Source organism: Benincasa hispida, chromosome 3, assembly GCF_027475165.1.
Source record: "Benincasa hispida cultivar pf3 chromosome 3, pf3_genome.v1.1, whole genome shotgun sequence".
Taxonomy (NCBI): domain Eukaryota; kingdom Viridiplantae; phylum Streptophyta; class Magnoliopsida; order Cucurbitales; family Cucurbitaceae; genus Benincasa; species Benincasa hispida.
In genome coordinates, this window is record NC_143480.1 from 44,632,152 (window position 1) to 44,704,240 (window position 72,089).

Here is a 72,089-nt window from a genome sequence, read left to right on the forward strand (position 1 = left end):
ACCATTTTGCCCCTGTAGTTACATCTAACTCCTTAAGTACCACTGATCCCTCTAATGAACAATAAATCATAGTCCAACTATGATCGAATCCCTCTCGGGCCAGGAGAGGTTGTGGTGCCACATTGTTCAAACCCCAAAATCAGCCCTAAAGGAAGCAATTTATCTACTTGCCTCGACATTGGGGAAGGAGTGAATTCCCTCTTGTGTAGTTATGTTCCCAACTCCCCAATCAGACGAATCCCTAAAATGGTAAGCTTATTGAGTTGGCGATCTGGCCACTCTCACCCATATAAATCAAAGAACTGCCTTCATAGGTAGGAGTTCATAACTCACTCAGGATTCAAGTCATGTTACCTATGGTCACCAATGTAAGTCTCTATTATGAACGGTGTTATATAATGAGACTAAAAATTTCATGGTCCGGTTTTATACAAACTTCTTTGTATGGAATATCCCCGCTCACATGTCTCCACATGAATGATCAGGACCATATCATTTGTAGCACTTTACAATATTGTAACATCTACAAAACGGGCCATACTTGTAGTGTTACCAGGATAAAGTATCCAGCTTTATCCATTTACTACAGACCATTTAGGTTATCACTTAAACATGATCCACTCATATGTTTCTACATACATGTTTAAGCTACAAGATAACCTTGGATGTTAGTTTGTTGGTTTGTGGTTAATGCAACTAATTTTGAAATAAAACATTTTATTACATAAATAAAATGTTTTTTCAATACAATTACAAACTATAGGACTCTTATGAGATTCAAGGCATCAACTTCAACACTAAGGGTTGGAAATATTTAGATAGGAAGGAAAATAAAGCCAAAGAAATATGCTAGTCTGATGAATCTAGAATTAGAAGGAACTTTAAGAGGTCTAGATAATATGTTAGAGTGAGTTGAGATATATATTGGGACTTTAAATATATGCTTGAGGGCAAACATTGTCTTAAATTTAGGGGTGTGATAACTTGTAAAAATACAAGTTGTTTGACCTCTTTTATCTAAAACAATTAGGAAAAGTCATGGGAGAATGTGTTGACTTGATGAGAAAATCATGAAATTAATCATATCCTGTGATTGTAAGCATACAAAACTAACAATCCTTGAAAATTATAAAAATGTGCTTTTGAACGCAGGATTCTATCAAAGAAAATGAGAAAAAACCGGCAAAAGAAGCAAGTCACAGCAGCATGATCGTATAGAGAAAAATCTTGACGCCAGCTTGTCATCGCATAAGTTCCACACGATAAGAGGGAATGTGATTCTGAAGGCAAAAAACGTATGGGCGGTGGAAGTCAAATAAAAAAGATCAAGTTGGTAGCTGATGTGAAAGGTTTGCGACAGAGCAAATGAACTTTTGACACGAGGCAGGCGACACGGCAGGGCATGGAATTTAATGCATGGTGTCAATATAATTATTAGAAAGAGATGTAGAAACTTCTTCTCGACGCCTATAAATAGCCCACGAGATCGAAGATAAATATAGAGAAGACATAATCAAGAAATTGGCCAGACTTTGCTAAACTTTTCATTATTCATTCGCCATAACTACCCTCTCCAAAACTTTTCCTTGAGGAATTTTAAGCGAAAGCTCAAGGTTTCTCTCTGAAGAGGATGAAGAAGGATGTTATCACCATCACAATCGCAATGAAGCAGCTTCTAGAGGAGCCAACAAATGAAAGAAACTACAACCCACGACTTGACTTTCTATCTTTGTCTTTCATTTCAATTTTATTTCACTAGTATTTGTATTGTTGAGTAAGATCGAAAAACCTTCATTATCAATATGAATATGTTTACATTTTCTCAGCTATCCATATTTTTACCATCGAGCATGAGCAACTAAATTCATAATGGATTGGGAAGATAAAACTAACATGTACTAAGTAATACATGAGTAAGCGTTCATCTTGTTTAATGCGTGCTTCATGAACTATTTGGATCAATTGAGAGATTTCTCTAGATGGAGCTAATCACTGCTTGAAAAGGTAAAGGATTTTAGATCTCATTAAACAAGGGAAGAAACACCTTTAGAAATAAAGATAGAATTTTCTACCTGAAATACTCATCGCATGCATCCTATAAATAGGGTATTGTGGCTTTAACGCACCGAGAGATGAGTTTATCTTTATAAGTAAATTGAATGAACGTGTGGCTTATGTATTGCTTAGGAAACGTTAGTGAATATTTTTCTCAACCCTACTTTGTCTATTGAGATTTTATACTTTTATGATCGCAAGCTGCTTCACTTCAAGTTGTGATTGTCATCGCACATTCATCAACATCCATCGCACCTCACACACACCCACCACTTGAACACTAGTGTAGGTAGTAAGATTGATTAAAAAAAAACTGAGTTCATTGCATATTTGAAACAATTCATGTTAAAATCAAAGCAATCATTCTATCGCATCATTAGGCGTGATCCTTGTGTTCGACCCTGGATTCCCTAGGACTATGATTGAATTTGGGTTCAATTAGATAAAACCATATGTTCATGAGTTTAAAGGCACAGTTCAGTTTTAACCATATCACATCAATAGAAACACATCAGTCTACTAAAAAGGGGTGGCTGATTTGAAAAAAAAAAAATTGTTTAAAAACATTTTGTTCGTGAATTAAGGAAACTTTTGAGTTTTCTTTTTTAAAATACATATAATTGATTATAAGTTGGGGATAAAAAGGCAATTGAACCTAATATTTGTGTAATTAAGAAGTCCGCTTAGACATTCTTATAAATGTTAGAAAAGTTTGACATAAATATACTATAGAGTCTTTATTAGGACCTTATGTGTTGTTATTCTCAAATTTTTTATATATTCCACTAAAAAAAGAGTGATTTAATAATTGAAAAAAAATTAACGTGTCAAAAAAGAAAAAAAAAATGACTGAAAAAACATATTTAAATAGAAAATATGGTAATTTATGTGATGAAATGGGATGGGAGTGTCAAAATTTTCAATAGGAAAAGCATGAATAAAAGAAGATTCCATGACTATTACTTAATTCATTATTATTATTATTATTATTTGGAGATTTTTTTTTCAAATATTCATTATAATTTACTTATACATATGAAGTTTGCTTCTTTCAAGAAAAATTAAAAAGAAAAGCCTGTATCGCGTTCTTCAGCAACCCCCTTCCTCCCATTTTCAGCCACTGCACACCGCCGCCGCTCCTGCCCGACACCGTCTCGGCGGCCGCCGCCGCACGCTGCACTTCAGTTGTGGAAGTTTCAGTCTTCCGACGAGCTCGACGCCGCTCCCTCCTCTCACGCTCTCTCGTCTCCGAGCAATCAGAGTTACTCATCTCTGTATTTCTCTATCAGAAACACAGTGGTTCAGCCCCTCCACGCCGTTGGTGAGATCGCGCCGCCTCCGCTAATTGTTCAGATCCCCAAGGTTTTGATTTTTCGTTTTATTTGTTACTTTGTTTGTTGGTTTATTATTTTCACTCACATAGAAGAAAATCAAGATTAAAAAAAGAAAAAAATTCTCCCACCACTCTAAATGAGAACATAAAACTAAGAATGTATACGTCACAGATTAAAAGGGAAAAAATTGAGTCAAAGAACAAAAGAAACATATTTTTCTTATCTAAATCAATAAATAAAAAGAAAAAAATTTGAGAAAAAAAAAACATTGTTTGAACTGAAAATTTGCTCTCTGTGGGTGAAGAAATTTGTATTTTGAAAATATTGGAACTGTTAAAATCAGTTTAAAGGCAAAAGAGAAAAAAAAAACAAATTATTTGTTGCTAATTGTTATGAATTGAGGGTACTGATAAATATTTAATTGTGATGTGGAGCAGTGGAAAACTAGGACATTGAGAAATGGCAAGCCAAGCAGCTAGTTCTTTGAATGGCAACTTGAAGGCAAACCTCCTTTACTTTTACACTAATGCATATTAACTGTCGGAATTGTTGTGTAATGCATATTGTAGGTCATTATGGATTAGAAATTGGCTTCTTGTTTACTGCACGCTAAGTGTATGCAGGATTTATTTGTGGACTATCTTTTCGTTTTTTCTGTAGTATATTGATGGGATAGTGAAGTTTAACTGTTCCCTTTTTATGTGAAGTGCCATTGCGGGTATCAAGGTATGTTTGCGATGACGTTCTGTTCCAAGTGCTTAAAAATATTTTTGCCCTTAAAAATACCTTTTTAAGCAGTTAGAAAGTCATTCCAATTTGGCCCTAAGTTGTGCTTTTGATTATGCATGTTCTTGTCCAGTTGGTTTTGAAAATGATAGTGTCTAGTCTATCAGCTCTTGTTACACAATCTCGTGCCAGAGTTGGGGGAAATGTTTACGTCACAGTTTGGGGAAATGTTTGCTTGGAAACTCAGGTGCACCTGTCTATCAACTTTATTTGATAAGAAGCATTGAGTTAATAAAGAAACAAAATTTGTATGATAGGTTTTGATTAGGGTTTACATTCTGGACATTTAGAAAGCGTCCATGCAATTTATTATAATTTGGACAGAATTCTTTTAAATTTGAAGTAAACTACCCTCTAAAAGAGAAAAAGAAAAATCAACTGCCTCTGATTTTATCATGTCTAAACCATATGGTAGGATGGCAGTGTAACATTTTGTATCGTGTTTGATGTTACATTTTATTCAGGAAAGTAGCATGTCTTTACAGGGTAAGGTAGTAAGATTTCCTTATTTTAGAACATTCTTAGTGTTATGGATTTTGAATATGCCTTCCCATGGTGTTTTATGTCAGCGATTAAATGATATTTTCCCCATTTACTGTTTGAAAATTAAATTATCTTTGAATTTCGGTTTTCTACATATTAAATTTTTCTTCTTTTTTATTGATAACACCTGCAAATTTGTTAAACTTGGATGAGGGAGATTTTGGCATAGGAAATTTTAGAAAAAGGAGTGGAACCCTTCTCCAAATGGGTTTTGGAGATTCTATAGTGGACTACTTGGCATTCCATTATTACAGAAAAATACGGGTGTTGAATTTGGATGATTCATGAAGGAAATTAGCCCTTGTTTTCAATGACTTAAGTTACTTGTCTGATTTACTCTGATACATCTTCAAGTGGTAGAAGAATATAAAAGGCCCTTGGTGGGGCTTGGTACCTTTCTGATCTAAGGATCCAAGGCTTGTGTGCTTTCATCAATGGTAAGCAGCAACACACTAGTAATTACTAGAATTTTATCTTTTGAAGGAATTTGTGATGGAGAGAAAATTAAAACTGGTCTCATATGAGTGGAGCTGTAAAGATTCAGATGCTGTAAGACCTATTGTTAGTAACGAAAGAGATAGTAACACAAATTGCCCTCCTTTCACTCTTTTGACAAGAACCTTAGCATAATTTTTAGACTATAAGTTTTTCCATTTTTATGGGTGAGCAGAGCAATTTACATGCAAACATTATACTATTAACGTGTAAGCTTATTTGGAAAAAAAACTACTTAACAAAGTTCCTTTTGTAAACGTCATTTTTGATGGTATAAACTCTGCAGAAAACATTCAAAGGGGTTTCCCTTGTTAATTTGATTTGTTGTTATATGCGTACATTGTGTAGAAGTAGAAGTAAAGACTTAAAACGTGTATATTGCGTTGATGCACTTTTAAAGGACTTTGCAATTATCGAAGGATTATGTTTGCATGGAAAGTGAAGGAGTTTTTTCGGGATATGGGTGGTTTATTTTAGCATCTTGGCTTTTATGCTGTCATGTGGACTATTTGATTGGATTGAGAGGAAAAAATTTATTTGGTCAGAAGTTATCAGCAGGAACTTTGGTAAGAATGAAATAGGAAAGCTTTCGTTTATAGTGGTTGAAATTTTACTCAATGAGTTCAATCTGCCCTTGTGTCTTCCAGATCATCAGATCATATTGATAGGCGGTCGAATTTCTCTTATTATTATTATTTTATTTAGCCTCTGCGTGGTGTTCTTGGATAAATACTTTTGTTATATGAACACAAACCATTAACATGGTTATGCATCAATAATGTTCCAGAAAGCACTTGCTGGCTTGAGACGCATCAATTTGGAAGGCCTGAGGTGGAGAGTGTTTGATGCCAAAGGCCAGGTTAGAATGCAATATTAACTCTTCACTTGATATTTGGTTTCTCAGATTATGAGATAGAATGTTCAACAGTATTGATATTTGCTAGAAACAAATACAGCTGCTCTAACTTTTTCTACCAGGTTCTTGGGAGATTAGCATCTCAAATATCTTCCGTGATTCAAGGCAAGGATAAGCCAACATATACACCCAATCGAGATGATGGGGATATGTGCATTGTGCTTAATGCCAAGGATATCGCTGTCACAGGAAGAAAACTCACTGATAAAGTTTATTACTGGCATACTGGGTAAGTGCTATATGTTTCTGTAGTTTAACTCGAACTATTGGTCATTGGCTTGTACCCCGAAGTTAGTTTTTTTCATCCATTAAGATTAGAAAGACATTTGTTTTGTTGAAATTTTAGACCCCGTTTAGAAACTATTCGGTTTTTGAAAATTAGATCTATTTTCTCTCAATTTTTTTCATACGTTTGCAACTTTATTAAGTGAAAGAGTTGAATTCGTAGCTAAATTTCAAAAACAAAAACTACTTTCTTTTTAACATAGGTAAAAATTTAGAGGTGGAAGAAAGTTCTTTTTTTAATATATATACACACATACATAAAGAGGCTATTGCTCAAAATACAATGAAACAAAATAGTAAGGAACATACGAGAACATAAAAAGAGAGAGAACTTAAATTTCAAAAACTAAAAACTAGGTTACTAAGCGGGGCTTAGCGAATCTGAATGACATAACGTCTGTTTGGATTAATTTTCTAAGGGCTCAGAAAGGTTTTTTTTTACTTGAAAACTTTTGTAAGTACTAGGCTGCAGAAAAGTAGAGGGAGTAGTTCATTTTAGTGCTGCTTTGGTAATAGTAACATTTTGTTCCGCACTGTGTTTCAGCATTTGTTTTCAACTATGCGTCGTTTTGTAGGTATGTTGGCAACCTCAAGGAAAGAAATTTGAAGGATCAGATGGCCAAAGACCCTACAGAAGTCATACGTAAAGCTGTATTGCGCATGCTTCCAAAAAATAAACTGCGTGATGTTAGTTCTTAAATTTATTTGGTGTTTGGGATTTTCAGTTACCTAATGGAGGATTAGCTTCAGTTTTTGATAAAATCTCCATCCTTTTTCGTTTTCCTCAGGTATTTTATATTAGAACTTCTATTTGATGCAGGATAGAGATCGAAAACTGAGAATTTTTGCTGGTGATGAACACCCTTTTGGCGACCGCCCACTTGAGCCCTATATCATGCCACCTCGTAAAGTAAGAGAGATGCGTCCTCAGGTAAGACGAGCCATGATTCGAGCACAAAAGAAGGCCGAGCAACAACAAAACAGCGCGAATGTTGTAAAGAAAAGTAGAAAGAAAGAAGAGAAGGTAGAAGTGATTGCATAAACAAGGCCTGGTTCCTTTTGTTTTAATGGGATTTGTGTGGATGAATCATCCATGGCAGATCTAAATTAGTTTGGAATTTCATTGAATTTTTAATGGCACCGTATAGCTTGGATTTGATATCATTTGTAAAGATATGATGCCATGCTTGGATTTCCATAGGAAACATGTTTAGTTTCTCGGGAAATTGCCAAAAATGAGACATTTTTAGTGGCTTAACGGCTTTTGAGATCAGAAGAATTTTGGGACAAATGGACATGTGAAATGTTCTAATTGCACCTTAGTTACTTAAGAAAAACCCCAAAAATTGAAAACTTGCAATTTCTCCCTCTTGCACGCGACTCCTACTGCACGGTGGTGGATATCTCCCACCATTCAGGTAGCATTTTTCATCAATGGTGCTTCCCACACCTTCCCCGAGTTCCTCTCTTTTCCCATTTCCATTTCTTAAAAAAATTGCTTTAGAATTGTGTAAGAACAAAGATGTTTTGAAATTGTAGGTTTTTTCAATACGGTGGAAAGATGAAGGGGTATGATTTTGTGTTTCTTATGGGATTTGCATTGCAGAGCCATTTTTCTAAAAAAAATATATTTAAAAAGCATCCTAATTGGTAGCATACTATGGCAAAAATTAAAACCCATCAACATTTGATTTAATTATATTCGAATGTTACCAAAACAGAAGAACAAACCTAATCCATGTTGAAAATAACAAAGGCAAGTCTATAGTGCCAAATTTGGAAGTTAGAAGATAGTTGTGAGATAAAAATAGTACCTAAAAACATTTATAAAATCATATTAAATCACCTTTAGATCACCTAGGCATTTCAAGTTTGAAAATTGTGAGATGTTTGCGAGAGAAAAAAAATAGTACCTAAAAACATGTGTAAAACTACCTTAAATCACCTCTAAATCATCCAAAACAAGTATAAACCTGATTTTGGTTAAGACATTTCAAGTTTCAATGTTGAGAGATAGTTGCAAGATGCTTGCGAGATAAAAAAATAGTACCTAAAAACATGATAAAATATGTGTTAAAAGCACCATAATCACTATAAACAAGTATAAAATTGATTTGGGGTTAGACATTTCATGTTTGGAAGTTACGAGATGTTGGCGAGATAAAAAAACAATACCTAATATTCAAGCTAAAACATGTGCATACTCACCACAAATCACCTAAAACTAGTCTGAAAGTGAGTCCGAGCTAATTGTTTCAAGTTTGCAAGTGGAAAGGTAAATATGAGGTGTTGCGAGATAGTTCCGAGATTAAAAAAAAAAAAAAAAACTTCAATGATAATGTGTATATCCTTCTTCTAAGTGGTATTTTATCTTACTTTTGGAATTAAAATGTTTCATACACATCCAACAACAAATAATAATATGAGTATTACGAGTGGGTGTGTTTCATACATCTCTAAAAACAAATAAAAGGACGGATATTTCAAGTGGGTGTATTTCATACATCTCTAACAAAAATAATAGGACGGATATTTCAAGTGGGTGTGTTTCGTACATCTCTAACAATAATGAAAATAGCTAAAGAGTGTTCATGCCTGCATATTTTCTTCATCTCTCATCTCATACACCAACCATAACGAACTAAAATTTGAACATAGGCCATCATTAAATTATCCAATAGTCTTTAGTTCTACAAAAGTTGATTTGAAGTTAGACATTTTAAGTTGGATAAAAAATTGTACCTAAAATGCTCCCTAAAACATGTTCTTACCCATCTTAAATTATCTAAAAGTCACTTAAAATAAGTATAAAAATAATTTAGAGTTAGGCATTTCAAGTTTTGAAATTGGAAGATAGTTGGAGTTAAAAAACAATAGCTAATAAACTATTTAAAACATGTTTAGATCCATCCTAAATCACCTAAATACACAGAAAAATAATTTAGAGTTGGGTGTTTCAAGTTTGGAAGTTAGAGAGTTGTTGCGAGAATTTTTTTTTTTTTTTTTTTTTTTTTTTTTTAAAAAAAAAAAACAGTATCTAAAACATGTCTACACATTCCCTAAATCACCTAAGACACAAAAATTATTTGGAGTTGGGTGCTTCAAGGTTGAAAGTTGAAAAGTCATTGCGAGATATTGCAAAATACTGTGAGATGTTGCAAGGTAAAATACAATGTCTAATAAACTATCTAAACCCACCCTAAATCATATCAATAAATGTATAAAAATGATTTAGAGTTGGGTATTTCAAGTTTGGAAGTTGGGAAATTGTTGCGAATTATTGCGAGATAAAAAATACTACTTAAAAAACTATATTAATACCATGTCTAAACCCACTCTGAATCATCTAAAATACATATACAAACGATTTGCAGTTAGGTGTTTCAGTTTGAAAGTTAGAAAGTTATTGTAAGATGTTGCGAGATAAAAACAATTTCTAATAAATTATCTAAAACATGTCTAAACTCACCCTAAATAACCTAAAACACATAAAACGATTTGAAGTTAAGTGTTTCAAATTTGGAAGTTGGAAAGTTTTTGTGAGATGTTGCAAAATTTAAAAAAAAAAAAAAACCTAAAATATTATCTAAAACATGTCCAAACTCCACTCTAAATCATCTAAAACACATATAAAAATGATTTGGAATTGGGTGCTTCAAGTTTCAAAGTTGAAAAGTTATTATGAGATACGAGATGTTGTGAGATAAAAGATGAACCTAATAAAACATGTCTAAACCCTCACCCTAAATCACCTAAAACACATATAAAAATGATTTAGAGTTGGATGCTCCAAGTTTGAAAGTAGAAAAGTTATTGCGAGATATTACGAGATGTTGCAAGGTAAAAGACAATACCTAATAAACTATCTAAAACATGTTTAAACTCACCCTAAATTATCCAAAACACATATAAAAATGATTTTTGGTTGGACATTTCTAGTTTGCAATTTGAAAAGTTGTTGCAATATATTGCGAGATGTTTGCAAGTAAAAAAAGAGTAGTTAAAAATTTGCTAAAACATGTGTAAAACCACCTTAAATCACTTAAAACAAGTATAAAATTTATTTGAGATTTCAAGTTTGAAAGTTGCACAAAGAGGAGAAAAAAATTTAACCTAACTCAACCCAACATCAATATAAAATAAAAGTAGAAGAACAAAATACCTATAACAGTTAAAAGAAATCATAAAACCGTACCACAAATAGATTGAAATTGAGAGAATGTTGAAGTTGCTAAACGCCTTTAGAGCATGACAGGAGAGCTTAAGGGAAAGAAGTTAGAGAAAAATTAGAGAGAAGTTGGAGAAAAATGAAATAAAAGATGAAGGAGGAGAAAGAGAATAAAAAGTTGCGAAATTGCCAAAAATAGGACAACAGTGTTAAAAAATTTTGGGATGGTTTTTCAAAATAAAGAGTTTTGGGACAAATGAGAATATGGAAGGTCCATTATGCCTTTTAAGTGTAAAAATAACCTTTTTATTCTATGTGTTAATTTCAAGAATAATGTATTTTTTTATAAAATGAAGTAGTAGCAAAAATTTGTCCGAAAACAATGTTGTTTGAAAAACAAATTTCTCATTTAAGGTTCAACTAGAAAGTATTGATAAAAGTAAGGTAGTTTTGGATTGAAGAAAATCGTGTATCCAGTGCACGATGTCTATCTACCAACTCACTTGCCATAAATTGTAAAAACACTAACTTGTGGATCAGGTCCACGAGTTCTTAAGAAATTCAAACGACCAAATTACCACCTAAGGAAACCATCTATAGTCCACTTGTTGGGTTTGGCAAAATGTGGAATCCCACATCGATAAAATTTTGAAGGAAGCAGTTGGTACTTTAATTATAAAAGGAGATTGGCTCCTTTGTTTTAAATTATCTCAATTAACAAAATACTTTAAGGTTTTGTATGATAATTAAATTCTCTTTTGCATTTTCTACTTCGAGAGTGGGAAAAAGAAAAAGGTTGTAAGTAGACAAAAGTTTTGAAGAAAGTGATTTTTGTAATTAGGGTTGGGGAGAGATTTCTGTGTGATTGTAGTAATTTGTCACATAGTAAATTTTTCTATTCCGTGATTTTTCTCCAATTCTGGAGTTTTCCATATAAATTCTCGTGTTCTTATTTATTGCTTTCTTTTAATTTCTCTATTACTTTCTATTTATTTCCTGCGATGAAAGTGGGAGTTTTTTTTTGTCAACAAGTAGTATCAGAGAGTTAGGTTTGTAGTATTATTTGATCTTCCATACCAGAAAAGAATTCTTGAAACAAGCAGCGGTATTGTGAATAATGTTGGTTGTTCATTATATGTCTTGCTAAGAAGGGAAGCAGATATGTCAAGCTTTATGAGTTCAGTAAAGTTTGATGTGGAGAAATTTGACGGAAGGATCAACTTTGGCGTGTGGCAAGTGCAAGTCAAGGATGTGCTGATACAAGCTGGATTACACAAGGCGTTGAAGGGAAGACCAAACAGTGATGCTTATAAAGAGTTAAACGGTGATGGTGATCCAGGAGAGTCTAGTGGTGGTTACAGTTAAAGTTCTAAGACGTCCAACATGAGCGATGAAGATTGGGAGGAGATGGAATTGAGAGCTGCAAGTGCATTCAGGCTAAATTTGGCTAAAAATGTTCTTGCAAATATGCATCGAATTTTGCCAGCCAAAGAGCTTTAGGACAAGCTTGAAGCAATGTATCAGGCAAAAAGCATCTCAAATCGGTTGTACCTGAAAGAGCAGTTTCACACGCTGCGAATGGTGGAAGGTACAAAAATCTTAGATCATCTAAGTATTCTCAATGGCATCGTTTCTAAGCTTGGAGGTGATAGGAGCGAAGAAAGAAGATGAAGATAAGGCACTCTACCTCATTTGGTCACTTCCTCCTTATGAATACATGAAACCAATCCTGATATACAGGAAAGAAACTTTAGATTTTGCTGAGGTTACTAGTAAACTTTTGTCAGATGAAAAAAGGCTGAAGAGTGAAGGGCATACTTCACAAGAAAATTTAGCATTGGTAGCTAGCAAATGTAAAAGGAAAGAGTTTATGCAGAAAAGGGTTTGCTGGGAATGTGGACAGCCTGGAAACATGAAAAAGGATTGTCTTAATAGAGCAGGTTCGTCAAAAGGCTCTGAGTCAGATGCTAACATTACCTTTCTCGCTAGGGGAGATAGTGACCCCCTTTGAAGAAGAAGAAAATCATCCTCATGGTATGTCCGCTTTACCATGATAGAGGATGTGATGTTAGTGGCTCCACAAGTTTGCACACGAGGCATTGACTTGGTGGCTATGCAAGGTGTATGGTGGAAGTTATGTCGATGGCTGAAGGACTTCCAGATAAGCCAAGTAGGAGGAAGTTGCACCATAAATTTCAGCAAGGTTTATCGGCATGTGATGAAAAAGGAAATTCGGAAGATGGTACTCCAAGTGGTCTACCCATTATGGTGGAGTGATCTATAATTCTCTAAGTTGGGAATTATGATTGTTGGTGAAGATGATGAATGTTTTAGAAGATGTGGATTCTTCAAATATTTTGCAAAGGTGGAATTTGTTGGGTTTGGCAAGATGTGGAATCCCACATTGGTAAAATTTTGAAGGAAGAGATTGGTACTTTAGTTATAAAAGGAAATGGGCTCCTTTGTTTTAAATCATCTCAATTAGCAAAACACTTTAAGTTTTTGTATGCTCACTAAATTCTCTTTTGCATTTTCTACTTCGAGAGTGGGAAAAAGAAAAAAGGTATGAGTGGACAAAAGCTTTGAAGAGAGTGATTTTTGTAATTGGGGTCGAGGAGAGATGAATTCTATTTGATTATAGGAATTTCACATGGTAAATTTTTCTGGTCCGTGGTTTTTCTCCAATTGGGAGTTTTCCACATAAATTCTTTTGTTTTTATTTATTACTTTCCTTTAATTTCTCTATTATTTTCTGTTTATTTCCTGTGGTAGAAATGGGAGTTTTTTTTTCAACACCACCACTTCCTAATACCTACCCTTCCTCTTTCCTCTTTAGTTCTCGTAAATATATAAACCCAACCAACTTCTTCTTTCCCAAATCAGTCTCTTTCAATCCAAAACATACCATAGAATCTAAAGTAGTAGAATTTCTTCAAACCAAATCCATTTTATTTTATTTTATTTGAGTGCCAATTTTCTAAAATAGAGTATTTTTCATTATCCCTCACAATAGGCTGAATTTAAGTCAACAAAATCATTTGCAGCCTTCTCTCTCTCCTTTTGGTCTTCTCCATTGATAGAAAATTTTTAAGGATGACCCATTTTTTGGGCCTAAAATATCAAATGACCCATTTTTAAAAAATAATGTCGACTGTCGCTCTGTTGACATCATTGCTATAACAAATTACATAAATTGCCCTTACAAGTGCCTCGCATTACAAGTCTCGCTCTCGATTTAAATTCCTTAGTTTGATGTGATTGCTCGTCAGTGTACGACTGATTTGACAATTTTCATGACTGAAGCCTCAAATCAATAATACATAAACACAATACAATGGTGATTTCTTTAAACTCTAAACTTCATTTCAACAGTGATTACTTCCCTGGTTTTCGATGGTGTTTTGTTGAACGAAGTTTTTTTTGTATGTGGATTTCCAAGATGAGGCTTTTTCAGAACGGAACAGGTTTTTCAAAACGTTGTTCCATTATTTTGAGTTTGTTTCATTATTTTTGTTGTGTTATTTCTGGAAAGGTAGGAATTGAGCATTACGAAATTTTATGTTGGGAGAGAGAGCGAGAGATAGAACGAGAGTGAGAGAGAGCAAGAGTAAGAGAGAGAGCGAGATTAAAAGGAAGAGCGAGATTAAGAGGGAGAGCGAGATTAAGAGAGAACGAGAGTATACTTTAATTACTTGTACAACTTAATGAAAAATGTTCTCTTGCTTTGTAGTGTCTACTTATTCGATATGGAGGTGATTGGGATGAGAATGAAAGTTCATATATTAGGGGTGAGTTGATAGGAATCATTGTGCCTGTTACATTGAAGTATGAAGAACTTAAATCTCACATTTACAGGGTTACAAATGTCAATTCTTCAGAGTTTGATCTTATAATGAGAGTTAAATATAAGCTTGAATATGATGCCCCTCTACAATACATAAGAAATGATGATGATGTTCATTTCCTTCTTTTTTTAAAAGAGCTTAGTAGACTTCAGTTATCTATAACGCTAAAATTAAATGACGAAAATATTAGAATGAGGTTCAGAAATGTGAGTTATGATGATACGACTGTGGACAGACAATACGAGGAATCATATGAGTTTCATTGAGAAGAGGATGATATTCTATTGTCTACCAACACTGTACCATCAACATTATCATTAGACAACAACCGCACTAATCCAGCAGGATTGAATTCAATGAATTATAGTGATACAGAACTGGGCGGTACTTCAGTTTTTGGTAATGAAAGATCATCTAGACTGGATTATATGGATTGTGGTCATCCAGAGCAATGTTGTGGTCCTTCAGTGGATGGTAATGAGAAACCAACAGGATTGAATGAAATGGATCGTGATCATAGAGATGTCTGTTATTCTACAGCAGCTTCAGTGGTTCTACCATCTGTGTCTTCAAGTCAAAGGGGAGAGTTAATTATGCCTAGTACCTCTTCATCTGGGATAGACATTGAAGTTGGTCAACTAATTTTTAGAAAAAAAGACTTGAAAATGCAATTATGTATTTTGTCCATCAACAAAAATTTTGAACTTAGGGTCAGGAAGTCAACTAAATCTTTGTTCACCGTCAAATGTATTGGGGAGACTTGTAAGTGGAGCCATTGTGCAGTGAAAATGAAAGGGTCTGGTATATTCAAGATTACAAAGTACTCACGTTCGCACACATGTTCCATCGAAATTCTGAATCACAACCATAGACAAGCAACTGCTACGGTTGTTGATCAGTTGATTAAAGATAAGTTTACAGGTATATGAAGTATTTATAAACCTTGTCATATCGCTGAGGATATAAGGAGAGATTATGGCGTGAACATAACTTACGATAAAGCATGGCATGCAAGGGAAGTTGCATATGATCTCACTAGAGGTACTCCAAAATATTCATATGCCATACTACATGCTTATGGGGAAGCATTAAAAATGGAGAATTCGGGTACAGTGTTTGAGATCGAACTTGAAGATGATGTGCATTTCAAGTATATATTTATGGCATTATGGCCTTGTATCAGAGGTTTTGCAAGCTGTCGGCCTGTGATAATTGTTGATGGGTCACACTTGAAAGGAAAGTACAAAGGGACCATGTTGATTGCAATTTCTATGGACAGGAACAATCAATTATACCCACTAGCATATGCAATAGTGGACAATGAAACCGATCACTCATGGAAATGGTTTATGTCGAATTTAAAATGAAATATCGGAGAACCTAATAATCTGGTGTTTGTTTCTGATCGGATGGTATCTATCAGCAATGTTGTTCATGTATTTTTTTCCACGACATTTCATGGATTGTGCACGTGGTATATAGAACAGAAACTTATTACAAACTTTAAGGAAAGTGTGGTCGGTGGGATATTTAAAGATGCAGCAAGGGCATTTCGCATGATAGAGTTCCAGACAAAATGGGATGAACTCCGTAGTTTTCGAGATGGTGCTATCACGAAATATCTAGAAGACATCGGTCTTCAAAGATGGGCACGAATTTACCAAATAGAACGAATATATGTCAACATGACGTCCAACAGTGCAGAGTGTTTCAATTCGTTAACTAAAGAGTATCGGCTATTGCCCATAGTATGTTCAGCTCCTGTGGTTCTACGAACGGAGGAATTACTGGGCATCTCGAACAACATTGCACTCTGACTACTTTGAAACCCGATTGGCAAGTGAGGCCGATAAGGGCAGACGATATCAGGTAGAGCCTATTGATTATTATCGGGTCCACGTGCGAGATAACCGATTGGACGGTATTGTCAATCTTCACACAAAGGAATGCACATGTAAGGAATTCGATTTACTTGGTATCCCATGTTAGCATGCAATTGTGGCCGCTAAGGAACGAAACATACCCATTCAGAGTCTTTGTAATCGATTTTATACAGTGGACTCTCTAATGACTGCATATGCAGAGCCTATAAATCCACTCGGGCACATATCTGAATGGAAGAGAGCTCCTTAATATGTAAAAAAAACTATCCTTCCTCCAAAGTTTATGGCACAAGTTGGGTGACAGAGAGTGAGAAGAATACCATCCAGAGGAGAATTTCGTAAACAAATTAAAATGTAGTAGGTGTGGAAATTATGGGCATAACCGACAAAACTATAGAGAACTGCTCACAATTGTGCGATGAATTGAAAATGGCAGAACTAACTCAAATGTTGGTCGAGGTTGATTGTCTAAATATAGACCCAATTGGCACTTTAATTATCTCAATGTACTCACTCTCTATGTCTTGATCTCTCAGAATGTCACTCATGCTCTTGTTATGTATACTTTTACAATGTCATTCATTCGTACAAATTTATGTATAGACTCTTAGAATGTCACTCATGTTTATGTATAGACTATTAGGAATACCATCAGAATGTAAGTCTCACTCTCTCTCAAAATCTCGCTCTCTTAATGTATTGCTCTCTCCATAAGTGTTGTTCTCCCTAAAAGTCTCTCTCTTTAAATCTCGTTCTCTCTCAAAATCTCGCTCTCTTAATGTATCGCTCTCTCCATAAGTGTTTTGCTCCCTAAAAATCTCGCTCTTTCCCTAAGTGTTGCTCTCCCTGAAAGTCTCGCTCTCTCTCACTCTCTCAAAATTTCTCTTTCTCAATGTTTGAACTTTGAACTTTGAACTTTGGACTTTGATATAATGTTTTATATACATTGATATAATGAAAAGAGTAATATATCAATTGCAATGAGATAAAAATACAAAGAGACAAAATTGTTTTATACATGTTTTACATATATAAATAAAATAAAAAATACATGTTTTATACACATAAAAAATACAGAGTGTTCGCTCACAACTGACACGCTAACTACATCCTATATTCACCCATTCTCTTCTGAGTGATTACGGAAGGATTAGCACCAGTCACCAAATGTTCTAGTAATTTTATTGCAAAGATGCCACAATCAAGCGACTCGTGTTGTATGTTGGCATTCATAGGTCGGGTGTTTTTCCATCGGGATGTGGATAGGTTCGTTTTGAACAATCCACGTCACAGTAGTGCAGTAGAAATGGTACTGTAACAGTTAATGGCTCCAAACAAGTCCCCAGCTTCATTATTGGTGTGTATGACGAAAGTGGATCGAACACGAATATATGGTCTCTATTAATGTCCATTGTAAGGATCATCTAGTACTCACTGATGTTCATTGTCGTATACACAAAATCTACATCAGCCCATTTGACATTGAATTTACTAGTGATGTAATCCTTGTACGTGTCTTCATCCTCCCACACTAGGGCAGCCTCCAATCTCGGATTATTCTTTGTTCATTTAAATACCCCTCTATGAGCATTAAGGTCACTTTGCAAAATAAAATGAGAAGTTAATTAACGAAATATATCATATTACAATGACTCTGCACATCAAAATATATCAAAGTTTACCGCTACTCCAATTGGCAAGATGGTGAACTTATGCATGCATATGTCAGGTCGGTTAAAAAACTTTTCTTTCATAAAATGAAATAAAGTATTTATAGTCTGCATAAAAAATTAATATGTCAGTCAAAGTACAAGATATCCAATTATAAAGAAGTCAAGACTAGGAAACTTACATCGGACTCAACCCACGAACTTGGCTCAATCAATTCCTTGAAAAATTTCTTCGATGGTAGCTTAAAAGAATTCTCTCGAACCTCGTTTTAGTATTCTCATATGTGACCTAGCCCATCATTTCTGTAAAGATATTAAGTGAAACGTCATGTGCTACATTATACCCCACAATCACTCTAAATAGTGACGTAGGCACACCTGGGAGAGGATACTTAATCTTTTCAAATGGAAGGTGTACCCTAGAATCCACACTTTTCTTCTTTAGTTGAGTTGGAGGTGTATAATTATCAACACCTTTCCTTTTATGACTGGTTCTTCGAGATTCCTACATAAATAGATAACAAAAAATTACTCATCAAGAAATATAAAAAAAAATATAATTTCAAATCACAAAATATAAACAAAGATTACTGATCAATAAATTACTCACCAATGTAACTCCTTGCGTGGTCGTAACAATAACAGAAGTGTCGGCCTCTGGGATGTCAGACATGTTGGGCTATATATGTGGCATGGTGAGTAGACGTGTCGGCCTCCGGATGTGGGATATCAGTGGGTGAAGTAGACACGTCAGACTGTGTATGTGGGACATCGACCTCTATAGGTTGGATGTCAGTGAGTAATGTTGTGGTATCGGGCTCTAGAAAGGGGATAGAAGTAGGTGTAGTGGTGGTATTTTGAGGATCTACAGGGGGAATGAGAGTATGAGAGGCAGTTGCATCAGTGGTATCAGGATCCCGAGGTGGGATGAGCTACATCATGGCATCGTCACCTATATATGGGATGGGTGACCTTGTCGTCTCCTCAATCACTGTGGAATCCTTCAATTAGCAAACATAAAATGATGAGTTCACAAACATGTAAAAACTAAATATAAAGCAACGATAGTAAATGCAAACCTTGCATATAGACTGCAACAATGACTGGATGGCCGACAATTGTGCTTTCATGTCTGTCGTGTTTTCCTCGATCTTTGATACACGACTATCTAAACTCAATATATGGCTATCCAACCTCGATAGTGAGCTGTCAATGCTCCGTAGGTACGAATAAATAGAATCGTTGGGATTGGTTCCCTCCCTGCAGCCAACACAGTTAGAACACTCCTCATCCAAAGATCACTCTCTATGGGAATCCGCAAGATGGACATCAGGTGGGTTGAACTCATCCTCATCGCGTATGTCCCCCACTACATCATAGGACATATCATCACTAGGTGTGTTGTCCCTTCCTCCACCCTTCCACATTCAGCATTATCGTGCTCAGAATGCTCGTGTTCATCATTGTTACCTCCACGATTATCATCACCATCGCTTTTAAAACTACCCCCACTACTCGACCTATTGTCGCTTTCATCACTATCATCATTGGCACCTAGATCAAATATAGGTCTTCTGTCCACTAGGGTATCCCGAAACTCCCTCTCAGCGTCGGTCATGACAAGACCCTCTTTAACCTTTTTCTGCATTAACATCGGTTAGTGTCAATTTAACAACCAAATAAACATATTATGCATAGAGTACACTTACATTGTTAGACTTGAATATATCTCTCTTTAGTACTTTGAAGGACACTGAGTGAGAGCATGACCATCGTAATATACTAGGTAAAGCCACCTTGCTCCTTCGCTCCACAATATTCCCAACTATCGATGATGCTAGGAGCTCGTACGTCCATACCTAAATAAAATTTAACATATATTAAGAACAATAGTAATGTTAAATCAAACAACACGATATTATGTTAAGCAAATTTACCTGGAATGCTTGTCGAAATCCACACAAAGAGTACTTCACGACATAATTTTATTTCCTTTCACCTTTGTCTTGTATAAACTAATCTTATCATTCAATGCAGTTTTTAGGGCATCAAGTTGATGGAACTCAAGACATACGCAGCAGAATAAGGACCTAATTACAATATAATTGCTTTTAATTTAAAGGAAAAGATGCATGCAATTGAAGGAAAAACAATAATTAAAATTACTTCTATAGCTCCCGAAAATCGCTCTTCCTCGTTGAATCTCGATCCGAACACGAACGGACCACCACTAGAGTTGACCTACTATCCTCTGGACTAAGAACTGGATTGTGGGACCCGGTGGATGAAGAAAACCGAGAGAGAGAAAAGAGATGGAAAAAAAGAAATGGACTTTGGGTAGGTTTTTGGGTGGTTTTTCAGCCCAATTTTAGAAAATAATTTGGAAAAATTGACAAAAAAAACTTTTTTCATTCAAAATGAAAGCCCATTTTATAGAAAAAACCATGCAACAATTGCATGAACCAAATCCATAAAAACCCAATACCTATAATCCACTATCTTAGTGGGCTTAATGTCTCCACTATAAGTCAACACTTAGCCCACTATTTTGTTAGTGGAATTATCCAACAAAAGTTTGGATTTTCCCACTAACTTTAGTCAAAGGGCAAAATAGTCATTTGGTCAAAGTCAAACTTTGACCAAAAAGTCAACATTTTGACTTTTTATGATTTTTTCCATGTTGACTAATTTTGACCTCCCGAGCATGAATCCGCATTCATTTTCTCAAAATTCAAATCACATTTGAATATAAGGTCGGTCAAAGTTTGACTTTTCAAAGTCAAAAGTCAACTCTTTGAATTTTTATATCTTTGACCATTTCCATTATTTCCGAGCTTTTGAATATGAATGTATTCATATTCTTGATATTTAAATCACATTTAAATATTAAAGATGTATCTCTAAACTGAAAACCCGACCACTATATCACATATACTTGTCGGTTTCTCTCTCTTCACCTAATTCGAACAATTCGAATTATTCTATCATACTGTTCTAAGTTTATTCCATATGAGCTAGTAGGGGAACCTAATGGACCTATAGATCATGTGCTCCAACGATCCGAGATTAGCTGGCTAAACTCTTTAGACGGAGCTAATCAACATTCGTTAACTAATGGGTCATTCCACTATAGTCTCGTAGTTGCACTCCCCTCACTATAGATATATTTGTGTCCATTTGATATAACCATGATTAGTAAGCTAATCCTTCACAGGTTGTTCATAATCTCGACTAGGTCATAAAAACCGTTTGACCCCCGAAACTACATCTTATTCCTTAAGTTCAGCTGATCCTCTAATGAATAATTGGTTTAAGGTTCAACCTATAAACCGAATCCCTTTCGAGCCAAGAAGAGGGTGGGGCCCTTGTTCAAGACCTAGATTCAGTACTAAAGGGAACAACCTATCTACTATCCCTATAACGGGTAGGAGTGAATTCCGTCTTGCACCCTATGTTCCCAGCTATCCACCCGATCTTACCCCTGAAATGGGAGGCTTATTGGCCAACGATGATGAGTTGCCCTCACTTATGCAGATCTAAGGATAATTTCGAGTGAACAAGAGTTCATAGTTAGCTCAGGATTAAGATTAAGTTACCTAGGTCATCAATTAACGAAATAGTCAGTTTTATATATAAAACGGCATTTAGAACGTAAAAAGTGACTATTTCATGGTTCAGTCTTAAGCAAACTCATTGCATAGGATGCCCCCACTCATATATCTCTATATGAACGATTCAGGATCACATCGTTTGTACTAACTACAAAGTGGGCCGCATCCATAGTGTCCCCAATGGGAGTTTTAGTCCAAATAGGAGTTTGTTGGGTTGTATGTCCTAAAACTCCCAGTTTGTAAATTTAAACACATTCTATTTTCAATAAAGAAGTTATTGAGCTTTAATCAATAAAGCAGCCTAAATCCAATAAAACGAACCCCTGGCTATAGTATGAAAACTTGAACCTCACGTGGAGACATAAACTAGGATCAGGTTTGAATATATAGTCAAAACGATTTATAAATATAAGGATAGGGTCGAATACCTTATCTTGGGGACACTATGGATGCGTTCCACTTTATATTTGATACAAACAATGTAGTCCCGAAATTGCTCATGTGGAGACATGCGAGGAGACATCTTATGTAAAAGATGTTTGCATAAGGTCGGACCATGAAATAGTCATTTTTCCTTATAATGACCGATAACTATTAAAATTGACTATTTCAATCTGATGACCTAAGGTAACTCAATCCCAATCCTGAGCTAACTACGAACTTCTTTTTACTCGGGATTATCCTTTAATCTGCATAGGTGATCCTGAGCTAACTACCAAATCCTGTTTACTCAGGATTATCCTTTAATCTGCATTGGTGAGAGTGGCTCAATAGTATTGCTCAATAAGCCTCCCATTTTAGGGATAAGACCGAGTGAATAGCTGCAGACATAGTCTTACAAGATGGAATTCACTCCTATCTGTTTTAGGGTTAGCAGATAGGTTGTTTCCTTAAGTATTGACTCTCAGTCTTGAACAAAGGGTCTCACCCTCTCTATGATTGAGAGGGACACAGTTTCTTGGTAAGACCATAAACCAATTGTTAATTAGTGGATCAGTGGAAACTTAAGGAGCAAGATGTATTATAGAAGTAAAACGATTATTTTGACCCAATTGTTAATCATGGTTAAATCAAGTAGATAGAAATATATCTACAGTGAGGAGAGTGCAACTATTGGGCTTTAGTGAAGTGACTCATTAGTTAAGAATATTGATTAATTTGGTTAAAAGAGTTTGGCCAATTAATCTCGGATCATTGGAGCTCATAATTTGTAGGTCCATTAGATTCCCTTACTAGCTCACAAACGAACTAAACCTTAGAATAACAAGATGAGAGAATTTGAAATATTCAAATTCGAATTAAGGGAATATTAATTATATATGATATAATTAAATATTTAATTATCGAATTAAACGAAATTGGAGAGATTCATGTATTGGGAATTGGTGGTTTAATACTTTGATATTTGATACTAAATTATTTTAATTAATTAAAATAGTTTAATTAATTATTAAAAATTAATTTTATTAAAAAGTTAATTATTGAAAATAATTTTTGGTTAAAATTAATTAATATTCTTCTAATTTTTTGGAAATTGGATTTCAAATTAAGAAACTAATTTTTTTAAAAGTTAATTAATAAATTTGAAATTGGATTTCAAAATTGAGAATTGATTTTGATTAAAAATCAATTAAAATTGAAAAACAAAACATAGTGGGTTTTTCCCACTTTGGACACCAAATTCCCACTCAAGCTAAGGCCAAGACAGATAAAGGTAAATACAATTTACTTGTACTTGAAATTGTTTAGTGGAGAATGATTATTCTGCCTGGATAATTAATTCGGACGCCACTAATCACGTCTATTCTTCTTTTCAGGGGATTAGATCTTGGCGACTGCTGGAGGTTGGTGAGATGACGATGCGAGTAGGCACCAGGCACGTCGTCTCAGCTGTGGCAGTGGGAGGGCTCCAGTTATCTTTACAGAATAGGTTTCTAATTTTGAATGATGTATATATTGTTCCTGAACTTAAGAGGAACCTTATTTTTGTAAAGTATTTGCTGCTATGTAAATACACTTTTTCATTTAATATGGATAAAGCGTTTATTCATAAAGATGGTGTTAATATTTGTATAGCGTATCTGGAAAGTAACTTGTATATGCTAAGGTCGTTAGCCATTAGTTCTCTCCATAACACAGAATTGTTTAAAACTGTCGTAACTCAAACTAAACGTCGACGTATTTCTCCAAAAGAAAATGCACAACTTTGGCACCTTCGATTAGAGCACATCAATCTCAATAGAATTTAGAGATTGGTGAAGAATGGACTTCTAAATAAGTTAGAAGAAAATTCTTTACCGGTGTACGAATCTTGCCTTGAGGGTAAGATGACTAAAAGACCTTTTACTGAAAAAGGTTATCGAGCCAAAGAGCCTTTTGAGACAGTACATTCTGATCTTTGTGGTCCTATAAATGTGCGAGCCCGAGGTGGCTATGAATATTTTATCAGTTTTACTGATGATTACTCTAGGTATGAGTATGTTTATCTTATGTAACGGAAATCTGAATCTTTTAAAAAGTTTAAAGAGTTCAAGGCTGAAGTTGAAAACACATTGGATAGACCGATTAAAACACTTCGATCAGATCGAGGTGGAGATTTTTTGGACTCGGGATTCCAGGACTATTTAATAGAACATGGAATCGTTTCCCAACTCTTAGCATCGGGTACACCTCAGCAAAATGGTGTAGCTGAGAGGAGAAATAGAATCTTGTTGGACATGGTTCATTCGATGATGAGTTATGCTTCCTTACCGGACTCATTTTGGGGTATCGCAGTGGAGACTACGGTATACATACTCAAGTGTGTTCCCTCCAAGAGTGTTGCGAGAACATCTCTGGAGTTGTGGAACGGGCGTAAAGCTAGTTTACGTCACTTCTGCATTTGGGGTTGCCCTGCACACATGCTTGAGGAAAATCCCAAGAAGTTGGAACCACGGTCGAGGTTATGCCTCTTTGTAGGCTACCCAAAAGGTACACGAGGGAGTTATTTTTGTGATCCGTCGGAAAATAGGGTGTTTGTTTCCACGAACACTACTTTCTTAGAAGATGATCATATAAGGGAGCATAGTCCACGAAATAAAGTCGTGTTGCGTGAACTTTCCAATGAAACTACTGAAACTTCAACAAGAATTGTTGAAGAGCTTGCTACATCAGCAAGAGTTGTTGATGGTAGTTCATCTAGTACGTCGGTTCCACTTCAAGAGTTGAGGAATCTCGACGCAGTGGGAGGGTTGCGAACCCACCTGTTCGCTATCTGAGTTTCACGGAAATCCTTGCTATGGTAGCAGATGGCGACGTTGAGGATCTGTTGTCTTATCAGAAGGCAATAGATGATGTCAACCGGGATGAATGGGTTAAGGCCATGAATCTCGAGATGGAGTCGATGTACTTCAACTCAATATGGGATCTTGTAGATCAGCCTGATGGGGTAAGACCTATAGGGTGTAAATGGATCTACAAGTGCAAATGAGGTGCTGATGGGAAGGTGTAAACCTTCCAAGCTTGACTTGTGGCAAAGGGTTATACCTAGGTAGAAGCAGTCGACTATGAGGAGACTTTCTCACCTGTTAACATGTTAAAGTCGATTTTCATCCTCCTATCCATTGTAGCTTATCATAATTATAAGATTTGGCAAATGGACGTCAAGACGGCCTTTCTGAATGGCAATCTTGAAGAGACCATTTACATGGTGCAATCCGAGGGATTCATAGCCTAAGGTCAAGAGCAAAAGGTTTGCAATCTGAATCGGACCATTTACGAGCTAAAACAGGAATCTAGAACATGGAACATACGGTTTGATACTGCGATCAAGTCGTATGGCTTTGACCAGAGTCTTCATGAATTTTGTGTCTACAAAAAGATCATCAACGCTTCAATAGTCTTCTTAGTGTTGTATGTAGATAATATACTACTCATTTGAAATGATGTAGGTCTACTGACTGTAGTTAAAAACTGACTAGCTACCCAATTCCAAATGAAAGATTTGGGAGAGGCTCAATTTGTTCTGGGTATATAGATCTTTCGGGATCGTAAGAATAAAGTTCTAGCACTATCTTAGGCATCATACATTGACAAGATGTTGCTCAAGTACTCGATGCGAGGCTCCAAGATGGGCCTACTGTCATTCAGGTATGGAGTCACTTTGTCTAAGGACATGTAAGACGCCTCAAGAGGTTGAGGAGATGAGATGGATCCCATATGCATCTGCCATTGGCAGTTTGATGTACGCGATGCTCTGTACTCGTCTAGACATCTGCTACGCTATGGGCATAGTCAATAGGTATTAGTCTAACCCAGGGTAAGGTCATATGACTGCAGTGAAGAACATCTTCGAGTATCTTTGGAGAACGAGAGAATATATGCTCGTATATGGATCTTGGGATTTGATCCTTACTGGATACATAGATTTTTACTTTCAGATTGATAGAGACTCTCCCAAGTCCACTTCAGGGGGAGGAGTTGTAGTGTGGCAAAGCACTAAGTAGGAGTGCATCGCCGACTCCAATATGGAGGCGGAGTACATAGCAGCTTGCAAAGCTACTAAGAAGGTCGTCTAGCTCAGGAAGTTCTTGACAGAACTGGAAGTCATTCAAGATATGTCTAGGCCCATTACCATCTATTGTGATAATAGTGGGACAGTGGCGAACTCCAAGAAGCCTAGGAGTCATAGGCGCGGCAAACACATAGAGCAGAAGTATCATCTGATCCGCGAGATAGTACATCGAGGGGACGTGATCGTCACGAAGATCGCTTTGGAGCATAATGTTGTTGACCCGTTTACAAAGACTTTCACGGCTACAGTGTTTGACAGTCACCTTCAGAGTATGGGTCTACAGGATCTCCCGCGGCTGGACTAAGGCAAGTGAGAGATTTTCTTGTACTGGATTATATGCCCTAGTTTATTGTTTTGTACTAGTTTTTTGTACACCCCACTTCTCTTTAGGACAAGTGGAAGATTCTTGGGGTTGATGCCCTAAAGTCTCGTGTTCTGTAGTTTGTAAATATATGATATTTTACTTCACTTCTTGATTTTGCTCAGTTGTTTGTTTTATTTTCTTTACCACAAACCAATAAACCTAAAATCCCCGGTTATTTGTATGTAACTTAAGCATGTATGTGGTGACATACAAGTGGATAATGTCTTAAGTGATAACCAAAATGGTATATAGTATATGGATATAGGAGGGAAACCTTATTCTAGTAATGCTACGGATGCGGGCCACTTTGTAGAATGGTCACAAGTGTTGTGACTTGTCACATATGGTATGATTCTAATCATTCGTGTAGGGGATATTTGAGCGGGGTCGTCCTATACAAAGAGTTTGTATAAGACCTGACCACGAAGTGTTAACGTCTCGTTATATAACACCATTCATGATAAAGACTTCACTTCACTAGAATGACCATATGTAACATGACCTCAATCCTGAGTGAGTTGGGAACTCCTACCATTGACGGCGGTCCTTTGATATCTATGGGTGTGAGTGGCCAGGTCATTGACTCAAACCTACCATTTTGGGGATTCATCTGATTTGAGAGCTGGGAACTCAACTACATAAGATGTTATTCACTCCTTTCTTGAAGTAGGGGCAAGTAGATAGATAGCTTCCTTAAGGGCTGATTCCAAAGCTTGAACGATGTGGCGCCACACACCTTCTCTTGGCTTGAGAGGTTTTCACACATAGTTGGACTATGTTGTATTATTCATTACAGGAATTAGTGGTACTTAAGGAGTGAAATGTAACTACAGGGGCAAAACGGTAAATTGGTCCAACTATACTTACAAGCATCTGTGAAGGGTCATTGTACTCATGATTGGTTATATCCAATGGACACATAAATATATCTGTGGTAAGAAGAGTTTAGCTGTTGATCTTGAGTGGAATGTCTAGCAATTAACGGATGGTGGAACTCGTGGCTAAAGAGTTTAGTCAGCTATTCACGTACCGTTGGAGATTCGAGCCACAGGTCCATAAGGTCCCCAGGTAGCTTAGATAAAGTCAACAATCAGTTTTTGGGTCAGTTTGAAATGTTTAAATTGACCAGAGGTAGTTCGATTATATATGATATAATTGAACTAGTTAATTATTTATGATATAATTGACTAAATATATGAGATACATTATTTTGGAGGAAATTAAATATAAATATGATTTATATCAAGTAGAGGAGAAATTACTATAGTAGATATATGATATCAAACTATAGGTTAAGAATATAATATGATTATATTCATTTATTTTTTAATTAGTCTGTTATATGATAATTGGCCAAAAATTTCTCCTGAATCGTGCATTAGTGGGAAGATCAAATTTTGTTATTGTAATTGAAGAATAAAATGAAAATTGGTTTCATTTTGCAAAGGGTTCGAAAAAATCAGTCTAGGTGTGGAAACGTCACAATTTCTTAGTTGAGAGCCTATACAATAGTGCCTTATCGCCTAACGATCACACACCCCGCACACTAAACTATCACATGCGTTCTTGAAACGATCACTCAATTTCTCTAAATGATCGCTTAGCACGCCGAGTTTTCTAAACTATCGCTTAGTAAAACCTGCACGATCGTGTACCTTTCTCTAAACGATAAGCACTCGACTATATGATAGTCACCTACTATCTCTCACTTGCTTGTCGTTCTACACGATCGTTCTTTCCTCCTTCCTCTACCAATTCCATGAAAGTTCACTCTTTGGATTCTCACTCCAAGAATACCAAGGGCTTTAAGTGGTGGTGTCGTCCCCAGTTGTTGCTTGTTCATGTGCTATCGTTCGTGTAGACGATCGTGTTGCTAAGTGATCATTTGTTGGGCGATAAAGACCGTAAAGGGTTTGCTTTCGCTGGATTGAGTTCGACTGGAGATTGTCTTCAACTGGTATGTTTACTCAATCTGTTGTTATTTAATTGTTAAACCATGCTTACAATTAGTGTTAAAATGCATACCTGTTTGTTAGAATCTGTGTATGGTAATTCGGTCACAATGAAATAGGAAAGATCCGAACGCGCTCATGGATGCTCTTGTTTAAGAGTTCCTTTGGACTAAAAGTTATATAAGTGTTAAACTGGGAGAGTTAAATTTTCGAAGTTCACCACTAGTACGAGAAGTAGAATTAATAATAGAGTTGAGTTGATAACAAGAAGTTGCTATAGATGGGATGTAGTAGCTGAAGTCACAGAAACGTGAACTATTCAGCAAAATTCTTTTTATGCCATAATATTTTGCCTTGGCACATACTAGTTTTGTTACTAAGAAAGAAAGATGGATCGATACAGTTATGTAACGCCTGTTGAGAGTTAAATATTTGTAGCATAGCTAGGTTGCAATAGACAAGGAAATGTCAAGGCTGTCAGGTGTCGAATCTAGATTTTGAATCTTGGTCCAGATCCTGGACTTGGAGCACCACAGATAGTATGTTTCTTCTAGCTTGAATGATGGATTGATTGAATTTATGGAGATGAAGGAGAAAGATATTCTAAAGATAGATTTATGAATCAATAATGCTTCCATTTTTGAAACTATCATCAGGTATTGGATATAGTTATTATGAGGTTATCGTGATGCTTTTTGATTGACCAATGCTCTATAGTGTCCAAGGACTTCAAAAACTCATTATGAAAGAGATTTCTAGGCTTGTTCATAGCAAGGTGTAAATAATGATATGTGATTGTTTTCAGACTAAAGAGTAACATAGTCTTTGGCATGAGTAAGTTTTACATCCCTTGGCAGTAGAAAGCCATATGCCAAGTTTCTAATGATATGGGACTTAATTGGACAAATTTGTTTCGTAGGCATGTAGCTACTAAGAGGGACACCACATTTGACACCCATAAAGTAGATACAATTTTTAGTTGATCAGATTCGCTTTGCTATGTATGTTGGGTTTATGATGTCTGTGGACAGTTGCTTTGCCACACATATGAGAATTCTTATATGCCAGCATAACCAGTTCAAATACATGTTTTTAGTAAATAAAACTTCTTGAGCTCTTGATAGTTCATAAAGTGATTTTCTACATCTTTTCAACATCCTAAGTTTCATAGTTATATATATGGAAGACACTATCACACTTCCCGAGAAATTGTAAGGTACTTAATTAGAGTTCAGTATAGCTTTTCACTTACGTATCGATGGTCAAACCAAACGTTTGAACCAAACTTTAAAGGACATGTTATGCACTCGCACATTAGATTTTGCAAGGAGTTGGGACTCTCACCTACATTTGATGGAGTTTGCTTATAATAACAATTATCAGGCTATTATTAGCATGATGCCGTTTGAAGCCTATATGGAAAAAGTTGCAGGTCTCCTACTCACGGGATAAGGTTAGTGAACGAAAATTTGTTAGGGTCTGAGTTAGTTCACACTACGAATGAGGTCATTCAAAATATTAGAGTACGGATGGAAACAGCTTAGAGTAGGCAAAAAGTGACGCTGATGTTTGGCATAAAGACCTGGAGTTTGAAATGGATGATAAAGTATTCCTGGACGTAGCACATGTGAAAGCTATTATGAAATTTGGTAGAAAAAGAAAGCTAAGTCCATATTTCATTGAGCCTTTTGAGGTTTTGGAGCGAATTAGCCATGTGGCTTGCCGGTTAGCATTGCCACCGTTGCTCTTTGCACTTCATAATGTCTTCCATGTTTCTATGTTAAAAAAGTACATTGAAGATGTATCTCATGTTGTTGACTTTGAGCTCTTACAATTGAATAGGAACCTGAGTTATGAGGAGAAGCCTACTCAAATTCTTACTAGAGAAGTGAAAATTATGCATAATAGAGAGATAACACTAGTGAAAGTTCTTTGGCAGAATCATCAGTTCGAGGAAGCAACATGGAAACGAGAGGATGTGATGAGATCGAAGTACCTACAGCTCTTTCAGGATGAGAACTTTCGGAGATGAAAGTTCTTAAGGAGAGAAGAATATGACATCCCAAATTTTCAAGTAACTTTAAAATAATTGTCTCAATTTTTTTGTTGTACTTGGAAATTTTGAGGCTAAAATTGAATTAATTGTTAAGATAATTCAATTGTAGATTAGGAAAAAAAATTTGGAATTTTGAAGTTTGAATTTTGGTGAGATTGAGATTTTAAGTAGAAAAGGACGAAGAAAATGAAAGTAAAAGTTAGGGTTTTTAAATATATTTATTTATATGGGAGTTAAACCATTTAAGTCATCTAAGCCATCCAAGCTACACAAAGCCTTGGGTACTTCATCTTTTTCCTTTCTCCCCTACAACCCACATTTTTCCTTGTCGCTTCTCACTCTCACATACCTGCAACCAGATCCACATATTGGCTGACAGTTGCACGTCGACCTCCATCGATCGTCGTCGAGCATTCGCCGACCATTGTGCCATCGCCATTCACTTCCACAGGTCGCCATTGGTCGCTTGAGTCCATTGCCTCTTGTTAGAGTTTAGTTGGGTAAGATTTTGAAAGTTCTGTTGGATTTTTTTGTATGGGTCTTTAATTCCCATTGAGTTTTGATTAATTTAATGGACACCCATGATATTGTGAAGGTTGGAACAGAATTTTAGAATGGCAAGAACCACTATCCAGCAGCATAAAGACCGAATGGATGCTTCTTGGTTAGTTTTTGTTTTAGGATCTTCTAAGATTTTGCTTGTCAAAGCATAATTTGCCTTAGTATTGTTTAATCCTTGTTAGATAAGGAATCACCTTCCAGGTAAATTTTTCATTGGGTCGTTTGATTGAAGTTTTGAAGTGGTTTTGGATTAAACCACCTGTTGGATAGGTGATTTGGAATAAGTTTTTTTTTTTTTTTTTTTTGTTAAATGTGTGTGTTGGAATTGGGCACTAAAGTTTGAAACTAAAGTTGTTTATGTTTTATGATTAGGAGCCACGATTCAATATTTTCTAAACCAAAAGGAAGGTTTTTTTTGCTAATCATTTGGGCATAATATCGAGGTAAGTAATCTTACTACTGAAACCATCTTTAAGCCAGGCATCCTAGGTAAGATAATTATGTTAAGTTAAATAAGTCTTTGAGGCATGCTATGAAATTGTTGGAATGTTTTGCTATGCTTCATGAATAAAAGGATTGTTATGAGCATGTTGAAACCTATGAACTATGATAATAAAACTATGGCATTGGATCCATTAGTTGTATATCAAGTACGATTGTTATGAGAAGGTTGAAACTTATGAGCTATGATGATATAACAATTGATTGAATATCATTTGCTAGAAAAGTTAGTGACAATTAAACATGATTGATTGTGTTCCTACAGGATCACTACCTATGACTGATTGTCTTCCTACAAGATCACTATCTATGATTGATCATGTTCCTGCGCGTCTCTACTTATGACTAATTTGTGTTCCTACAAGATCACTACCTATGATTGATTGTGTTCCTACAGGATTAATACCTATGACTGATTGTGTTCCTACGAGATCATTACCTATGACTATTTTTGTTCCTATAGGATCACTACCTGTGACTGATTGTGCTCCTACGGGATCACTACCTATGACTGGTTGTGTTCCTTCAAATTCACTATCTATGCTTATGTTATGCTATGTATATTTACGCCTATGATAGAAAGAGTTAAATTGATCACTTAGATGGTCATCCATTATAAGACAAAGTATACATGTCTCACTAGCACATTTGCATTTAATGGACAAAAATGTATAGCCTGACCCCAGTAGTGGGTCACTTACTGAGTATTTTTATACTCGTCCTTTCTTATGTCATGTTTTCAGGTGAAGGCAAAGAATGTACCAGGTGCATGGTGAGGAGATCCGTTGAAGGTGCCATATGGGAATAACGCTTCCGATCAGTGTCAAGCTTTTAAAAGATTTTGAATGTGTTTTCATTTAGAACGATTGAGTTTGGAAATTTGACATTTAAATGTTTGATTTTTATTAAAGTTTTTTAGGGATCCTAAACCAAATCTTATTTTTGTTATTTATATATTTAGAAAATTATTATTTTACATTAATATTTTCAGCTTATTTTTAATTTAAAAATTGCACGAATGATGTAATGACCCAGTTAGAGATCTCAAAAAGTTAGGTCATTACATTGATAATTACAAATCTACAAACACCTGCAAACCAAAAATATATAATTACACATCTTCATGAGATGTTGATTCCAAATATTAGCAAGTAACGATAACATAATGTCAACTCATACACTCTGTTTAATAGGTAACAAATAAGAGTATCAATAATCTTGCTTACCTAGCACCACAGTGTAATAAGTGTGAAAGATCAAGTATCCAAACAATTTTTACACATCAACCCTCTCCCTCACCAGCAAACTACTAGGGATGATGCCCTAAAGTCTCGTGTCCTGTAGTTTGTAAACACATTTTTGTATGAACGCTTGGGATGTATAACATATGATATTCACTACTTATCTTTGAACATTCAATGTTTTATTTGCTCTACCACAAACCAATAAACTAAAATTCTTGGTTGTCGTTATGTAACTTAAGCATGTATGTGGTGACATACAAGTGGATCATGTCTTAAGTGGTAGCCAAAATGGTCTGTAGCATATGGATATATGAGGGAAACCTTATACTGGTAACGCTACAGATGCAGGCCGCAATGAATAGTTACAAGTGTTGTAACTTGCTACAGATGGTCTGATCCTGATCATTCGTATGGGGACACTCGAGCAGGGGTGTCCTATAAAAAGAGTTTTTATAAGACCTGACCACGAAGTGTTAACGTCTCGTTATATAACATCATGACAGAAACTCCACTTCACTAGGATAACCATAGGTAACATGACCTCAATCCTGAGTGAGTTGGGAACTCCTGTCTTTGAGGGCGGTCCTTTTATTTGCATGAGTGCGAGTGGCCAAATCGTCAACTCAAACATAACACTTTAGGGATACGTCTGATTTGCGAGCTGGGAACTCAGCTACAAAAGATGGAATTCACTCTTTCTCCGAAGAAGGGATAAGTAGATAGATTGCTCCCTTAAGGGCTGATCCTTGAACGATGTGGCACCACACACCTTTTCATGGCCTGAGAGGTGTACACACATATTAGAACTATGTTGTACTGTTCATTAGAGGGATCCATGGTATTTAAGAAGTTAGATGAAACTACAACGAAAAAATGGTAAATTGGCCCAGTTGTACTTACGGGCATCTATGAAGGGTTATCGTATTGTTGATTGGTTATATCTGATGGACACAGAAATATATCTGTGGTAAAGAGATTTTAGTTGTTGGTCTTTAGTGGAATGTCTGGAAGTTAACAGATGGTAGATAGATCTTGTGGCTAAAGAGTTTAGTCAGCTATTCACGTACCGTTGGAGCTTCGAGCCATAGGTCCATAAGGTCCCTTTGGTAGCTCAATGGATTCAAATTGAGAATAGGTTTTTGGGTCAGTTTGAAATGTTCAAATTGACAAGAGGGAGTTCAATTATATATAATATGATTGAAATGGTTAATTATATTTGATAAGATTGACTTTATGTATGAGACACATTAATTAGAGGAAAATGGATATAAATATGATTTATATCTAATGGAGGAGAAAACATAATGGCTGATATATGATATTAAACTATAGGTTAATGCATATAATATGATTATATTTATTAATTTTATTCGACAATTATAGGATAATTGGCCGCCTTCTCTATAACTGTGCATTAGTGGGAAGTCCCATTCGGTTTTCGTAACTGAAGAATAAAATGAAAATTGTTTACATTTTGCAAAGATCATGGTTATTTGCTCAAGAGTAGTGTGCTGCATATCACTTAGTAAATTGCAAGACTATACGATAGCTCGCTTTTACTACCCGATCGTATACACGCGTGCGCCATCGTCCTAAACGACCGCTTTTATACTACTCTCCTAAGTATGCCTAAATGATGAATGATGCGCTCATAAGACAAGGTAATCACATAAAACATGGTTGACATAAGAATATTCCTATCCCTAAGAACACTGCTTACTTTGCTTAATGTGTTCAACTATTTACCCTTTCGGGCAGTTAGTTGCTGCTGATTCTACTCATAGACAAGCATTGCATCCGCTTATAGACAAGCGTTGCTACAACTTCACACTAGGCAAATAGGATTTTCTCACAACACTCGCGCAACGCACACCTCTCGGTGGTTTGCTACATGCTGCATAAGTCTATGCCGCATGATTAAGTATGCGATACTCTAGTAGTCTTACTTAGTTGTGCAATGAAAGTAAAGGATGATAAGAAGAGATAATTGAAGATGGAATCAAAGGAAATATAGAAATGCATTGATCACAAAATATATTAATCTCTTAAGCCACAATGTAATACAATACAAAGATAGAAGAGAAATGGAGGGCCAGATGGAAGCAATGTCTTGCTTCCATCAGATGTGTGTCAAGGTTGCCGGTGGTGCCATGGATGGGTGGTGAAGTAGTCTCTCTCTAGATCTAACTCCAACGAAGGCTCCGGTCGTCACTCAGAATGGTTGAAGGGATGAAGAACTCTAAAGAATATCTTCTTACGCTTTCATATGCATCATAAGGATCTTCCCTTCAGGCAGGGGACCTTGGATAATTTGAGGTTGTGCTCTAAGGCTTCTTTTTATAGAGCTTGATCGCCGACAGCATTAATGGACTTGCTCTGAATCTGACACTCGCGGCGTGATGGTTCTTTTCTGAATCTCTGCCACTCGCGACATCTTGTTAATAATCCCAATGTATGCGTTCATGCCAGCATTCCACCAACCTTGCGATTGCCCTTCTATTATGGTTATTACTCTGTAGCTGCAATCTCCCTACAATGATCACATTCACTCAATAGTTGTAACACCCATACGACTGACGTATGCGATCACCACATGCGATCGTCTTTACGATAGCCTGGTGATAACGGGCAGAAATGTACATTATTACAATACTAAGTTATTAAACAATGCAAGTTTGTGTTGATAAAATATATATGATTGCATCCAAAAAGCATTAAGTTCATGACATTGTGGTCGCATGCGTTCATCGCATGAAAACAGTTAACTTTTGTATTCTTATGCAGAATATGCGTTGATGCAAGGCGGAAAATGCGATCACAAGAAATCAATGGTCGAACGCAGCGTTACCGCATGGCTTTGCGGTGATTTGTGCTAGCAAACATTTGCTCAAGAAGGATTTCTGCATAGAGTTCACGCAACTTGATGGGCGCATCTGGGTGAAAAGCATAATAAATCATGATGGGACAGAAAGCTGATGACGGTCGAGTCCGAATTAAGTTGACAAGACACTACGAACTACTGTAGCATGTACACTCAGCTTTTCGGTGACAAATATTCGGCACATCAGACAGAGAATTAATGTCATCCCATCAGTACAATCATGAGAGAGAAGATACCTTTTACCCCGAAGCTCTATAAATACTGAAGGCAACCTTCAGTAAAGAAGTTTGGATAGTTAGAGAATTTTCCCTTAGATAGAATAGCCTTGTTCTTAGTTTTTCTTTTATTTAAGGCGGAAACAAGAGAAGCGAGATTATGCCGAGAGATCGTTCCGGTGAACTTGGAAGAGTGCCAAAAGTGTCGAGATCAGAGAGAGGGCCAACTCTTACGGAAGCAGGAATATCTTTTGAACAGAATAGAGTTAACAGTGTAAAAGCCTTGGGAAGCAAGGGATTGCTACCAGGCTCTCTATCCTTATCTTCCATTGTCATTTTGTACTTAAACTTATCTATAGAAATGGAATTTACTTCTTTATATCTATTCACTCTCTGTTTATTATGCATGAGTAGCTAAATCTGTCGAATGGGTTGAGAAGCACATAGCTAGCATAACTGGGGATCTTCATTTTATGCGATTATCTTGTATTATATATGCATCATTCGTCCATTAGAGATACTCGATAGGGTAGTCTAAAGAATAGAATCTAGACTTGGAAAAGTCAGGTTAGAATCTAGGCTCGGGAGAGTCAGATTAGAATGCATAATCAAGAGATAGGAGCTTAGGAATAAGCATTGTTTGCTATTAATGCATCGCATGCATCCTAGAGATAGGTTATGATTTGGTGTGTCACCTTGTCGTTGTGTACATCTTGCATCACTGCATAGGCAAAAAATAGAGACTTAGAAATAAGCTTTATGGACATTATCGCATTCATCACATGCGTCTTATAACTAGGAGCACGACATTTGCATTGGAAAATGATTTGCTATCGCATGAGTGTAGCATGATCGAATAGTTTGATGCATTCTCGAGAAAACCTAGCTAAAGACCTTCTCAACCCATTCCTCTGCATACTCATTGTATCTACCGCATAATCAATCTTTTCTCAAATCCGCCGCATACTTTTTATACCGTAAACAACAACCCAAAAACAACTCTTTGATTGAATTGTTATCGCAAAGTCTTCTTAGAAATTATCACCGCATACCGTTTTCCTTAGTCCCTAAGTTCAACCCTGGACTTACCAGGAAACTCAGTGGGATTTATACTTGGATTCCGCTGAGAAAACTTCTTACTCAACGCATTTCCATCATCACATTTCATTACATAATTTCAACACATAAAATAACGCATCAAGTTTTTGGCGCTGTTGCCAGGGACTTTGGCAATTCAGTGTGCTAACGGTAATTTTTCTGATTTCTTTGCAGCTCTCAATCTCTGGCGAATTTCAACTCGGAGATTGAGAGGACGTTCCGACGAAGATTGAGAGACAGCCACCAACAACAACAACCAGATAAAGACGATATGGCGGAGCAGCCTGGAAACAAAACACCAAATGAAAACAATGTCATGGAGAATCCAATCCTATGGCAAACGATCGCAATAGGCCCATTCGGGACTATGCATCCCCTTACGATTTCTCTCCAGGAATCATGAGGCCTGCCCTTGATGGATCCCGATTCGAAATGAAACTAGTGATGTTGTAGATGATCCAGACTGCAAGATAGTTCGGAGGAAGGTGTGGCGAGGACCCGCACGCCCACCTTCGGAGCTCCATAGAAATCTGCAACACTTTTGTGTTCCCAAATATCTCCATTGAGGAAGTTCGTTGTTCCCATTTTCCTTATGTGATCAAGCAAGAAAATGGGCGTATTCTCTTAAACCGGGAGAGATAACTTTGTGGGAACAAGTGGTAGAGAATTTATGAAGAAATATTTCCCACCAACCGAGAATGCCAGGAGAAGGAAACTAATAACTAATTTTGAACAAGAAACTAATGAATCGCTCAGTGATGCTTGGGCGAGGTTTAAGAGGCTAGTAAGAGACTGTCCACATAACGGCTTACCAGATTACTTGCAAATTTTTTACCAAGGACTAAACCCTGCTTTACAGACTGCTGCCAATGCGACAGCAGCTAGTGGTCTGTTTGACAAAATTTATGAGGAGGCCAAAAATATCCTTGATCGCATTTCAAAAAATCATAAGGACTGGAGAGAAAGCGATCAAAGACTAAGAATTAAAGATAAAGACGTGAACGACAGGGTCATCGCATCCCTGCAAAACCAAATGATTGCAATGATGAGTTTGATACAAGGCATCGCAATTAATGACACAGGAGCGAAAAAAGGGCAGGTCAACGCAATTGCTCAAATGACCGAAGTTGTGTCATCAATGGAGACGCTCATCTGATGGAAGAATGCCCAGGAAATCCGCAGTCAGTGTGCTTCATTAAGAATAATCCCTATTTCGATACATACAACCCCGGGTGGAGAAACCACCCAAATTTCGCGTGGAAAAATCAACAACAAAGCTTTCAACCAGTGGAGAACAAAGAAGAGCCACCGGAATTTTTCCCGCGAACCAACAGTCCAACGCATAGCCAAGCCAGCAGCTCGCAGACACTACAATCTTCGTCCTTAGAGAGCTTGTTGAAGCAGTACATTAAGAAGAACGAATCAGTGCTTTAGAATCAAGCAACGTCCATCCGAAATCTCAAAATTCAGCTGGGCCAAATTGTGGGCGAGCTCAAAAATAGACCGCAAGGAGCTTTGCCGAGCTCGACTGAGCTTCATCGCAACACTGGGGGTACAGGGAAGGAAAAATGTTTAGCATTCTCCTTTCTAAGCGACAAAATGACTGCGGAAGTAGGGGAGGAACCCATCATGACCAACTTGAATGCGGTAATAACCAATGACCCATTGACTTATAATTCAGAAAAGCCCGAGAAGATGAACCCCGAAGTTGCGTCCACCCTCAAGCCTTCAGAACATGAGACAAAAGAAGTCTAGCTACCACCAGTCCTGCAAATATTGAAAGAGAAACAAAATGATGAAGACGAGATCATAACAGTGGAAGTAATGCAAAATGCTATGATCCCACCAAAAATGTGCGACCCAGGAATGTTCACGATACTATGCTCCATTGGAGGGGTCTACAGTGGCCAAACACTATGCGATCTTGGGGCGAGTATAAACGTAATGTCGCTATCAATCTTCAAACGATTGAAATTGGCACACTCACGCCTACGACAGAGACTCTCCTACTTACAACAGATCCCGAATACATCCCGAGAGAGAGTTGAAAGATGTCGCAATCTCAATTGATAAATTCATCTTACCGGCAGACTTCATCATTATAGATAATAAAGCGGACGAAGATGCGCCCATCATATTCGGATGACCATCCCTCTCGACCGGTCACGCTCAAATTGATGTACACAAGGGGGAAATCACAATGAACATCAATAGGGAAAAGCTCCGGATTAAGGCAGTCAAGATTCCGGAAGATCAAGAAAAGAAGAAAAAGCCACCATGGATGTGAAAAGCCCAGCTTGGAATAAGCAGCCCCTGAGTTACTATGTGACTCAACCTCATTAGGGACACAATTCTTTTGAATATCCTTTTGAATTTTTTTATGTTCATGAACTTTCATCACCTTGTCAATTATCTATTATCGCATAGCTGTTTATTGCTTAAAAAAAAAAGGAAAAAAAGTGAGAAAAAATTTGTTAACTTCTTTTTATATATTATTTGACCCTCTCAATGTTTTGTTCTCGAAACGACCAAGGTACACGATTGCAGAGGTGCTACACGAAGACGTAACTACTTTATTTTGTCACTGCATTGCAGAGAAAGAAAATCGTTGCAAAGTAGGATGCTCATAACTTGTAGAAATACAAGTTATTTATACTGTTTTATTTAGATATTGCGGCTAAAAGAAAGAAAAGTTTCTTCGATGGTATAGAAATTGGCTAAGAAATGCGAAAATTATAAACTGGCATCAATATACCCATTAACACCATTGCAATGGGAGAATAGAATGCTTCAGCTTTTATTTTGCAGGAAATCAGTCATCGCATGCGTTCATGACTCAAAGATAAAATAAACAACGCATCTACGTCTCATTACGCTCATCAGTCGAGAACGAAGAGATGATCAATGCAATGACGGCACATGCAACAATCGATCAAGAGCTTAGCGATCAATGCAAATTTCAACCGCATGCGGTAATAAAAAATAACACCGCATGCGGTGATTGATCGAAGATGTAAAGAACAACACATTTGCGAAGGATTCTGAGAAGTGTATAGCTTTCAGTTATGCATTTCTGACGGGTTGATTGCGTAACAGAAGGAATATTTACTCCGCCATTTCAGGAACTACCATAACCATACAGTGGGGACCACAAAGTAAAAGAGTCAAGATTCGCCTATAAATAGCTTCTGCAAATTCACTGAAAAATATACTCGAATACATAGAGACGTGCATATACTGATTCTCAGAGAGAGACTGGTCTGAAGCGATTATCCAAAGCAGATCTGAACGAACAACGAGACAAGACCGATAGGTGAGTCTCCGAGCAAAGAATCCTTCTTATCCCCATAGCTGAAGCTCTGTGCGAAGGTCAATTCTACCGGGAAAGCAAGCCTGAGAGGGAAACTTTCCTCTCCACTACTTCCACACGCCGACAAGCATAACCTCGGTTCAGGATCTGTGTCAAGGCGTTGACACTCTTTCTGTATTCGTTTCTAATCTCTATTTCATCATCTATATTCATCTTCTCTACTCTTTCATTCACAACATGTATCAGACGCTTAATATTAGTATTAAATGTTATGATCATTACCCTTATCATCTCTCTGTCTATTTCCGTTCATCCATAATCCATTTTCTTCATGATGTTTTCCTAATCCCTTGGGTAATTAGGAGGAATTAAGCAAGTAAATTAATTTTTGTTAAGGAAATAATTAAGTTTAGCTAAAGCATGCTCGACGGCATCTTCACCTGTGAGAGCAGAAGTGAAGATGTTATTCCGCCTATTGAGAGAAGGTTGGAAGAATGCGTTATATAAAGCGAGAAGTACTTCCAGAGATGGAAGCAAGCTTGCGTTCATCACATTCATCCTTGTTTCACCATAGAGATATGGAAACGTGGCCGATCACTGAGAGATGTACGCCAAGGGAAAGAGGAACCTTAGTTGCATCTTTAACGCAATTTGCAAACTTGCATTGCTTTTACTTTTTGCTCTTCCTCTTTCTTATTCATTCATAAAGACTTGTCATCGCATACATCGAATCTTTGTACAACTTCACAGTCAGTCTCGACCTCAGTATCATGTATCATGTATCTTATATCTTGTATTATATTAGTTTAGGATTTTATTTTATCAATGCAACTTTATTTTATCAACGCAATTTTATTTCATCGCAATTTATTTTCCTGTGTAAACCCAATTCTTTATTCATTGTTAAACCGGTCGCATGTATCACAAAAGTAGCGCATTAATCAAAACAATCTCTGTGTTCGACCTCGGATTATAACGCATTAACGAAAATCCGAGAAACTTGTGTTGGAATTATACTTGGTTTCAGCGCAAGGAAACTTGTGACACGTACTACTACATCGCATACTACGAGCATATCATTAACAATGTATATATTTAGATGTAGTATCGCATAAAATTATCTATCATCATAGTGCATGCATAATAAGGAATCTAATTTTTCTCGTTATAGATGCATCAACAAACAATGCAGGCAACAGCACAAATTTGGGGGTTGTATTCTTCCTTGACTTTATTCCAAATTCTGCAATATCGCATCGCATTTTAATTTTGAAAATTTTATCACCGCATCCTCTTTGGTTACCGCAATCATTTAATATCGATAAATTTAGTAAGTCACCGCATGCTTTCTCTTTGCCAATTATGATTTCAATGATGAAACACACGCTTCTATTTTTTTCATGTACACTAGAGTCAACTTAATTTTAGGACAGTCACCTCATGAAATATTTAAAAAAGTTAATAGTCTGCTAGTTTTCTTTTAAACTGACCCTTTACCAAACGTCCTAAGAACATCGCATGACTTCTTTCAATCTTTTGGCAATGAGGACATTGCCGCATTTTAAATTTGGGGGTGAGGTATTTATTTTCGACCTTGCTATTTTTAGCTCTACAAAAAAAAATCACGGTCGAGCGCAACGTTATCGCAAGGCTTTGCAGTGATTTGTGCTTGCAAACATCTGCTCAAGAAGGATTGCCTCATAGAGTCGGCGCAACTTGGTGGACGAATCTGGGTGAAAAGCATAATAAATCATGATGAGAAAGTTGATGATGGTTGAGTCCGAATTAAGTTAACAAGCTGGTAACTAACTACTGTAGCAAATACACTCAGCTTTTCGATGACAAATATTCGGCATATCAGACAGAAAATTAATGTCATCCCATCAATGCAATCATGAGAGAGAAGACGCCTTTCACCCCGAAGCTCTATAAATACCGAAGGCAAGCTTCAGTAAAAAAGTTTGGATAGTTAGGGAATTTTCCCTTAGATAGAATAGCATTGTTCTTAGTTTTTCTTTTATTTAAGGCGGAAGTGAGAGAATCAAGATTGTGCTGAGAGATCGTTCTGGTTAACTTGGAAGAGTGTCGGAAGTGTCTTTTAAACAGAATAGAGTTAACAGTGTAAAAGACTTAGGAAGCAAGGGATTGCTACCAGACTTTCTGTCCTTATCTTCCATTTTCATTTTGTACTTAAACTTATCTATAGAAATGGAATTTACTTCGTTATATCTGTTCACTCTCTGTTTATTACGCATGAGTAGCTAAATCTGTCGAATGAGTTGAGAAACACTTAGCTAGCATAATTGGGGATCTTCATTCTATGCGATTATCTTGTATTATGTATGCATCATTCATCCATTAGAGATACTCGGGAGGGTAGTCTAAGGACAGAATCTAGGCTTGGAAAAGTTAGGTTAGAATCTAGGCTCGGAAGAGTCAGATTAGAACGCATAATCAAGAGATAGGAGCTTAGGAATAAGCACTATTTGCTATTAACGCATCGCATGCATCCTATAGATAGGTTATGATTGTGTGTGGTCACCTTGTCATTATGTGCATCTTGCATCATCGCATAGGCAAAAAGTAGAGACTTAAGAATAAGCTCTATGGACATTATCGCATTCATCACATGCGTCCTAGAATTAGGAACACGACATTTGCATTGGAAAATGATTTGTTGTCACATGAGTGTAGCATGATCGTATAGTTTGATGCATTCCTGGGAAACGCTAGCAAAAGACCTTCTCAACTCGTTCCTTCGTATAGTCATTGTATCTACCGCATAATCGATCTTTTCTCAAATCCACCACATATTTTTTATACCACAAACAACAACCCAAAAACATCTCTTTGATTGATTGGTTACCGCAAAATCTTCTTAGAAATTATCACCGCATACCATTTTTCCTAGTCTCTGAGTTCGACCCTGGAGTTACCAGGAAACTCAGTGGGATTTATACTTGGATTCTGCTGAGAAAACTTGTTGCTCAATGCATTTCCATCACCGCATTTCATTCGATAATTTGACCACATAAAATAACGCATCATCTGGCTTTTGCATATGCGATCGATTCCCGTGTTTGCTACAAAAATAAACAATTGAACGCATAATAGTGCATAAAAGTGGGTTAGCCGAGATTCTTAATGCCGACCAATGCAAGCTCGTTTTCTCATGAATTCTTAGTATAATCGCCGCATATTCTACTTAACAGCCCTCATAATTCTAAATAAAAGGCTTATAATGACGTACATTTCTACCCGTCATCACACCCCCAAACTTAGAATCATGCTTGTCCTCAAGCATGCTTTATACTTAGGAAATTCATAATTCACCCTCTGGCTTTCCTTTGCAATGACCAACCTCTGAGAATATAATTTACTCATCCCTTTAACCTTGGCAGCAACGCTCTCCTCAACTTCGGCTAGTTCTTCAAAGAGATCTTTTCTAAGCTTAAACCCGGCAATCCTCAGCTCAAAAACTTTTTACTCATTCCCTGCAACTTTGCGTTTAGCTTTTAACAATGCGTCCGTTGAGACAATTCAAAACCTTGCGATTTATTATTAGAATGCAGCGTTGAACCTGGTTATTCTCTTCGTTTTGGCTTGCCCCCACGTGTGTCATGCGGACAGCCAACTTCGAATGCATGCCATATTCAACTCAACTCTTGTTTTGGCTTAATTTTTCACCAGACAAAGGAGTTGCTCTTATGCGTTGATCTGGGCCACTTACTTTCGTTTTTGCTTACCTGCACGTATGTCATGCGAAGTATCCAACTACGGGTAAGTGCCTTTCACAACTCAACTCTTATCAGCTTGAGTTTCCCCTTTTACGCTGACAGTGGAGTTGTTATTCCCGAACTTTTTTTTTTAAGGAAAGCATCGCAATGTAGTGAACGCATTTCTCCGGAACTGCCTCCACCCCCAAACTTAGAGATTGGCAGTGCTCTCGTCGAAAAGCTAAAGACAAACTCAACAGGAATGCGGTAACAAATGTTTGAGTAGAGGTTTACACATAATAAAACTTAGACTATCAAATGTTGAAGAAGCTATTAAAAGTGAGGTGAGCCTTGCGATGTTTAGGTAGCAGACGTAGTGAATTATACGTACCATCAAAGATGCATTGCAAAGGTAGGCAAGCGGGTAAAAGAAAATTTCAAAAGGATAATGTATACAAGATAATTAGAAAGGAACCTTTGAGTAGAATAACACTTGCGGCCATGCTTTAGAATTCATGTGGTTAAAGCCATGCATTGAATGATGGAGAGGATTCTTTCGCTGTACTGCACATCGAGGAGAATTATTGTCGCACCTACAAGAAGCAAACGCACCGTATCCAAGAAAGCAGCCGCATATCCAAAATAACAATAAAAATAAACTAAACTAGAAAAGCAAGGTAAAGAGAGAGTAGAAGACGTCCCTGAAGGAATTGGAGTGAGGTCACCGCAAGAGGTCTTCCATGTAGGAGATTGCTCTCAACTGCATAGGTCAAGAGGCTCGCCCAGACCATTAGAACTTTCGGCAATTGTTGGGCGCATGTTGGCCACCACGAGCTTATAACTACCTTCAGCTCATGCGACTGATTGCCCTTCTATCTTGGGGTCAATATTGGCTTTTAGCACATCGCCTACATTTCAAATATTGTTTGTACCTTGGTCACAGAAGCTACAATACTCCCAAGGTAAAAAGGTTGCCTGCAGAAACACAACACTCAACAAACTATTAGCTGCCAAGTCCCCGGTAATGACGCCAAAAACTTGGTGATAAAAATTTGGAAGCATATATGATACATGTCTTAGGCTATGCGTTTGTTCTCATGCGTCGGTGGTCATCCGTTGGAATGGAAAGTGTGCGTTAATCTCGTATGCAATGACCATGCCTTCCTATCACAAGTTTTCTTGATCTCTCGCCAAGTATAACAAGATCAAAAGTTTCTCAAGTGATCCGAGGTCGAACTCAGGGACTTGTAGCTAAATGTTATGAAGTAAAGTGTTTGCGACGAAGAATAAAAGAATGTTGAAGGTTATGGGCTATGCACTACTCGTACTTCTAACTAACAGATTAAGTAGTGGAAGTATGACTATGAGAGATAGAGACATGGCAATGGTTAATGTGTAATAAAATGCATGGAAAAATAGATAAAATGACGGGGATGACTTCACTGCAACACTAAGCTTGATCGTAAGAGTAACCCCAGCCAGTGCAAGCTATGCGATTATGCTACACACACTTGACGAAAACGCATGCGATGCATATGTGAAAGTGTCGAGAGCCCTAATTTCTAAGTCTCTATTCCTACTCATGTGCTCTCACACATAAACAAGATGACCGATACCACCGTATCCTACTTAAAGGGTGCATACACTGTGTAATAGCAAACGGAGCTTATTCCTAAGTCTTCATTCTTACTTATGCAATCTAATCTGCTCTCTCAAGTCTAGATTTGGTTTTTATACTACTCTCCCAAGTATGCCTAAATGATGAATGATGCGCTCATAAGACAAGGTAATCACATAAAACATGGTTGACATAAGAATATTCCTATCCCTAGGAACACTGCTTACTTTGCTTAATGCGTTCAACTATTTACCCTCTCGTGCAGTTAGTTGCTGCTGATTCTACTCATAGACAAGCATCGCGTTCGCTTATAGACAAGCGTTGCTACAGCTTCACACTAGGCATATAGGATTTTCTCACAACACTCGCTTCACGCACACCACTAGGTGGTTTGCTACATGCTTCATATGTTTATGCCCATGATTAAGCATGTGATACTCTAGCAGTCTTACTTAGTTGTCCAATGAAAGTAAAGGATGATAAGAAGAGGTAAATGAAGATGGAATCGAAGAAAATATAGAAATGCATTAATCACAAAATGTATTAATCTCTTAAGTCACAATGTAATACAATACTTAGATAGAAGAGAAATGGAGGGCAAGATGGAAGCAATATCTTGCTTCCATCAGATGTGTGTCAAGCTGCCGGTGGTGCCATGGATGGGCGGTGGAGTAGTCTCTCTCGAGATCTAACTCCGGCGAAGGCTCCAGTCGTCACTCGGAATGGTTGAAGGGATGAAGAATTCTCAAGAATATCTCACCACGCTTTCATCTGGATCACAAGGATCTGCCCTTCAGGAAAAGGACCTTGGATAATTTGAGGTTGTGCTTTAAGGCTTTTTTTATAGAGCTTGATCACCGACAGCATTAATGGACCTGCTCTGAATCTGACACTCGTGGCGCGATGGTCCTTTTCTGCATCTCTACCACTCGCGGCATGGTTGGTGAAATGTCAACATCATCTTGTTGATAATCCCAATGTATGTGTTCATGTCTGCATTCCACCAACCTTGCGATCGTCCTTCTATTATGATTATTACTCTGTAGCCACAATCTCCCTGCGATGACCGCATTCGCTCGATAGTCGCAACACCCATACGACTGACGTATGCGATCGTCTTCTCGATAGCCTGGCTTTCGCACATGCGATTGATTCTTGCGTTTGCTACAAAAATAAACAATTGAATGCATAATAGCGCATAAAAGTGGGCTAGCCGAGATTCTTAATGTCGATCGATGCAAGCTCATTTTCTCATGAATTCTTAGTATAATCGCCACATATTCTACTTAACAACCCTTATAATTCTAAATAAAAGGCTTATAATGACGTACATTTCTGCCCGTCATCAGCTAGCAGGGGGACCTAAATGAATCTATAGATTATAAGCTCCAATAATTCAAGATTAACTAAATAAACTCTTTAATTATGTTAATTAACATTCATCAATGTGGGTCACTCCACAAAAGACTCATAGCTGCACTCTTTGCACTGTACATTTTTGTGTCTAGGGATATAACCGTTATCAAAAATGCTTCACGATTTGCTCGTAAATACAGTTGGATCAAATTACCATTTTACCCCTAAAACTACCCCTTACTCCTTAAGTACCACCGATCCCTTTAATGAACAATCAGTTTATAGTCCAACTATAAACTAAATTCCTTTTGAGTCAATGAGAGGATTAGGCCTCATTGTTTAAGACCCAGAATCAGCCTTTAAGAGAACAATTCATCTACTTTCCCTAAAGAGGGGAATGAGTGAATTTCATCTTGTTTCGTAATGCTCCCAGCTTTCTATTCGGACAAATCCCTAAAATGGTAAGCCTATTGAGTCGGTGACTTGGGCCACTCTCACCCATACAAATCAAAGGACTGGCCTCATAGACAGAAGTTCATAACTCACTTAGGATTGAGGTTGAGTTACCTATGATCATTATATGGAATGTTGATCTCTTCAGTCAACGATATTATAAAGAAAGATTAATCATTTTGCAGTCAGGTCTTATATAAAGTCTTTGTATAGGATACCCCACTTGCATGTCTTCACATGAACGACCTGGATCAACTCATTTATAACACTTACAACTCTTGTAACATTTACAAAATTCATCATATCTGTAGTGTCACCAAGATAAGCCATCAAACCTTATCCATACATTACATACCATTTAAGTTATTATTTGAACATGATCTACATGTATGTCTACCACATACTGTTCAAGTTCATAAAATAACTTTGGATCTTACCATAATGAATTATTGCATATAATAAGTAATGAACCATTATTCTAAATAACTTATTAACTACGAGGCTTTATGACATACATCTCAATTGTATACACATTTATTACCAGTAAATAGCCATATGACACATCTGAGAGAACCAAAAAGTGTTGAAGTTAGCATGCAATTAGCAGAAGCAAAAAGAATCATTAAGCACCCTAATTCATCAATTTTAGCAACTAAGAAAGCATGTTCATAAGAAAAAATAGGGTTTTAGAAAACATACCTTTGAGGAACTTCTTCAATCCACGAAATTAGTTTGAATCTTCTAAGCAAATGGTTATAGACTACCATTTGATCTGCCCTACTATTCACTAGGACCTTAGATTGAATTGTGGGATTCAAAATGAGCTAAATTTGGGAGAGAATTTTGAAAGGAAAAGACTAGGTTATTTTTTCAACATGAAGAACTCTTCCACATTCAAAACTCAGCAAAATACACTTATGTATGCTATCAATTTCTAGTCAACCAGCCTTAGTTTTGTTCAATCTCAACATGTTATCTCATAACCCAAGAGATTGTCACCTCCTTCTAAAGAAATTGAGTGGAATTGTGTGTTTCCAAATGCCAAAAATGGGATAAACCCATTCATAATTTAAAATTGATTCAAAAATCAATTTAGATGAAAAATCAAATTTCTCAATTTAAATTCTCAAAACTTAAATTAAAATTTATTTTTATTATCTGAATTTTCATAAAATTCAAATTGAAAATTCAAATTTTTAACTTTCAAATAAAAATAATTCAAATAATTAATTTTAAACAAATTTTATTTAATTAATCAATTAAACAATTTAATTAATTAATATAATTTAATATCCAATATTAAATTATTAAAATAGCAATCCACAATCATGAATCCTTATTCATGTAATTAATATTTAAATCAAATCTAAATATTATCCAATTCTCCAATTTCATTTAATTCGATAATTAAACGTGTAATTATATTGTATATAATTACCGATTCCCTTAATTCAAATTTGAACACTTCAAATTTACTCATCACTCTATTTTAAGATTTAATCTGTTTGTGAGCTAGTAGGAGGAGTTAATAGACCTACAGGTCATGGGCTCCAACAATCCAAAATTAATCGGCTAAACTCTTTGTCCTAATTAACCAGCATTCGTTAACTACTAGGTCACTCCACTAAAACCCAATAGTTGCACTCCCCTCATTGTACTTATAATTATGTCCACTTTATATAACCATAATCAATAAGTCAACCCTTCACGGGTTATTCGTAATAAAAACTGGGTCAAAAGTTGTTTTACCCACGAGATTACTTCTTGTTCCTTAAGTCCCACTAATTCTCTAATGAATAATTGGTTTGTGATTCAATCACTAAACCGAGTCCCTCTTGGGCCAATGAGAGGTTGGGGCTCCTTGTTCAAGACCTAGAGTTTGCACTTAAGGGAACAACTCTCTACTATCCTTAAAAGCATGTAGAAGTGAATTCCATCTTGCACCCTATGTCTCTAGCTATCTACCAAGTCTTACCTCTGAAATGGGAGGTTTATTGAGTCGGCACTATTTAGCCAACACTCACCCATGTAAATCTAAAGATAATCTCGAATAAACAGGAGTTCATAGTTTGCTAGGATTAAGTTCATGTTACCTAAGTCATCACTTTGAAATAATCAGTCTTAAATAGTAATAGCGTTATAAAGCAAGAGTGACTTATTTCTTTGTCGAATCTTATACAAACTCTTTGCATAGGACACCTCCACTCGCATATCTCTACATGAGCGAATCAGAATCACAACGTTTGTAGCACTTTACAACAATTGTAACATCTACAAAGTGGGCCGCATCCGATAGTGTCCCCAGAATAAGGTACCCAGCCTTATTCGTATACTATAGACCATTTTGGTTATTTACTCGAACTTGATCTACTCTTATGTCTCAACATAAAGTTCAAGTACTCATGTAACAGTCATTGATCTTAGTTTATTGGATTTAGGTTATTTCTAAAACGAAATGATAAATTCAAACATTCAATAACAACTTTATTGAATTAAACTTCAATAACATCTATATTGATTAACAGAATAATTTTATTGTTTACAAACCAAGAGTTTTAGAACATAAAACCCAAAAAAAAAAAAAAAAAAAAAAAAAAAAAAAAACTCCAATGAGAGAGTGTTCATTATTGTACCATAATATTGACTATCAAGGATGACAAGAACTCTTTACATAGTAGGCTACAGAGTTATTAATCATAGAGGTTGTAACTTGACCCCCCTACCAAGTTTTTTTTAAAAAAAAATATTATCAAAGGTTACCTAGTTACTCCAAATCACATCATCACACCATCCAAATCGCGTTACCGTGCGCTACCATCGATTGGAGGTACTAGATGCTCAAAGTCGTTTGCCTCATCATGCGGTTAAAGTCACTCGTTGTCCATCTGATCTCCTTCATCAGCCATCGAGGACACTTGCAAGGAGAAGCTGAGAATCACGAAGATGGAAGAGTTTTAAGGAAACTTTCATAAAATGACCTAAAATCAAAACCTTTTCTATGACTAACCCTATGGCTGACCTTTTTGCCATGTAAAATACCAGTTATACCCCCAAATTTTAATATTCTTTGTAAAGTCATTTCATCAGCTTCCTCTCAGTCTTTCCAATTCGTTCCTTCAACGATAATATAGGTATTCAATGTAACACCAACATTCTACAAAAAGCATTTATTCTCAACCAATATTCTACCACCAACATTGATGTTATTAATGTCAAGCATGAGACAAGTAATGGAGGGCCCCTCTCAGTTATTCACTTGCAGTAAAACTCCACAAATTCTTCTCCCATTGTTCTTTTAGAGCTTCAGTCCAACATCCTCATTGTTCTTGTAAGAGTATATCAGTATGCAGCGAAAATAATAAAGATCAATAAGCATTCTAATTCATTAATTTTGGCAGAAACTAAAGCATGATCATCTAATATAAGAGGGTTTGAAGTCATACCTTTTCAGAACTCTTCAAGATCTTGATCCTCACCAGTTGTCTTCTCCACAACTTGTCGTGAACCCCCTCAAGATCTTCCCCATTATGCTCTTGGAGCTTGATGCGTTATTTTATGATGTGGAATTATGGATGAAATGCGATGATGAAACTGCGTTGAGCACTCAAGTTTTCTCAGTGGAATCCAAGTGTAAACCCCATTGAGTTTCTTAGTAAGTCCAGGGTCGAACTCAGGGACTTGGAAAACAATATGCGGTGGTGATTTTTAGGAAAACTTTATGGTAACCAGTAACTCATTTTGTTGTTGGTTTTTTGTTCGCGATAATAAAAAATAAACAAATGCGGTGGAGTTCGAAAAGAGTTGAAAAAATGGAAGAAGCAATGAGTTGCAGTGAACGGATTGAGAATGGTTTCGGCTAACACTTCCTAGGATGCGTTCATGCTATGCGATCATGCAACACACATACAATAGTAAATCATCTCTCGATGCGAATGCTACGACTTCTAATGTTAGAACGCATGCGATATATGCGATAAGTCTATAGGACCTACATATAAGCCTCTATTCTTATTTATGCCATGACAAAATGGCACACACATAAATAAGGTGACCACATAATATCATGCCTATCTTTAGGATGCATGCGATGCAGGTTGGCAAACAGAGCTTATCTCTAAGTCTCTATCTCTTGTTTATGCAGATCTAATCTTGCTCTCTCGAGCCTAGATTCTAACCTAGCTCTCTCAAGTCTTTAGGTTCTTTCTTTAGACTCTCTCTCGAGTAGCTCTAAAGGGTTGTTGGGTATAGCATAAAATAAGATAATCGCAAGCAATGAACATCCTAGGTCATGTTAGCTTAGTTCTTCTCAACCCATTCGACAAGTTTAGCTACTCATGCGTGCTAAGAGAGTGAACAGATGTAGAATTAGAACTTCCATTGTATAAATATAAAGATGGAGTACAGAATAACAATGCAAGAATAGAATAAAAAGCTTAGTAGCAATCTCTTTCTTCCCAGGCTTTTACACTGTCTTTCTACAATGCGTGCTAAGAGAGTCAGCGCGCTTTCTGCTTTCTATGCCTCTGGGTTCTCTCTCGAGTTGTCCTAAGCGATCTTCCGGCGTCTCGGCTCTTCTCTTGCTCCAACTTAAAATAAAAGGTAAAACTATGGACAAGGCTAAACTATGGAGAAATTTATCTAAGTATCCGAACTTGTGAACTGGTGAACCCCTTTTCTGAAGGATGCCTTTGATATTTATAGAGCTTCGGGGTGAAGGGCGGCTTCTCTCTTATGATTGCACAGATTGGATGGCTTTAATTCCCTGACTGATGCGTCGAATATTTGTCACTGAAAAGCTAAATGTGCTTGTTATTGTTAGCGGCTATCAACTTAATTTGGATTCAACCGTCATCAGCTTTTTGTCTCATCTTGATTAATTATGCCTTTCACCCAAATGCGCCCACCAAATTGCGTCGGCTCTATGCGGAAGTCCTTCTTGAGCAGATGTATACGAACAAAAATCACCGCAAAGCAACACAAATCACTGCAAAGCCTTGCGGTAATGCTGTGTTTAACCATTGAATTCTTGAGATCGCACTTTTCGCCCTGCATTAACGCATATTCTACATAAAAATACCAAAGTTTACTGTTCTAATGCGATGAACGCATGCGATCGCGATGTTATAAACTTAATACTTTTGGATGCAATCTAACATATTTTATCAACGTAAACCCTCATTGTTTAATAAAAGCTTTAGAATGAGTTGTGGGACTCAAGAACAGCTTGAACACATGGAAAACTTGGAAGAAGCTCACTGCATCAGTTTGTTTGAAGAACTCTTTCTTCAGCACAAATTTTTCTCAAAAACCTCTTTGAATGCATGCCTCAAATTCATTCTAATCTTCTTTATTTATTGCAGGTGAACATGCAAATAAGATGGTCGCATGAGATGCAGCTCATGCTTGGAATTAATGAAGTAAATATCAATGGTTTTTGTGTGAGCTAGTTGAAGAAGATAATGGAAAAACCCATTTTTCCATTTTATGTAAGTTTTTGTAATTTTTCAATTTTCCAAAAATGATTTCAAAATCCATTTGATTTTAAAACTGAAATTATTATTAATTTTATAAAATTAATTTCATAAATTAATTTTCTAATAAAATTAAAAAATAATTATTTAAATAATCATTTAAATTAATTCTAATTAATTTAATATCAAATATTAAAATAATTTTTATACAAATCCACCTTCATATATTTAAATCATATTTAAATATAAAGTCTCCTATTCCGTTTAATTCTAATTTGAACGTTTCAAATTAACTTATCTTGCTACTCTAAAGCTTATCCATTTACGAGCTAGTAGGGGGACCTCGCGGACCTACAGATTATAGGCTCCAACGATCCGAGATTAGTTGACTAAACTCATTATACTGAATTAACCCCCATTCATTAACTAATGGGTCACTCCATTATAGCCCATAGTTGAACTCCCCTCACTGTAAATATATTATGTCCACTTGATATAACCATAATCAATAAGTCGATCCTTCATAGGTTATTCATAATCACAGTTGGGTCAAAATCACCGTTTTACCCTTGTGAATACATCTTGTTCCTTAAGTTTCTACTGACCCTCTAATGAACAATTTTTTATTCATAATACTTATGAATCAAGTCCTTTATCTATCATGAGAATGTGGGGCCTCGATTGTTCAAGACCTAGAATCAGTACTTAAGAGAACAACCTATCTGCTAACCCTAAATCGGGTAGGAGCGAATGCCATTTTGTAGGGCTTTGTCCCCAGCTATTCATCCGATCTTATCCCCAAAATGGAAGGCTTATTGAGCAGTGTTGTTGGACTATCTCACCCATGCAGGTCAAAGGATAATCCCAAACAAACAGGAGTTCATAGCTAGCTCAGGATTAAGATCGAGTTAACCTAGATTACTTTATAAATGAAATAGTCAGTTTTAACAATAAACGGTCGTTATAAAGAAAAGTGACTATTTTCGTGGTCCAGTCTATATGCAAACTCATTGCATAGGATGCCCCCACTCACATGTCTCTACATGAACGATCTGTGGATCACATTGTTTGTAGCACTTTATAACTCTTTGTAACAACTACAGAGTGGGCCGCATCCAATAGTGTTACCAGGTTGAGATACCCAATTTCATCCATATATTTATTAGACCATTTAGGCTATATACTATTAACTTGATCCTGTTTATATCACCACATAAAGTTAAAGTATTCAGACTATAGCCATAGATATGTTTATTAGATTTTCATAATAGAATGCAAAATCAACAAATTATTAGTATTGATAAATAGAATATTTAACACGAACTACGACTTCTAGGACATTCCCAATAGTTCTCTCAGAGTTTCATCGTTTAGTTCATTTTGCCTTTGGGTATAGAACAAGATCGTTCGTCATAACTAGAAACAAAAAGTATGTAAGTGTTTACAAAATATTTTCTTACAAGATCACTTTCATAAAGATAGGTGATCGCTCACTATAATGAAAATGATCGTTTAGTATTATATAAACGATCGCTTGTATACAACTAAATGATCTATTACATTTATATGGGTGATCTCTGACATAAAAATGAGTGATCGCTTATATATTGCTAGGATATTTCTTAGGATTCAATCGCTTACTTTAATAGAAATTCGAATCCAATTGTTGATTTTCTTATTGTAGATCAATGACGCTACTTTGCATCTTTGTACGATTTGGTGGGAAATGGGACCAGTCTAGAAGCAATTATTTTGGAGGTCATATGAAAGATTTAAAAGTCAAAAATGATATAACGTACAGTGAATTAGTGAGTACTCTGCACCAATGACTGAATATTGTTTCATATATATTTGATATACACATCAAATGTTACAATCTATTGGTTCTAGCTCCCCCAATTGACATAGTCGACAATGAAGACCTTAGCTTCTTTTTAGAAGGCAGTGATGCATCCTGAATGTTGTTATTTGTATCTATTACACCTCATGAAATTCAGAGTAGACAAAAATAATATGTACCAACAGTGCAATTCAACGATTTAAACCATTCCAACCACTCAAAATTTTGGTATCGCAACCATTCCAACATATAATATTCCCACCATGTCTCCACTAGATGAGAATATTGAGCCATGTAACCCAAGGGATGACAGAAATGAAATTTGGATTGGTCACAACATCCAATCTAGATGTTCTCCACAGTTTACAATTGACCATGTATATGGCCAATCTTTAGGACCACAAACGATCCCAATATCTTCCATTCATGTTACAATCTACCTTTAGTTTAAATATATTCTACTATTTCAGCCCATCCATTTATAGACATACCCAAATAACCAGAGTGCCCATCGTATGATGACCTCATCACTATTCCTCATGACTGTCTGAATGACGATGATATAAATGTTGGTCAAATTTTCTTTTCGAAACATGATTTATGAATTAAATTGTCAATGCTTGCAATAAGAAATAACTTTGACTACCGTGTAAAGAAGTTGACAAAGAGCTTGCTAACTGTACGGTGCTTGGTGGAGGCGTTAAGTGGAGGGTTTGTGCAAAAAAATTGGAAGGACGTGATTCCTTCAAAGTGACAAAGGATCCAAGCATCTATACATGAACTCTTGAAATGAGAATGGGTAATCATCGGCAAGCAAAAAGTTAGGTTATTAGACACTTAATCAAGTCCAAATATGATCAAGTTGGTCGAGCATACCGCCAAAGGGATATAATTGAAGATACTCAGCAAGATTATAGGGTGAATATAAGCTACGAGCGGGCTTACCGCGTAAGAGAGTATGGATTGGTGTTTGCACGAGGGTTGCTGGAAGGATCATATGCTCTTGTTAACGCATATGGTGAGGCATTGAAGCTTATAAGTGGCACGGTCTTTGAGGTTGAAGTAGAAGACAAACAATACTTTAAGTACGTCTTCATGGCAGTCCGTGTATTAATGGATTCTTAAACTGCATCCACCCTGTAATCGTTGTTTACAATACCCATTTTCACTTATGGTTCTTTCTTCGATCGTTTGTGTTGAGATTGATGTCCTAAATCTCTTATATTTTCGTAGTTTGTAAACTTGTATGAACAAATTGTTATTAATAAAATAATTGTTATTTTATGTGCATTAACTCAATCTAATAAACAAATATCCTAGGTTATTTTATGTAACTTAAATATGTATGTGGAGACATATAGGTGGATCATATTTAAGTAATAACCTAAACGGTCTGTAGTATATGGATAAGTTGAGTACCTTAACCTGGTGACACTACGGATATGGTCTATCACCTTCCCCCCTCCCCCCTCCCCCCTCTCCCTAGATTCATCTTATTCTCTAAGAGGAAGATGTAAGGACAACAGATATCAACCTTCTTATGACATCTACTGCCAACTGAACCTGTTAAACTAACATCTCAATAACCTATTTTGATGTAGGCTTTAACTTGTAACACTGCATACGAGCAATTCAATCACAAAACACAATTTAACTTCTCTTCACATTACTCTATTAACAACATTGTCATCAAAATATAACTTATTACAGACCAAGCCCTGAATCTACCTCTATAGAGGTTATTTAATTATAGACCAAACTCAGGAAACATATAAATAACAAACATTTTACAATGGTGGCAAACTAGACCTTCCTAATAAGCAACCCGCAACCTTGGGATTTTGGAACTCTCCTACTGCCTGGGGGGAGGGGTGATGCGTGGTTAATTCGATGAACTAATGGTATGTATTGTGTTGGTGGTGTGTGCGTTGTGCATGCAAGTTTTCCTAGCAAGATCCAAGTATAAATCCTACTAAGTTGCCTGGTAAGCCCAGGGTCGAACACAAGGACTATGGAGACAGTATGCGAGGGTGATTTCTGATAACTTTGCGATGACAGATAAAACAATACATTGATTGCTATGTTTGTTTAAGGTATAAATTCTATGCAGCGAAATTGAGAAAAAAGTTAATAACGACGAAAGTGACAATGAGTATGCGAGAGAACGGTTTGAGAAGGGATTTAGCTAACACTACCTAAGATTGCGTTCACGTTATGCGATCATGCTACACACATACAACAGCGAGTCATCTCTCAATGCAATTGTTATAGCTCCTAGTTTTAGAACGCATGCAATGTATGTGATGATGTCTATAGGACTTATGTCTAAGCCTCTATTCTTGTCTATGCGATGATGAATGACACACACATACACAAGGCGACAGCATACTACCATAACCTATTTCTAGGGTGCATGCGATGCATGTTAGCAAACAGAACTTTAACTCTAAGTCTCTATCTCTTTCTTATGCGGATCTAATTTTGCTTTCTCAAGTCTAGATTCTAACCTAGCTCTCTCAAGTCTAGGTTCTTTCTTTATACTCTCTCTCGAGTAGTTCTAAAGGGGTGATGGACGCATACATAAGACAAGATGATCGCATAAAATGAGGATATTAGGTCATGCTAGCTAAGTGCTTCTCAACCCATTCAGATGTTTAGTTACTCATGCGTAAAATAAAGAGAGTGAATAGATGTAGAGATGCAAGTTCCATTCTATAAATGAAATCGAAATACAAAATGACAATAGAAAATAAAGTTAGGGAGCCTGGTAGCAATTTCTTGCTTCACAAGGCTTTTACACTGTTTTTCTCTACTTTGCTCAAAGAATATTCTTGCTTTCGCAAGAGTTAGCCCTCTCTCTGTTCTCAACGCTTCCTGGCACTCTCTTGAGCTGACCAGGAACAATCTTCCAGCATCTTCTCTCTTCTCTCGCCTCCGCCTTCTAAGTGTAAGAAAACTATGAACAAAGGCTAACTATCTTCTGTATGGTGAACTCTATATATGGCTCAGCTGGAATAGTACCAAACCGGACTCCTTTAACGAAGGTTGCCTTTGGTATTTATAGAGCTTCAGGGTGAAGAGATTTTTCTCTCAAATGATTGCACTAATAGGATGTCATTAATTCTCTGTCTGATGCGCCAAATAATTGTCACCAAAAAGTTGAGCGTACTTGCTACAGTGTGTCGTTAACGGCTTGTTAACTAAATTCGGATCCGACCGTTATCAGTTTTCTATCCCATCGTGATTTATTAAGCTTTCACCTTGATGTGTCGGCTCTATGTGGCCACCTTCTTGAGCAGATCTTCACGAACGCATACGATAGCATAGCCTTGCGGTCGCAATTCTTTTAATGCACTCGGACGCTGAATTCCTTGGATCGCAACTCTTCCTTGCGCCAACGCATTTTCCTACACAAAATACATACATTAGCTGCTTTAATGCGATAGACGCATGCGATCGCAATGTTCTAAACTTAATGCTTTTGGACACGATTTTATATATTTTTACCATTGCAATCCTACGTTGTTTTATATCTTTGCATTGTAATAACGTGCATTTCTGCCCGTTATCAAGGGGGAAAATGAAAACATTGGAAAGTGTGAGTTGGGAAGCTTAGAGAGGGGTATGTTTGAAGAACATAAGCTTTTACTTTAAAAATTCATTTTTCAAAGTAACATCATAAATCATTAGCATGCTATTCCAACTTTAGCTTTAGAAAACCTTTTGAAACATATAGCAAACATAACCCTTGTACTCTTAAATAACTCAGTGAAAACTAGAAAACAATTTTTCGTTAAACTAGAGGGTCCTCCTATCCAAGTTCCAGTAAAAATAGGAATATCATTTAACTGAAACATCTTTATCTAAAAATCAGAGCTTTCATTTATAAACTTCCATACTAAAGTCATAGTATACTTTTAAGCATAACTCCAGGAAAACTACGTCAATGAAATACCTCAATAAAACCAGAGGTTACTTTTACTAAATTCCAATAAAACCAGGAAAATAAATTTAGCTCATGGAAATCCGTCATTCATCAGCTTAATCTCCTTCACTGATGAAAATTATGCTCATAAATAATCATACTAGAACATGAGAATAGTATAATAGACAATCTTAGTAAATCCAGAGATTAAATTCATTTATTTTCTTAAACCCATAAAACATACTCAATCTAAAAGCGTACTGGTTATCATCATCTTTATCTCCTTTACTGATGATAACTAAACTTACTGGTTCTGTACCCAATCATATCTCATCCCCGTGTGCACATGTAGACAATTTTCAGCTAGACATACTAGAGTATGTTGACAATTCTTGTCAGTGTCCATTAAACATCTCTGTCATATGTTAGCAATTCTCGGGTACCTAGCCAGCGATTGGAAACCTTTTTGTTCCAAACCACATTTAATCATAAAACCTCATTCGTCAGTCATAAATTCTCCTTAGCTCTTTTGCTAGAAAACCAAAAATAGTCATGCTTGATTAAACTTTCATGAAAAGTTCATACTAAAATGAATTTGCAGACATTGCAGCTTCTAGCTCATATAAGAATCATTGTACTTAAAACGTACTTTGAAACTATTAAAGCACATAACTCATAAAAGGTTAACTCTTTGTTTAGTATATTTTGAAAACATTGGTTCATATAAAATCAAACCATACATTGTGATTAGCATAGCGTTATGCGTTTGATTAACATCGTTTAGCCTTAGTTAAAAAAATCATGTTTTAGCTCTCTTTAAAATAAAAAATTAATGCCTTAGATAAAACATGGTTCAACACTTAGTTTTTCATGGACCTACTATGCGTCCATCTCTAGGCTTTTAAGGAAAAATTAATACATTTGAGTAACCAAACTCATCCAAAGCATGCTTTGAGTTCATTTATGAAACATACTATACTTAGTCATTTTTAAACATGCTAAACTTGTAAACTAGTAAAAGCATAAACTTTGAAATATTTTGAGAGTTAGAAGCCACTTGCACTTAGTTAGCTCCCTTCCTAGCCCTTTAATCCCTAAGAATCCCTTAAGCCAATGCACATTCCTTCATTCGGTAGCATAGTTGGTCACATGGTCCCTTCTTGGACGCATGTTATGAGTTAGTGTACAATCTTGCAGCCATTGCTACCTCAACGTCAGCCCTATCTATTTTCCTTCATTTTTCAACACTTATAGCATAATTTCCAGCTCAAATCAGACAAAACTTCCTTCGTGAAACTTGTTAAGATTGTCTTAGGAAGCTTATCTTCAAATTTAAGCTTCTAATTCTTTTTGAAGAGCTCAGAATGCTCCAACTCATGCTTGGTTCATAACGTTCAAATGCATAAGGCTTTTTTGAGGTGTCTTGCATGTTCTACTTGGCCTTACTCCTTAGGTATCCTCTACTCAATGCATGGTGCCTCAATTTTTCCCTTCATATGGCTTTTTTAGATGCATGGTAGCCTTTTTCCTCCTTCCTTGGTTTTTGGAGTTTTTCATCAAGCATGGTTTATCTACTTGAGTTTATGGTGTGGTTCTTATCTACCTCATTGTGCTATACAACTAAGTAGGCTATTTTTCCTTAGGCATGCATCCACTTGGCCTTCTTTAGGGTTTCTTAGTGTAAATTTTTTCCAACTGGTTATCTTATGATTTGCCTATGCTCCAAAGACAGCTTTCTCCATGCCTTGACTCCTTTGATTCCTACCCATAAGTTGGGCACCCTCTTGTCATTGACTCCAACACATGGTTCCCTTGGCTTGGCCATCATTCTCTTATCTTTTCCTTGTTCATTTCCACATATGACCTACCAAGCTACCTCGAGGTGTGATGTACTCTTCTTCCACTGGACTACCTCCAACGCATGGTCGCCCCCTCTTGGCAACACTTAGCAATTTATTTCCATGCTAAGTACCTTTATGTGCATCAACCTCCTAAAACATACCTATCATTAACTTAGCCAACTCAAGCCTTCCTTCTATCAAACTTCCCAAGCCAACGCAAGTCATGCTCCCAAACATCTTAGAGCGAACTTCACAAGTCACTCCACCACAAAGAATCCTTAAGGAGAAGTTTCAGGGTTTACACAACCCACTTTGTAATTGTTACAATTGTTATAAAATGCTACAAATGATCTGATCTGATCCTGATCATTCATGTGAAGACATATGACCGGAGGTATCCTATACAAAGAGTTTGTATAAGACCAAACCACGAAATGATTAGTCTCTCTTTCTAATACTGTCACTTGAAGAGACTTACATTTCACTAGAATGACCATAAGTGACTTGACCTTAATCTTGAGTGACTTACGAACTCCTGCCTATGAAGGCAGTCCTTTGATTTGTATGGGTGAAAGTGGCCAGATTTATCGACTCAATATGCTTACCATTTTGGGGATTCGTCTGAGTGGAGAGTTGGGAACTCAACTACACAAGATGGAATTCATTCCTTCACTTTGTTAGGGTAAGTAGATAAATTGCACCCTTAAGGGTTGATTTCGTATCTTGAACAATGAGGGCCCTCATCCTCTCACTAACCAGAGAGTGGTCTAGTTATAGCGCGATTATGACTAATTGTTTATTAGAGGAATCAGTGGTATTTAAGAAGTTAGATGTAACTATAGGGGTAAAACGGTAATTTTGATCATGTTGTGCTTACGAAAAATTTGCGAAGAGTCAACACAATATTGGTTAGTTATATCCAATGGACACGGAAATATATCTACAGTGCGAAGAGTGCAGCCATCGGTCTTTAGTGGAATGGCCGACAGTTAATGAATGTTGATTGATTTGATTAAAAAATTTAATCAATTAATCTCATATCATTGGAGCTTCAACCTATAGGTCTATAAGGTCTCTTTGTTAGCTCAATAAAAATTAATGAGAATCAAATTAATTTTGGTTTAATTTGAATTGTTTGAATTAATTAAAGGAAATTAATTATATGAGATATAACAAATATAATGTATGTTGATACATTATTATAATGTATAATGTATGTGATACATTATAAATTGATGAGAGAATTAAATATTTGAATATGATTCAAATATTAATTATCACCCTCAAATTTAAAACAATGCTTGTCCTCAAGCATAAACTAAAGATTTTCTTTAAAAATTCAACCGCCTTTACCCTACCTAGACTTCTCAAGGTGCCTTATTCAAATTTCACGAACAATGCCTTCTTAATTTCTATCCTGATCCCTTCCTAAAATATTTCTAATCTTTAGGGCCCGCAAGTTTAACCTTCAAAAAAATAGATCTTTACTCGTTTCCAAGACATCGCATGATTTATATCAAACTTTCTCAGACTAGGGTATTCGAGTGATTTTGACCCTTGCGCGATTCGGATATTCATTTTGTGATCTTGTGCTGATCCAGGTGCCCAGCCTTCATTTTGGCTTGCCCCCACGGGTGTCATGCGAATATCCAACTATGAGCAAGGTGTTCTTTCTCAGTCAAAACTCATGCCCATCTCTTTATTTGGAAATGGAATTGCGATCACTTGGTTTATGCGTTGATCACAATTCCTACCTTTGTTTTGGCTTGCTCCCACGGGTGCGGACATCCAACTACGAGCAGGATTTGATCTCAACGTTATTTTATTCTATTTTATTTTTAGTTTATTCCTTTATTTATTTATTTATTTATTTATTGAATGAAATCGAATTTTTTTTAATGAAATCGAATTTCTAAAAGTAACAAGGTTGAAAATAACATTATTAGCACCCCTAAATTTACACACAGTAATATCCTCATTGCTGAGAGATGAAATAACTCATGCAGTGGACTTAGGAAATAAAAATAGTTTTGAAGGAAAGCTGTAGATCGCTAAATTTTAGAAATGTTTCATGAATTGATTGTCCTGAAATTAATTTGACTCTAGTACATGTGGTAAGAAATAAAGGCATGAATTTCATCATTGAAGTCATAATTGGTATAGGGTGAATGCGGTGACTAAATAAAGTAATCAAAAATTCAAGATTGAGTCAAGCTAAAGAGGATGCGATAATAGAATTCAACAATATTAAATTGTCATGCGAGAAATGCAAAATTGAAATAAGATAAGGCAAGAAAAGATACAACCCCCAAATTTGCTTTGTCGCCCACATCATTTTTTATTGCATCCTTTCTTGCGGTCGCATGTTTGAGGTTATCGCATTGCTCCATCGTAATCGTTTACTACAATCAGTTATAAATATCAAAAGGATAAAGTATGAAAGAAAGAGTTGGCAATTCTAAAGAGTAGTGATCATGCAAAAAGTAAGATAGATTCATGAAAGAAAAATATCAAAAGGAAACTCAAAAAAAGGATTCATCCCTGATGAGTGTGTGTCGCTTATCAACGCAGGGACTACACGTTCCTTCTTCATTTTGGCTTCCTCAGGTCCACGGAGGTTTTCTCGCGTTGGAAATCTCCTCCATGATACATCGTGACTCTTTGTCCATTTACCTTAAATGCGCTGGTCCCATCTTCGTTTGTTAATTCTATCGCTCCGTGTGGGAATACTTCTTTAATTATGAATGGTCCGAACTAGCGTGATTTCAATTTTTGTGGAAAGAGTCGTAGGCTAGAATTGAACAGTAAGACCTTCTGACCTACCTGGAGATTCTTTTCACACAGTCGCTTGTCATGCCAACGCTTCGTACGTTCTTTGTAGATTTTGGCATTTTCATACGCCTGTAGTCTCCATTCATCCAGCTCGAGTAACTGAAGTTTTCTCTCCTCCCCTGCAGCCTTCAAATCAAAGTTAATCTTCTTCACTGCCCACAGTGCCTTATGCTCTAATTCTAGCGGTAGATGACATGCCTTCCCAAACACCAACGCATATGAGGACATGCCTATGGGTGTTTTATAAGCAGTTCTATATGCTCACAAGGCAATGTCAAGCTTCATGGCTCAATCCTTCCGTGAGGGATTCACCACCTTTTCTAAAATCAGCTTGATTTCTCTGTTGGAAACCCTCGACTTGTCTGTTTGTCTAGAGGTGATATGCGGTGGCGATCTTATGATGGATATTGTATTTGATCAGAAGTTTGTTAATGATACGATTGACAAAGTGGTTCCTTCATCACTTATTATGGCACGTGGGGTGCCAAAATGAGTGAAGATGTTTCTCTGTCAGAATTTGGAGACTGTTGCTGCATCGTTTGCGACGCATGAAACTGCTCAATCCACTTGGAAACATAGTCGACAGCCAATAGAATGTATTTATGTCCATTTGATGGTGGGAATGGTCCCATGAAATCTATTCCCTAGACGTCGAAAAGTTCTAATTCCAATATGATGTTCATTGGCATCACATTTTTCTTTAAATGTTTCCAATGCATTGGCACTTTTCGCATTTCATAGAATAGTCTCTACGTCCTTAAATAGAGTTGGCTAGTAATACCCGCTTTGCAAAACTTTTGTTGTTATGTGTTGTCCCCCGAAATGTCCTCCATAGGGTGAGTCATGACATTGAAAAAATATGCGCTGAAAAGCAGTCTCTGGCACGCAGAGTCTCACTATCTAGTATGGTCCCCTTTTGTAAATATTTGGCTCGTCTCAGTAGTAGGATTTACATTCATGAATGAGCCATTTCTTTTGATGGGATGTGTAATTTTCTGGAAATTGTTTGCAGACCAAGAAATTGACAATATCTGCATACCAGGGTAATTCTTAAATTTTAAGCAATTATTCGTCCAGGAAGGATGCGTTCACCTCTGACTGAATGTGATCCACTTTAGGATTCTCTAATCTCGATAAATGGTCGGCAACCTGGTTCTCCGTTCCCTTGCGGTCAATTATCTCTATATTAAATTCTTGGAGTAGGAGAACCCAGCGGATTAGCCTCGGCTTCGCATCTTTTTTGGTCATTAAATATCTTATTGCTGAGTGGTCGGTGTGGACTATAACTTTGGATCCCAACAAGTAAGGTCTGAATTTTTCAATTGCAAAGACTACTGCTAGAAGCTCTTTCTCTGTGGTGGTGTAGTTTGCCTACGTGGAGTTCAACATTCTGCTTACATATACGATGGGGTGTAACATTGTCTTTACCTTATATGCTAAAACTGCCCCCATCGCATATCCGCTTCCATCGCACATCAGCTCGAATGGTTTTGTCTAATCAGGTGCGATCAAAAATAGGCATTATAGTCAATGTGTTCTTCAGTGCTTTGAATGCGGTGAGGTAGTGTGGATCAAAATCAAAAGTTCTGTCAGCTTCCAGCAACGCATTCAACGGTCGAGCTATTTTGGAGAAGTCCTTCACAAATCGCCTGTAGAACCCAACATGTCCTAAGAAACTCCTTAAAGCTTTCACATTTGCTGGAGTTGGAAGTTTTTTTATGGCCTAAATTTTTGCTTTATCCACCTCTAGCCCATCCTTTGAAACCTTGTGCCCAAGCAAATTCCTTCTTTGACCATGAAATGGCACTTTTCCCAATTTAGCACCAGATTAGTCTCTTCGCATCATTTCAATATTCTTTCCAAATTTTTCAGATAGACTTCATACATTTGCCCATAGACTGAAAAATCGTCCATAAATATTTCAACTGAGTCTTCCAAGTACTCGAAGAAGATTGCCATCATACACCTTTGAAACATGCTCGGCACATTGCATAGTCCAAAATGCATGCGACAAAAAGCGAATGTTCCATATGGACAGGTGGATGTGGTCTTTTCTTGATCTTCTGGTGCGATCATAATCCGGTTATAGCCTGCATACCCATCAAGAAAACAGAAATAGTCATTCCCTGCTAGTCGGTCGAGCATTTGATCAATGAAAGGTAAAGGGAAATGATCCTTCTTTGTTGCCGCATTGAGCTTCTGGTAGTCCATACAAATCCACCAGTCAGTGACGGTCCTCATGGGGATTAACTTGTTGTTTGCGTTCGGGACTATTGTCATTTCGCTCTTCTTGGGTACGTATTGCATAGGGTTAACCCACGTGCTATCGACGATAGGGTATATGATGTCAGTGTCTAACCATTTAATGATTTCTTTTTTAACAACCTCTTTCATCGTAAGGTTTAGTCTGCATTGAGGTTCTATCAAGCCTTTCTGGTTTTCTTCAAGTTGAATTCTGTGCATGCAGTACGTCGGGCTAATACCTCTGATATCTGCGAGCGTCCATCTGATTGCTTTAATATATTTCTTCAGAATATGGAGCTGTGCATTTTCTTCCGGTAACGCAGAGGATATTATTACTGGCAAGGTTTCATTCTGGAAGGAAAACGTACTTCAAATGATTTGGTAGAGTTTTTAGCTCCAGTGTAGGTGGTTGCTCTAAGGAAGGTTTCTGTGTTTTTCTCTCTTCATTCAAATTCAACTTTTCTTCATTGTTCACTGTCTCTGTTATTACATGGCAGGTTTCTACGGATGCTATTGCATCCTCTCTTCATTTTCTTCTACGGACTCTAAATCTTCATCGCAAGTGTGTTCATCGTCAAAATCTGATAGGTCTTCATCTTCTGAAAACTTCATTGCCTTGATGATGTTAAACTTGAGCTTCTTTCCATTGATGCTCATCGTGATCTCTCCCTTGTGCACATCTATTTGAGCACGACCAGTAGAAAAGAATGGTCGTCCCAATATGATTGGCACATCTTTATCTGGTTCATAGTCTAGAATGATAAAGGTTGCAGGTAGAATGAATTTATCGATTGTGACCAAGACATCCTTCAATTTTCCTTTAGGGTATACCAGGGACTTATCTGCAAGTTGGAGAGTCGTCGTCTTGGGTGTCAACTGTCCTACATTCAATTGTTTGAAGATTGAAAGGGGCATAAAGTTTATGCTTGCCCCAAGATCGCATAATGCTTGGCCGATGTAGATCCCTCCTATTGAGCAAGGTATCGTAAAGCTGCCTGGGTCGTGCATCTTCGGTGGGATTATAGTGTTTGATTCTTGTGTTAATGCCACCATCATGAATTTTTCTATGCTTCTCTTTTTTGACACTATATCCTTCAAACACTTGGCATATATCGGCATCTGCTCTATCGCTTCTGTAAATGGAATATTGATGTGTAGTTGTTTTAATATTTGCAAAAAGCGATGACACTGACCTTTATTGTTTTGCTTCTTTTTCAGTCTCTGAGGGAATGAAGGTAGTTGTACTTTCACTGTTCCATGGTCTGGAGGCTTAGAGGTTGTCACAACTTCAGGTTCTATAATCTTAGGCTCTTCTGACTTAGTTTACGTCAACGGTTTCTTTGATTCCATCGCATTTGAATTGGTCCTGCTAGGATCCTTCCTAACTTCCGTCGTCGTCTTTCCACTTCTTAGGATTACTGCTTAGCAGTGTTCTTTCCCTGTGTTCCTCGGGTTTCATGGGAGCTCATTTGAGCTCGATAATGTCCCTTGCGATCTATTCTTCAGCTCTCCCTCAATCTGTCCTATTTGGATTTCCAAGTTTCGGATGGAAGTCGCCTGGTTCTGGAGAACCGTCTCATTCTTTTCGATGTACTATTTTAAAAGGTTCTCCAGAGAAGATGATGGCGGTGTTTGAGAGTTGTTGGCTTGTTGTTGCTGTTGATCGTTAATTCATTGGAAAAATCCTGGTGGTTCTTCTTTTTGCGCCATAGGTTGATAGCCTTGTTGTTGGTTATTTTTCCAAGCAAAATAAGGGTGGTTTCGCCACCCAGGGTTGTACGTGTTTGAAAAATGGTTGTTCTAGACAAAGTAGATTGACTGTGGATTTCGTGGACACTCTTCAACTGAATGTGATTCTCCACATGTAGCACAACTAGTGCTTGTCTATTCTATTGCATTGACTTGCCCTCTCTGCACTCCAGGATTGTTGATTGTGATGCCCTGTAACAGATTTATCGTCGCATTCATCTGATTTTGTAAAGATGCAATGGCACCATTATTTACATTACCTTCTCTAGGTTTTGCTCTCTGATCACTTTCTTGCCAATCTTCATGGTTTTTCGATATGCGATCAAGAATATTCTTTGCCTCATCATAAGTCTATTCCAGCAGACCTCCTTCTGCTGTTGCATTGGCAGCTGTTTATGATGTAGGTTTTAGTCCATGGTAGAAAATCTTCATTTGGAGGCAATCGGCAATCCATTGTGCGAGCAGTCATGCACTAATCTCTTGATCTCGCCCACGCGTCACTGAGTGATTCATCTTCTTCTTGATCAAAATTGGTGGTTAACTTCCTTCTTCTAGCATTCTCTGTTGGAAGGAAATACTTCTTCATAAACTTCTCCATAACTTGCTCCCATGAAGTTATCTCTCTTGGTTCGAGGGAGTATGCCCATTTTCTTGTTTTATCGCATAGTGAAAATGGAAATAGCATGAATTGAACTTCTTCTGCGGAGATATTAGGGAATACAAAAGTGTTACAAATTTCAATGAAGCTTTGTAGATGGACGTGCAGATCTTCACCATGCCGTCCACCAAACTTTCCTACTGTTTGTATCATTTGTAACATTACTGGCTTCATCTCAAGCCTTGATCCATCCAATGCTGGTCTAATGATTCCTGAGGAGAAATCATACAAGTTTGATGACGCATAGTCCCGGATGGGCCTATTGCAATCATTTTCCAGTAGGATAGGATTTGCCATTATGTTGTTTATATTTGTGGCTCGTTCTTCCGGTTGTTCAGCCATTCTGTGAGTTCTTCCTTATTGTCAACATCTCTTTTTCTTTCTTCTGCGAAATGTTCTTTCGATCTCTGGGTCGTAATTGGGCTCAGGAGGGTGTCCTTCATTCATGCGATGCTTTCTTCTTCCTTTACCGAAGGAAAGGCAATGCAACAGAGGTCGAAAGCTGCAAAAAAATCAAGAGGTTTGATGTTAGCGCAATCTATACCATAGTCCCCGGCAACGGCGCCAAAAACTTGATGCGTAAAATTATGATGCGATGGTGTGAGTATGTGGTGATCATGCAAGTTTTCCTAACAAAACCCAAGTATAAGCCTTCTTAGGTTTCCTGGTAAGTCCAGGGTCGAACACATAGAATACTAAGTAGATAAGCGACAGACTATTTGATTCTATTGCGGTGTAAAAAAAAATAAAGTGGATAGTGTTTTGATTTAGATTTTTCATATGAGACGGAGTTGAACGTAGAGTGATGAAAGCGTAGAGTTACAATAAGTATGCGATGAAGGGGTTGAGAAGGGGTTTAGCTAACTTATGCGTTGTTAATGAGATGAAATAATGGTGTAGAATGCGATGGTGAAATATGCGTTGTGCATGCAAATTTTCTTAGCAAGATCCAAGTATAAATCTTACCAAGTTGTCTGGTAAGCCCAGGGTTGAACACAGGGACTATGGAAACAGTGTGCGATGGTAATTTCATATCTCTTTGAGTTGACAAATAAAACAATGCGTTGGTTGGTATGTTGTTTAAGGTATAAAGTTTATGCAGTGGATTTGAGAAAAGAGTTAATAATACAAAAGTACGATGAGTATGCAAAAGAACGTGTTGAGAAGGGTTTTAGCTAACACTTCCTAAGATTGCGTTCATGTTATGCGATCATGCTACATACATGCGACAACAAATCATCTCTCAATGCAAATGCTATAGCTTCTAGTTTTATAACGCATGCGATGTATACGATGATGTCTATAGGACTTATGTCTAAGCCTCTATTTTTGTCTATGCGATGATGAATGAAACACACATACACAAGGCGACCGCATACTATCGTAACCTATTTCTAGGATGTATGCGATGCATGTTAACAAACAGAGCTTATCTCTAAGTCTCTATCTCTTGCTTATGCAGATCTAATCTTGCTTTCTCATGTCCAGATTCTAACCTAGCTCTCTCAAGTCTTAGGTTCTTTCTTTAGACTCTCTCTCGAGTAGCTCTAAAAGGGTGATGGACGCAACATAAGACAAGAAGATCGCATGCAATGAAGATCTTAGGTCATGCTAGCTAAGTACTTCTTAACCCATTCGAAAGTTTAGTTACTCACGCGTAATGTAAAGAGAATGAATAGATGTAGAAATGTAGGTTCTATTCTATAAATGAAATCGAAATACAGAATGACAATATGAAATAAAGATAAGGAGCCTGGTAACAATTTCTTGCTTCCCAAGGCTTTTACACGTTTTTTCTCTACTCTGCTCAAAGAATATTCTTGCTTTCGCAAGAGTCGGCCCTTGCTTTGTTTTCCATGCTCCCTGACACTCTCTCGAGCTGACCAGGACGATCTTCTGGCGTTTTTCTCTCCTCTCTCGCCTTTGCCTTCTTAGTATAAGGAAACTATGAACAAAGGCTAACTATCTTCTATATGGCTCAGCTAGAATAGAAATGAACTCCTTTAACGAAGGTGGCCTTCGACAGGGTGAAGAGCTTTTCTCTTAAATGATTGCATTGATGGGATGTCATTAATTCTCTGTCTGATGCGTCGATTAATTGTCACCGAAAAGTTGAGTGTACTTGATACAGTTTGTCGTTAATGGCTTGTCAACTTAATTCGAAATCAACCGTCATCAGCTTTCTGTCCCATTGTGATTTAATAAGCTTCCACCTTGATACGTCGTCTCTATGTGGCCACCTTTTTTAGCATATTTTTGCGAACGCATATGATCGCATAGCCTTGTGGTCGCAATCTCTTAATGCGCTTGGACGGTAAATTCTTTGGATCGCAATTCTGCCTTGTGTCAACGCATTTTCTGCACAAAATTCATAAGTTAGCTACTTTAATGCGATGGACGCATGCGATCGCAATGTTCTAAACTTAATGCTTTTGGACGCAATTTTATATATTTTTACCGTCGCAATCCTTCATTGTTTTATATCTTTGTGTTGTAATAACGTGCATTTCTGCCTGTTATCACTAACATTTCCCAAGATTGTGCACAAGTTATGCGATCAAGCTATACACAAATAACAGTACTTCATTTCTCAATGCAGAATGCCATAATTCCTATTTCTAGGACGAATGCGATGTATATGCGAAATAGTCGATAGGACTTATTTCTAAGTCTCTACTCTTGCCTATGCGATGATGAATGTCACACACATAAAACAAGGTGACTGCATACTATCATTCCTATTACTAGGGCGCATGCGATGTGTAAATAGAAATAGAACTTATGTCTAAGTTTCTACTTCTTGCTTATGCGATTCTAATCCGACTTTCTCAAACCTAGATTCTAATCTGACTCTCTCAAGCCTAGATTCTATCTTTAGACTAATATCTCAAGTATGTCCAACGGGGGAATGATGCATACATAAGACAAGATGATCGCATAAAATGCAAATCTTAAGTCATGCTAGCTAAGTACTTCTCAACCTATTCATAAATTTAGCTACTCGTGCATGGTATGGAGAAATTGAACATAGATTAAAATGAAGTTTCCATTTTTTACAAATAAAGTATTAAATACAAATTAACAAATGGATTTGAGAGATAACAAGCCCGGTAAGCAATGTCTTGCTTTCTGTGGCCTTTTACACTGTTCTTTATCACTTCAACTCTGTTCTAGTTGTGGATTCTTGCTCTCGCAAGGGTTGACCCTCTCTCCTTTGTATTGCTTTCTGGAAGTCTCTCGATCTGTCCGGGAGCAACTTCTCTCGACTTTGCCTCGTCTCCTTGCTCTCTCCGTCCTCTATGTATATGTATAAGTATGTGCGGGAATGGACTAACTAACTCCCTTTCTCTCTGGTGGCCTTCGGTATTTATAGATTTCAAGCTGAAGCAGCTTTTCTTACAAATGATTGTAATGATGGGCGGTATTAATTTCTATACTCTGTTGCGCCGTTTAAAAGTCACCGAAAGTTCAATGTACTTGCTACAGTGTGGCTTTTAACGGCTTGACAACTAAATTCGGAATCGATCGTTACCAGCTTCACGTCCCATCATGATTTATTATGTTGTCGCCTTGATGCGAGGTCTTTATGCGATCAACTTTTCAAGAAAACTTCTCACGATCACATGACTTGCGATTGCAACTTCAAGCGCACTAATGCATTGTGCCTTTGGATTGCAATTTCATATGCACCATCGCATTGTACCTGCATAAATGAGGTAAATTAACTGATTTTATGCAATGAGCACTCGCGATCGTAATTCCTTTCAGTTTAGCACTTTCGGTCATGATATTGCCTATTTTACCATCGCATTCTCTCATTGTTTTACTTATTTGAGCTGTAATAACTTGTATTTCTACCAGTTATCAATAAATGTGATTCATATAAAAACTATAGGTTAAAATTAATATGAATATGATTTATATTAATACTATAGTTATATGAGAGAATAATAAACTATAGGTTATATTATATGCGATATAATAAACTATAGGTTATATGTTATATGGGATACAACATGTAGTTAAAATTATATTAAATTAGTTTAATATAATTATTGTTT

At 36.8% G+C, this 72,089-nt stretch overlaps 2 protein-coding genes, 1 long non-coding RNA gene and 1 other non-coding gene across 6 annotated transcripts; 2 read left to right on the forward strand and 2 right to left on the reverse strand.

The window, feature by feature from the left end:
• Nucleotides 1–2,945: 2,945 nt before the first annotated feature.
• LOC120074207 (Ribosomal protein L13 family protein) lies at nucleotides 2,946–7,705 on the forward strand. Of its 3 annotated transcripts, XM_090312117.1 has the most exons (7): nucleotides 3,112–3,417; nucleotides 3,827–4,115; nucleotides 4,249–4,362; nucleotides 6,001–6,072; nucleotides 6,192–6,358; nucleotides 6,990–7,101; nucleotides 7,235–7,705. In XM_090312117.1, the coding sequence occupies exons 3-7, from the start codon at nucleotides 4,261–4,263 to the stop codon at nucleotides 7,454–7,456; spliced, it is 675 nt and encodes a 224-aa protein (XP_090168243.1). In that variant the 5' UTR covers nucleotides 3,112–3,417; nucleotides 3,827–4,115; nucleotides 4,249–4,260; the 3' UTR covers nucleotides 7,457–7,705. The 3 variants fall into 3 exon arrangements, with proteins under 3 accessions (XP_038883188.2, XP_090168243.1, XP_090168242.1); XM_039027260.2 differs by lacking the exon at nucleotides 4,249–4,362 and having other exon boundaries at nucleotides 2,946–3,417; nucleotides 3,827–3,890; XM_090312116.1 differs by having other exon boundaries at nucleotides 3,119–3,417; nucleotides 3,827–4,362.
• A 1,056-nt stretch (nucleotides 7,706–8,761) lies between these two features.
• On the reverse strand, nucleotides 8,762–10,732 carry LOC150037296 (uncharacterized). The gene is made up of 2 exons (XR_016528744.1): nucleotides 10,610–10,732; nucleotides 8,762–9,104 (listed from the first exon to the last, which is right to left on the reverse strand). It is a non-coding gene; the product is annotated as an uncharacterized LOC150037296 (long non-coding RNA).
• A 19,321-nt stretch (nucleotides 10,733–30,053) lies between these two features.
• On the forward strand, nucleotides 30,054–30,491 carry LOC120073572 (uncharacterized). Its single transcript, XM_039026395.2, has one exon. The coding sequence runs from the start codon at nucleotides 30,054–30,056 to the stop codon at nucleotides 30,489–30,491; it is 438 nt and encodes a 145-aa protein (XP_038882323.2).
• A 7,227-nt stretch (nucleotides 30,492–37,718) lies between these two features.
• On the reverse strand, nucleotides 37,719–37,825 carry LOC120074871 (small nucleolar RNA R71). The gene has a single exon (XR_005481149.2). It is a non-coding gene; the product is annotated as a small nucleolar RNA R71 (small nucleolar RNA).
• Nucleotides 37,826–72,089: the final 34,264 nt, after the last annotated feature.

Bases quoted from the DNA above. Each gene is read 5' to 3' on its own strand.
- LOC120074207 (XM_090312116.1), top strand. From the start codon at position 4,231: ATGCATGTTCTTGTCCAGTTGGTTTTGAAAATGATAGTGTCTAGTCTA. The intron at 4,363-6,000 runs GTGCACCTGTCT...ATAATGTTCCAG, and splicing joins ATGTTTGCTTGGAAACTCAG to AAAGCACTTGCTGGCTTGAG. The intron at 6,359-6,989 runs GTAAGTGCTATA...GTCGTTTTGTAG, and splicing joins GTTTATTACTGGCATACTGG to GTATGTTGGCAACCTCAAGG.
- LOC120073572 (XM_039026395.2), top strand. From the start codon at position 30,054: ATGGATGATAAAGTATTCCTGGACGTAGCACATGTGAAAGCTATTATG.